This window comes from Lethenteron reissneri, chromosome 8 (assembly GCF_015708825.2).
Source record: "Lethenteron reissneri isolate LAM-NWPU_2019-01 chromosome 8, ASM1570882v1, whole genome shotgun sequence".
In the NCBI taxonomy this organism is placed as follows: Eukaryota; Metazoa; Chordata; class Hyperoartia; order Petromyzontiformes; family Petromyzontidae; genus Lethenteron; species Lethenteron reissneri.
The window spans coordinates 4,376,986-4,448,809 of NC_083786.1; the positions used below are offsets into that span (position 1 = coordinate 4,376,986).

General features: G+C 44.3%; 4 protein-coding genes across 6 annotated transcripts; 1 reads left to right on the forward strand and 3 right to left on the reverse strand.

The window, feature by feature from the left end:
- Window positions 1-6,278: 6,278 nt before the first annotated feature.
- NUDT18 (nudix hydrolase 18) lies at window positions 6,279-26,113 on the reverse strand. The gene is made up of 7 exons (XM_061578676.1): window positions 26,021-26,113; window positions 20,474-20,702; window positions 19,584-19,797; window positions 17,262-17,481; window positions 15,974-16,099; window positions 14,426-14,579; window positions 6,279-13,793 (listed from the first exon to the last, which is right to left on the reverse strand). The coding sequence occupies exons 2-7, from the start codon at window positions 20,693-20,695 to the stop codon at window positions 13,623-13,625; spliced, it is 1,107 nt and encodes a 368-aa protein (XP_061434660.1). The 5' UTR covers window positions 20,696-20,702; window positions 26,021-26,113; the 3' UTR covers window positions 6,279-13,622.
- Window positions 26,114-27,463: 1,350 nt separating this feature from the next.
- Window positions 27,464-29,762, reverse strand: LOC133360095 (uncharacterized). The gene has a single exon (XM_061578686.1). It carries the CDS (start codon window positions 29,722-29,724, stop codon window positions 28,330-28,332), a length of 1,395 nt encoding a protein of 464 aa, XP_061434670.1. The 5' UTR covers window positions 29,725-29,762; the 3' UTR covers window positions 27,464-28,329.
- A 1,353-nt stretch (window positions 29,763-31,115) lies between these two features.
- On the forward strand, window positions 31,116-44,547 carry MBIP (MAP3K12 binding inhibitory protein 1). 2 transcript variants are annotated; one of them, XM_061578695.1, is made up of 10 exons: window positions 31,116-31,246; window positions 32,382-32,500; window positions 34,885-34,998; window positions 36,063-36,230; window positions 36,525-36,621; window positions 37,414-37,479; window positions 40,083-40,235; window positions 41,005-41,102; window positions 41,559-41,600; window positions 42,475-44,547. In XM_061578695.1, the coding sequence occupies exons 2-10, from the start codon at window positions 32,438-32,440 to the stop codon at window positions 42,592-42,594; spliced, it is 921 nt and encodes a 306-aa protein (XP_061434679.1). In that variant the 5' UTR covers window positions 31,116-31,246; window positions 32,382-32,437; the 3' UTR covers window positions 42,595-44,547. The 2 variants fall into 2 exon arrangements, with proteins under 2 accessions (XP_061434679.1, XP_061434686.1); XM_061578702.1 differs by having other exon boundaries at window positions 31,122-31,246; window positions 32,379-32,500.
- Window positions 44,548-58,681: 14,134 nt separating this feature from the next.
- LOC133360124 (breast cancer metastasis-suppressor 1-like protein-A) lies at window positions 58,682-71,399 on the reverse strand. 2 transcript variants are annotated; one of them, XM_061578720.1, is made up of 8 exons: window positions 71,147-71,399; window positions 68,809-68,899; window positions 68,107-68,234; window positions 66,686-66,765; window positions 66,195-66,291; window positions 65,610-65,702; window positions 63,894-63,958; window positions 58,682-62,950 (listed from the first exon to the last, which is right to left on the reverse strand). In XM_061578720.1, the coding sequence occupies exons 1-8, from the start codon at window positions 71,286-71,288 to the stop codon at window positions 62,885-62,887; spliced, it is 762 nt and encodes a 253-aa protein (XP_061434704.1). In that variant the 5' UTR covers window positions 71,289-71,399; the 3' UTR covers window positions 58,682-62,884. The 2 variants fall into 2 exon arrangements, with proteins under 2 accessions (XP_061434704.1, XP_061434697.1); XM_061578713.1 differs by having other exon boundaries at window positions 68,107-68,237.
- Between the last annotated feature and the right edge of the window lie 425 nt (window positions 71,400-71,824).

The window sequence follows — 71,824 nt, forward strand, 5'->3', positions numbered from 1 at the left end:
TCAGGTGCGCTGATGAATAAAGCCACATACCCTGAGTGGGAGGAAGTAGATCAGCAGATCAGTGTAAGGGGACTTGGTGTTTGAATCGGCGTTGTCAGCAGTTCTTCTATTCCTGCAGTTGAACATAGTGAGCACATTCAAGAGCGTAACGCGAATTTAAGAGGTACTCAAGTTTGATCTTCGGTGAAATTTAGGTGAAAAGGACACACTTATCCCCCACGCCATGTTGAATGTAATCTTATAAATTATGCATGGAGCTGTCATGTCCTCATTGAGATACAAAGTGCGTTTCTGATGAGGGTTGATTTCCTTTCTAGTGCTCTGCTGAAATCTTTATTATTACTACTTTTCAGGTCTTACGTCACCCAGAATCAGAAATCTTTATTTAGACGGGAGGAATCCAATGAGCTATGAAGTTTTCTTTTTACAGATGTCCAGTGATGGGCGGGTCAGCAGAACGAATGCCCCAATTGACAGCCGGTAAAGGAGAAGTTCATAAGGGTTTTGATTCCTTACCCGTACCCGGCCGCACCAGGGTCGCAAACGGCTACCCGTACACTGGCCGGGTACGGGTAGCCGTACCCATACCCCACCAGGTATGGGTAGCCGGGTATCGGGTACGGGTATCGGGTACCCGATTGCGACCTCTGGGGCGTAGCCTTGAATACCGATGGAGGAATACTGCAAGAGCAGAAATTTGAGGTCAGGCGTTGACTTTGCAACAGCTGTGAGTCCTGACACAATGGAGAAAGCAGCGGTGACATCCGGAGGCATCGGCAGTATTGACCTTGATGACCTCTGGACCTTGAAGTCGCATAATAATGCAACTGTTAGGCCTATTTGTCGATTTTCTCCCAATCACGTGATGCATCTTAAGCTTTGACATGCTATTTCTTGTTCTTCTCTCCATTCTACACGTGTTGGTCTTCTCTGTTACATTTCGCTGGGGAAAAGAGTGATCTGAGCATCTGCATTATCTAATCATATAGGTTCTTTTTTCAGAGACGCCCCATCTCCCCACAGTTTAAGCCAGAAATAAATACCCGGATATTTCCTGTCTCTTTCATATAGGTTAGGCTCATATGATCTATGATTTTCTGTTACATTGCATAAACATGCACACATTCCGTGTGTGCCTTTCTACCACGTTCCATCAACTGCAACGGCATGCGGTGCATGCGATTGATTGCGTTCGTCGAGTCTGACGGAAAGGTTTTTCGGCACATTAACACGAGTAAATTTAAACGTGTCGGTTGTGAGTCTTTCAATTCGAATTAAAACTCCGTGCAGCATGCCACTGGTGCGTAAAAATGTGCTGTCCGCAGAAGGCTTGCAATTTGACCGCAATGCGAGTGTTCTTGATCAGAAGGGTTTATAAATCAACTCTCAGAATGCTCCAGTGGGTAATATGCATTAGTTTATTTTTCCAGTACAGCTGATTTGGCCGTGTGAGAATCCATCAAGCCCATGGCTGAGAAGATGTGCTTAGTGGCTGATATTTTGCATCTTGCTGTTCAGCCCCATACGATTTATTTTGCACTGAAATGGACCAACTTTATTGACACTGCTATAGCTGTTGGGGAAAGGCACTTGCACACGGTACTCACTTAGAATAATCGAGCTCAGACCACTTCCACCTTGACAGATGGAGTGGATGGTAATGTGATCCTATTTCCTATGTCGGCAGGAAAAACCCATCCTTCCAAGGTTACAGGTTTATATATGGAAGGAAAGCCATCTTGTGAAGAGACTTACAAAGGGTGTACTAAATCCAACCACTGTATTTCGTTCCCCAATCTATACAAATCAAAATAACTCAACCAATAATTATTGCCGGCATGTGCATCATTATCTAGCGTATTTTCGTTTGTCCTATCTGGGTAATCTGAATGTGTAGGTTGGTGAGAGATGGTAACTGTATACATTGGGCCGTTTGTTGAAATTTCTTCAGGCCTTGTTAGTTTAATATATTGGACTGCTATGATTGCATTATCATCCACATTGCATGGCAGTTTAAACTGCTGTGACAATGACCGGTAATAATCTACATTTTGCACAGCAGACTTAAAACTCATATTTCAATGGCCAGTACAAAGATGAACAGATAAAAGAAAAATTGACGGTGTAAAATGAACGTCTAGATTTATTTTCTAACTCAGGATTTCTATGTAGGTTTTGGTGTGACTAATGTAACTTGAACACTGTGCTTTTTGGTTTCCATTCCACGTGGAATGAGTGACGGGGAGGGAGGGAGGGGGGTCTGACAGGAGTGACAATATTTCTCGACATCCTGGCAAATCCCTTTTCCTCAAGGGAAACCATTCGTCAAGGACAGCTTGTCCAAGTGTTCCCTCTGCTTAAGCTATAAGCATTTAAATAGATTACGTTAAAAGAAAGTGTCACTCTGCATTTAAAATGTGCGAACGAGTTTAAAATGTGAGAAAGCATTAGTGGTCCGTGAACTGGAGGGAGAGTATTTTACAGTTTCTGCAAAAGGCTAATGAAAGTTGATTGTGATAATGTTCTTATCAAACAAGGTTTGTGCCAAATTCACTTTTATTGGCGATTTAAATGCGTTGGTAAAACTCTGTGTCTCCCATCTCAGGTACTACCAACAAGTCAAATGTTTGGTCTGGGCTCTTGGACTATAAAGACATAAATTTACCAAGAAAAATTATCTCTAATCTTTTTAGATTTGAAGCTTTCGTGACTGCAAGGATTCATATTCTTAGGTTTTTTCGGTAAAGTCACGTAGGTAAAACATTAAAAAAGTAAAATAAAATAAAAATCACGACGTTTCGGAGGCAACACAGGCTTCCGTCTTCAGGTGGTACCGTCACAGCCACGACAAGTACTTGATACAGCTGTCGTGGCTGTGACGGTACCACCTGAAGACGGAAGCTTGTGTTGCCTCCGAAACGTCGTGATTTTTATTTTATTTTATTTACTTTTTTAATGTTTTACCTACGTGACTTTACCGAAAAAACCTAAGAATATATCTCTAATCTTTTACCGCCGTTGACCACCTAAATGACGTGTATCATCCACGATGCGAGATGTATTCTTTGCGATTGTCAGAGTCTGTGTACCATTACAAACGAGACCACCGCAACACGTTATCCCACCGTTCCACATTGTGGCTGCAATGCTGTGAAGGCCACGTGAATCGGTGTCACCTTTTTGTAAAACGACGACGATGTGTTTTACGCCGGGTTTTTTTTCAGGGTCAAGGGCAGGTCAGTAGTGCCAGAATACGTGGATCGATTTCTAATTAGACCCAAGACCTTTCTAATAAAATACTGCTTGTAGAGCAATGGTCCAGTAGTGTGGGAGAGTTTGATGGGCCTGGGGTTAAGACTGGGTCTAACGTGAAATGAGATTACTATTGCGAGACCATGAAATTTAGAATTTCGCATTGACGTCCTCGAAAATCAATTCCGCCCAAAGCTACCTCGGTCAGTTGATTGCAGGCCATCGGTATTCAGACCTAACAACAGAGCAGCGAGTTTGCCTGGGGAGTGACCTGTGTGGGTTGAGAAATCACATTCGTAAATGCAAAGTTAATAATGATAACAAGACGTGGCAGCAGGAAGCGGCGTAGGTTCCGATTTTATTACCGTAACGAAGTTGCACACCGAGTGGAATTGACATCCCTTCACGGAACAACATTGGAATAGCTTGTACAACGTTGGCTCACTCCGATTTTTTTTGCACAGCGGAGGATATCCTCCCAGTTTATGTGTGCGAGTGCCTGAGAGTTGTGGTTGCAAAATATTGAAGGTATGTTGAACTTCTTTCGCACCTTGCATAGTCAACCATGCTAATCGGAGGTGTGTGGGGAAGGACACCAAACTAAACACAAAACAATAACACCAGAGTGCACTGATTGCGTTTTCGTTTTGTTCATTCACTTCACTTGAGTTCTTAAGTTGCCCCCCCGACCCCCCCACGGCTTGTTATGGCGTGCCGATTTCCGCGGTGATTACTGGAACACTCTCCAAGAATTAGAACAATGGAACTCTTGATTATGCTTTTATCATCGGGTACCAGGAAGAAGAAGAAACTAAAATTCCCATTCGAGTAATAAACACAATGTTCTGAAGTGCACGGCTCCACGTCGTTTATTTTCATGTTCTGTTAAAACCTGACACTTTTCGACAAAAAACTTGAGTTGGATTGTTTTTGCCCCGTTGGTCTTGTTATGAAACGTACACACAAATATTGCGTGTGTGGTGCATAAGAAGCTAGAACTTTGGACGATGTTCCTTTGTGAAACATTAAATACATACGTTTTAACGTTTCCTTCGACCTTTAATTGTAATCGGCAACAATCTGCTGCATGTCATCTTCTGATACTGTTATTGTTATACTCAGGCATTGCTCAGTCATTCCAACTTGAGCTTCAGACAAGCTGACTGGGACATTGGCTTTATTGTCTAACACGACGGATTGCAAGGCTCTTTGGAACGGACATGCAGTTTTTATTAGTGCTGTGAGCTCGAATCCAGAGATAAAATTCATCACTGCTCGCTTACACACATTGGCCAAAGCATGTGTTATACTGGTAGGAACCTCCTGGTTACACCAGCCCACAGGGGATTATTGTGTCCGTCGTGCAGGGAGGGAGGGGCTGGGTGGGGAGGGTGGGGAGGGTGTGGAGGGGCTGGGTGGGGAGGGTGTGGAGGGGCTGGGTGGGGAGGGTGTAGAGGGGCTGGGTGGGGAGGGTGTAGAGGAGCTGGGTGGGGAGGGTGTAGAGGAGCTGGGTGGGGAGGGTGTAGAGGGGCTGGGTGGGGAGGGTGTAGAGGGGCTGGGTGGGGAGGGTGTAGAGGGGCTGGGTGGGGAGGGCGTGGAGGGGCTGGGTGGGGAGGGTGTAGAGGGGCTGGGTGGGGAGGGTGTAGAGGGGCTGGGTGGGGAGGGTGTAGAGGGGCTGGGTGGGGAGGGTGTAGAGGGGCTGGGTGGGGAGGGTGTAGAGGGGCTGGGTGGGGAGGGTGTAGAGGGGCTGGGTGGGGAGGGTGTAGAGGGGCTGGGTGGGGAGGGTGTAGAGGGGCTGGGTGGGGAGGGTGTAGAGGGGCTGGGTGGGGAGGGTGTAGAGGGGCTGGGTGGGGAGGGGCTGGTCACCCCGTGGTGCCCTTATAAAACTCAACGTTTAACCTACTCACGCCGGCTTGTGCCCGTCCTCACAGTCGGGCATATTTGCGGAATACACCACGCCGCCGTTGACCCTGGCCATTGACCGAGCAACCCAATGTTCCTACCAGCTCCCTCAGCAGGAATGTGTTTGCTGGCAGAAAGCCAATGGGACAAATGTGAATGCAGTGACATTTCTTGCCACCCAGACTTGCAAAGTGTACATAGTTTGAGCCCTTGGGGAATGTTCTGTGTAGCCAGTGATCCATATATTGGCCTCGTTTTCATCGTTGCGTGGACATGGTCAATTATCTCGACTGTCATTTGACTGAAAAATCTCATTGGATCGTCTCAATTAACTCCGTTTAACAAATCTACAGTCTATTTGCAAGCAAAAAAACACATGTACGATTCTGTATAGCTGTTGCATACAAAATGCAGTTTTATTTAATGATGTGTCACCCCAATTTTCTAAATATTCATCGACTAAACAGGAAGTGTCTTCGGGTACCATCCCCACCACATCGTTACCGTTTTTTCTTACTGTAACCGAAACTCCACATGCAGAAGACAGGACTGGCAAAAAAGAAAATGTTCCCCCAAAAAAATTTAACTCGTAATTTCTTATACACCATCTTAGCAGATTGACGTCATGTAAAGCGATCTTTTAAGTTTCATGCGCTGTTTATAACATTTACGTGACAGCACTTTATCAACCCACTGCTGGATGAAGGCCTCCCCATGGTGTTTCGGTACCGGGGGTTCTTTGACCATACTTCACCACAACACTCAATGTGGGTTGGTGAAGGAGGGGTAGGAACAGGACTGGTTAAGATATTGCTTGCTCGCCACCAATATTAGCTATGGTTGGTAATCAACCTCAAGTCGGCGGGTTCGCTATAATTGCTGAGTTACCTCTCGCGCATATGTTGTTAACTCGTCATAAAATATAACTTGATGCGAAAGGTCTCTGCCATGATTGTGGCCTAAACATTGCTCTAAATTCTAAAGTGACAGTGTAAAAAAAATAACCCCACAATCTTCTTAGAAGCACGTTGGTTCATTCACTGACCCACGCAAACTGATGTTAATGATGTTATGGAAACAATCAGAATTAGCAATTAAAATGTATTGAACAAATACCAGCACAATCAACTTGCATGAACTTTATTGAGTGTCATTTGTGTAGTGCCGGTTCCCATATTGGTCCTGTCATGTTGCATCGACACAAAAACAATCCTCGCCTTATTAATCCCAACATGCCATGTTTCACCAACCACATTCCATTTACTCAACTAATGTTGGTTATTCTAGATCCCTTTTTACAGCCAAGCGACATCTCCTTGGCGAGAAAGTTAGACGCAACATATGATGTTGATTCCCTTTTCAGATCTATCTACGAGCCTGACCTGCACAGGGGTCCTGCCACTGTGACTGAAAGGCTTCTGCTACATCAATTGCAAATTCAGACGTGATTTTGTTTTATTGCATACAGCATTGTTGACGAAGCTGAGACGATTAAAAAATCACAACCTCGGACAGCAATTAAAAACCCAGGGGATGTTCGTGGCACCAATATTAGACAGCGCAGACAGCCAGTCATCTTCACTACAGTAATAACACAATTCTTATGACAAAAAAAGTTTAAACATTTTTCAAGCATGCTTCAAAGCAAAATGTTTTTGAATTGCAACTTCACATGTAAATGTGCAAGATATTGTGTTACAATAGCCACGTGGTAGCGAGCCAAGCAGGTTTGTGATTGGCCAAAATAAATGTGGTGGTGGTGTCAACACGTAACTCTTTGTATTAAAGGGCATAAATACGGATACAAATTACAAAGCGAAACGACAGGGATTTCGACACAACCTATCATACCTCTGGGATCGATACCAAAAAAAAGTACACCACAGAAGTCAGCAATCGTCGTTATGGTGAGACTGGCCTACGTGATGGAAATGTGGACCACCAACAGATGAGAGAGCGCCTTGTACGTCCAATGTTGCTCACACCTGAGTATACGGAGGGAGACGATGCCCACCTCATGTCCATGCTGGCCAGATGAGTTGGAAGAGGTGATGTTACCCACTTCGGCATGCGTTTCAGAATTGAATTTTTTCAGAAGTCAGATTTTCTGATATTTTAGTTTTTTGGGCCAAAACTTGGTTGTCGCATTTTTTTTATTTACTTTTGAATAACATTTAATAAAGTTATGTGTATGCATGGAATGTGATCATTTTTTTTATCATGAAATAACTTAATGATATTATTTTTACGTGAACAAGTAATATACATTTGCCGATTAAAAGCAAAAGGAGGCATGCGATGGCACTTTTGGCATAAAAGTATGGACGTAACTTCAAAAGTGAAGTTACTTAATATGACATCACATTACTGCGTAACTATGCCCCGTATTTTGAAAGTCGGATTAATAAAAGGTCAAACTGTTTCCCAAACAATCAAGCAACTTGCTCATAACTGCGGGCAGTTCCTTAGTGGGGGAAATTCCACACTCCCATGGCAGGGTCCAGTCTCCCCACAGGACAACTTTCCAAACCAGAAGTGATTCCCAATAACATTGGCTGCAGTGTACCCTACTGCAGATGCATAGAAAAATCAACAGCCGCTCAAGTGTTTCAACAACACTGACGAAGAGTCAAACCTCAGGGTTCAGACCCTCTGGGTGTGCAAATCTAACGAGCTTACCCTTCTGCATCACGGTAGCTTAAATATGTGCATCGAAAATAAACTACAGAATTACAGCAACACAATAAACCGTGCTTAATATGTCCTTATGGCAAAATTAGACAACACCTGCAACAAACATAAGTATATGCAGGAGTGTGCAAAGAGTGAAAGTGCCAAAAGTTAGGCATTCTATTGCAACATAGTTGATGAATACAAAATAGTTTTTGTTTTAACACGTTGTAATTCAAGTACATGTAACTTTCACAACCTGTACCATATGTTTTTCTTGACAATGCCACTGGCTAAAATTATATTACAAGCTCAATTTCCTACCTGGGTAGGCTCAGCCCATCACCCCCCCAGGGGTTGGTACATTGAGCATCAACTGGGGAGGCTGCACCACTTAGCGAGAAGTCGACAGCAGTTGTCCTCTGTACGATTCCTGCCAGAGGAAAACGGAATTTCCGCCACTGGCTCAGGTCAGTGGCGAGTGTTGTCCGATGCTTACATGAGCACTCACTTTTCTCGGGCGGTGAGGCTGCCGTTGTAAAGTGCAGTAAAGATAAAGGTACAGCACTGCAATTACTTGCTGAACCCACTGTTAATGGAAAGAACTCCACTAGGAGCTCTAGAGAGTCCTTCTAGAGGGTATTTTTGCCTACTCTCCCACGTCTTGAAAGAGGTGGAAGCACCCACACTCTAGCCCACCACACACTACCTGCTCATCGACTGCGGTTAACTCATTTACTGCTATTATTTTACCAGGTAAGGCCCATTGAGATATATAGCACTTTTTCAGAAGCGAGCTGGTCACAAATTATAGCTCAACGAAGTGGATTATCATTTGGAAATTTATATCAGCCAAATACTCTAAACTTATATTTCTAAAAGTGGAGGGAAAAACCGGAGGACCCGGATAAAAATCCACGCGTCCACGGGGAGAGAGACACGCAAACTCCAAATATACAGGCGTCAGGGTCGGGATCGAACCCACGACCTCCTACATACCAGGCGAGGGAGATAACATCTCAGACCCAGTAGGGAAATAGTAAGGGGGGGGGGGGGTTAAGAAACGTGTCCCATTGTTTCCACTGCTGTGCCATGAGATCGAATCGAACCAGCTGCCTCTGGACTGCAAACGCAGTGTGCTTAGTATTTCACCACGGGATTATCCATAGAGCACATTTCCAGTCACACACCTTTGATTTACAATGCCATCCCAGAAGGTATTTTAAATTACTTATATGCTACCAGGTAAATAGCCATTGATAAAACAGGTTTCGTGGATGGGGCAAACAGTTTGCTTTCAAAAAAAATATTTGTAAAGTTAGCTATATTTTACATTCGTACACGACAATTGACTTGTGCAAACCATTTTAAAGACTTAAAAATGTCCCCAATATTTAAAAACTGCCGTTTTACAGCCATAACATTACAGCCACAGCACAAGGTGAACAAACGTCCCGATCCTCCCGAGCCAAAAACCAAACTCTTCGTACGTCCAAGTCACAAGACACAAAAAACAAGGTGCTCTTGCCAAGCACGCTCAGAAGCTTCTCTGCAATGCAAGTCACGGACGGTAACCTGAGGGCGCACGTGCTCAGCATGGGTACCATGTGGATGGTCACGTGGGAGGTGGGGTAACAGGGCCAGTTCTCCCGCAATGGTTGGCGGTGGTACTTGAGGTTATCGAAATATGCGGCAGCGCCCCTCCGGAGTACCCACGTCTGGCGCCGCTGGCAGATTTTTCCTGTTTCAAATGAAGTTACGGGTTTCCCTCACTTCACGCGGTAGATGCGTTCCAAAAAAAAAGGGCGCACAAAGCAAAAAACCGCGTCGCAACACACCGCAGAATACAGCTGGCGACCGAGTAGCGTAAACAGTACATACGTGTTCCCACATCCTACCGCGTAGCCCAGGGGTGCCGCTACCGAAATAACAAGAAGAGTTTTTTTTTTCGAATTGGGTATAAAAAAAAAACTCAATATTTCAAGAGGCCCGCTATACACGTGAACACGAGACGGTCCTTAAAGAACCGCACGCGGCTCCGGAGCCACTTGCCGGCGAATTCAAACCGCATCCAGCAAATCTTTGGGTGGAAATAGGTTAGCCGTATGTGCAAAAAAAAAAAATCTCACCAACCGAACTGGCACAATAGCGTGTGCGGTGAAAGTTGACACCTCAGCCGCGTCTCTGTCCAGCCACATGTGAAGCTGCCCAGGAGCCACATGCGGCTGACGAGCCACAGTCTACCCCCCCCCTGCCCATCTTCCAGCAAGTATTAATAACAGTACCGCATCACTCCACTCAGAGACGTTGCCTGTCTCATTCAGCACTGTGCAATCCCCGAAACAAGCAACATCCTGCACCTCAGTCGTAAAACTCATTGAGCATCGTTTCTAAACATACAGCATTGTTTACGATGTGCGTCCCCATTTCCTATAAAATGCCAAACAAACACAACCTAAGCAAAGCATAATTGCTGTAAACTTTTCAAGATTGGTTTTAGTTTTCCCCACAAAAGATGATAAAATTGTAACAAAGCACTATTGAGAACGATCTAACCCTCCTTCACTTTTGGAGCTATGTAATAACATTACATTTGCATTCTACACACCACATAAAAGCCCTCATGTACACTACTAAAAACAACAAAGTGGAGAAAGACCAATATATGCATTACAATTCAGCTCAACTGCACCGCGATCCATTTATAGATACCCCATTCAAATAACGAATAAAATCTACACGCCCTCATTGCATCGTTTAACGCTCCCCTCTGCAAGACGCGGTGGCAAGACTTTCACAGCATTCACTTAGCTGTTGAGAAGTACAAGGATCATTATAAATCAATGGGGGGGGGGGGGGGGGTAGCTACAAATAGACAAGCGTTGCCACCTGTCCTGGTTTTCCCAGAATTCTCCTCCCGCTTGGAGGCAGCAGCTGTGCTGGGAAATCTGTCCGCCTGAGACATTAACACCGTTTGTGTCTGGTGTTTCAACATAATAGTAATAATAATACACCACACACTCAAGACAATACATTTTACATGTAATCATCCAGTCTTCTGATATTGAGATGTTCTTCTTCCCGTGGTATGTCCCAGCTTTATTGTACTATAGTGGATGGGGGGGCAACCCTGCCCTGTACAATGAAACCAGGGATAGTTGGTGTTTGACTGTAAACTGGTCTAACAAACGGATCTAAAATTTAACAAATAGTTTAACCAACCTGCTTTCCCTTCATTTTTCGTTTCATTTGGAATGTTTTCAAAGTTAGAAAACTCCTGCCTAAGCGCGAGCGCAACACACTCGTCGGTGCGTACCCTGCATCAGCTTCACCTTTCCTGCTCAAGGGCAGTCGTGTAAGGCACTCACCCAGGGGAGTACTTGAACAATAGCCCCTTATGTGCCAGCGACTCACTCAAGCGAAACGGCATTCACATCCCGCACGACAAACTCAAGGTTGAAGCAGTCAAATATTTCACGGAGACAGAGCTTTTACAATTGCACTGATGACAGATGCTAAGAGATTCTCATGATAGCTAGGCTGAAAGCACGATTCCATTGCTACAGTCGTACACAATTCCTCGCAGAATCGTGGCATCGTAGAGAAGCCGGGCTTCACGGAGCCAGGGTGCGGCACGCATCGGCTCCGATGCCTCTGTCATGATTAAATGGTAATTCTGGCTTATGCCACCCAGCTCGTATCAACCCAGGTTCCAGCCAGCCCATATTGATGATAATCGCCATTGAAACGTGCAGCTGAACAGCCTGTAGTTTGATGATATTTCACCATAATACTGTAAATTGAAAAATTATTGTTGGCCTTCATTAGTTTCTTCTTTATTCTCTCTATATTACGAGTGCAGTCATAATTATTAGCTTTTGTTGCATTTCCATTGAATTTTAACCTTTACTTTGAGAAGTTTCAATATAATAGGCGCTTTATAAAATATCGATTACACTGGTCAAAACACTTTTTCTGGCATAAGGTATTCCAACGGTTTTAAGGTAATTTTGGGGTGCTGATTCCAAATCTGGAATCAGTTTTTGTCTATCACATCAGGTTTTTGAGAAATCAAATATTGCATTTTCAATAAAAGCTGCAGAAGAAAAATATTAAATAAATGTGGATATCTACATAAAATGATATTATAAACACACTATCCTAAAAATACAGCACCATATTTTAACACTAAAGCAGTCACTGACTCGCAACAACTTGCAATCACAAGTGACAGAGTTAATTTCCGGTAAAATCAATGAAAATGGGGTACGCCGATAGCATAAAAATGAGATGTGATAGAGCAAATCTGAGATCAGACTTGGAATCAGCACCCTGAAATTAGTCTAAAACAGCTGCAAAAGTCCAGGCCAGAAAAAAATGTATTTTTTTTGTTGACTAGTGTTGTTATTATGTAATGTTCAACTGCTTCAATGGTGATCGCGGATTATACCAGCAGGCTTGGTACTGGGGGAAACCGCCGGGATTACTGCCGAGACCAGAACTACCACCGGCACCTCCCGCTATCGAGTCCCAATCGAGTCCCAATCGAATGGGACTCGAGCAAGTGCTGCCATCTTCCTTCAACTCAACGCGAGATTGTAGAGTCGGCATCGCCCATAGAAGAATCGCAGACACAACCCAGGGTGGAATTGTACGAATGGAATGCGATTCCTGAAAGAATCGCCCAGCTCTGACAGCTCGTTGAAGCAAATACAAATGGGGTAGGTTTACATCCTGATGAAACCTACATCTCCCCCATTGTTGGTAATGGAGCTATCAGCAAATGGTTGTCAAAAACTTGATGAAAATTTACATGTGTCAATACGCAAATTAGATTTATAATGTGCAGGAGTACAGTATGTGGTATTTACATCTGCGGATCATCCAAGTCGTCTGTTAACATTTAGATGACTAAATATTTGTTTTAACTATGATATGACATGATTAGAATGATATGTCATATTCAACTCACCTAAGGCATCACTACACGAACTACATTTGCTTCCCAGTTACATGATGTGTTTCCACTCCAATTAGCATATTGAATCGTCGATTAAAGTAATTAAATGTTTTAAATAAAAGCAATCCTAAAAAGTAATCAACCGGTACATTACATATTCTTGCTTCTTTCGGTAAAGTCACGTAGAAAGGGGAAATAATAAAATAATAAAAAATAAAACAATAACATTCTCACGACGTTTCCATTGCAACACGAGCAATCATCACCGGAAGAACCAAGAATATGAATTCCTGCAAGTCACGAAAGCTTCAAATCGGTACATTACAATTAACAGTAATCATTATTACAAGCTGAAATAAATAATATGCAAACTACCTTTGGTAACCCCATTCGTGTAATGTTCCTGAACTCTAAGCACAAGTGTAAACTAAGTCATGCTTTTCAAATGTCGAGCTTGCCCAACACTCAAGTGAATTCTCAAGCCATTTGGGCCAAGCCAACACCGGAGCCTATACAGTACGAGGTGTTTTTTTCCCCACTGGATATTTACCATATCTTGCTGGAACCAAACCGTGAAACCGTGGCCCACGTGACATCTGAATCTGGCTCGAGGCCAAGGAGAGCCAGGGAAAGGGGCTAACGATGCGTTCCATAGCGTGTGATGTCAGTCGGTGCTCTGTGAGGACACAGCGTCACCGTGTCATCTATACGCGACTTGACCAGTTTATTGCGTCCAGTGGAAAACACAACTTTGCGTCTCTAGAGCTGCACTGGGCTGGCTCGGCACGACCCTGGCATGGCCCCAGCATGGCTCTCGGCTCAGCTGTACAGTGGAGCATCAGTTAATGGGGATGAGGGCTTTTGCGTCAATTCTTGACACAAGTTCTTTTTTGATATCTTCTCCTTCTACCTTGTGCCAGCAGAAGCTGGGCTCCTTTACCACTGGAAGCTCGCAGCCACCGTCCGTTCCTGGCGTGTCCGCAGGGCAAGTGCTACCATCTTCACTCGCCTGCGTGAAGATTGCATGCATCATTTTCGATTCAAACTCACGGACATCCTCATCGTGCATTCGCGAAACAAATGAACGTCAGTGTTGTGGCATTTTCGTGCCATGAGATATGGCTAGGTTAAACTCAAGGTAGAAGACTGGAGAATGTGAAAACCATTACGCTACCATGAATGAAACATAATCTGCACCTTGACCGCAAAAGCTGCAAAATGTAAAAACTGTACCTAATTCACAATACAATAATAGGTAAAGGAGCAGCCCAGCAATTGCTTGCCCACATCACTGCTGACAGAAGGGCCTCCCTGAGAGGAAGCTCTAGAGAGCCCTTCTGCAGGGTATCTTGGTCTACTATTCCACGCTGGCCAGACATCTTGGAAGAGGTGGAAGGACCCATACTTCACCCCACTACATGTAACCTGCCAATCGACTGTGCTGAATTCATTTATACTGCTGGGTGAACAGAGGCAAGGGGGGAGGGGGGGGCGTAATTTGAGTAACTTGAACGGACAACTTCTGGACACCAAGTGTGCAAACTGTTGCAAAAACGACAGCATTCAAATGCATTCTATGTTAATACATTACCACCTGTAGCTCTCCGAGGAGTATAATGAACTCAAGTAAAACAAACTCACCAATGGCTTTGTGGGACTGATTGTGATCAGGATGTTGAAGCAGATCCCATCAGCACCACCGTCCACCCCACTTCCTGCCAAGTGCTGTATCCCCAGCAGCCCCAACATTCGGGCGTGAATCTTGGGGGGGCTGGGCCATACCTTCTGGAGCAGCCTGGTTAAGACAACACGGACACAGGCGGCATTTAACACGTTGAGCTCTCCGACGAATTCAGTGCCTGAGAAGCTCCCAGCGTGTGCAGCGAAACGTTGGACTTCGCGGCGAACAACACGGGTTCGATTCCCTTCCCTCAGCGTCATCTCAGTGATTCCTCATCAGCGCCACCATCATCATCATCATCAGCTATGGTCACTCCACTGCTGGATGTAAGCCTCCCCAAGCCTCCATCATCGTCAGGTATCGTCACTCGACTACTGGATGAAGGCCTCCTCCACCATCACCTGCCCCAGCAGCCTGGTTAAGGCTACATGGGGGATCTTTGTGTCCTTGTCTCCTTCAGAGACGCTGCTACTCATGGTGCCACGGTGGCAAGATATTAACTACCTCACCTGTTATACATGATGTCGTGGGTTCGATCGGTTGGCTATGTATGATACGAAAGAAGTTCAACATACATACATACACACGGTAGGACCTGAAAATACATCAGAGCTCTGAACGGCAGAATGGCGAAAACCTCCAGGATAGTTATACCACGTGCTGTTCGCCAAGTGCTACTCACTCACATACTATCTGACCGAATCACATTTCCGGATGGGGCACTCGGCTCACCAAAAGAAGGACAGGGATTCAAATGTCAGCTGGAGGTTGATTAAGCCTACCAACTCTGTGGGGAGTTCGATAAAAACAGGCAATACTTCGTGGCAAACTGGTAGGGTAATGGCCCCTGCCATGTGAATGTGGAATGTTCCGCCAATGGCTCAAGACCAATTGCTCATTTGAACACAGATAAAGTTTGATTAAATAATAAGAAAGTAAGAAGTTTAATACACTAATGATTCCTTGTAAAGAAATAAACTGTCGCATGTAAAACAGCATGCCGACTGGTATCGCTGTAAAAGCCATCCAGGTAAATTACGATAATAATAAAGAGTAATGATTTGTGAGGTTATGCCACTTAGTAAAGTATCTGAATTTCAACCAAAGGCTCAGAACTTCCTACAGAGATATACACTAACATATGCTTATTTGTGATATACAATACAATGCAATTTTCATTTATACATATAGAGCATCTAAATATGGTGGTGAGATTGTATCATCCTCGCCTAGTACGCAGGAGGTCGTGGGTTTGATTCCGACCCTACTCCCTCTGCCCGTGATCGCGTGGATTTTTCTTCAGGTCCGCCAGTTATGCCTTCAATATTTAGAAACATGCAATTACATTATTTGGTGGCTACTATAAATTCCCACATGATAAACCGCTATCATGCGTGGCCAGGTCACCTCTAAAAAAAGAGTTCATGGCTAAGTGGGCTTTACCTGCAAAATAAAATAGTTTAGTAGGCAACTGCATCACATGGGGACACATTTTGATATTGTCTTGCCTGGTAATTGCTGTCTGGATGCTGGAGGAGGCTTCTGCTTGTGATAACCCACAGACCGTCACGGGCAGGTGTGGATCTACTTCCTGGTCACCACATCCCAGTACATACACCATACCCTCTTCAATGCTGCAAAAACATACCGCACACACAAGAACAGACATTATACACTGAGCGACGGTGAACTTACCGTGATGCTTGTGCTAGAGTATGTGCACGCAAAAACCACGTGAAATGGCAAGATATTGCTGGCAGAAGCGATCAGGACAGACCCAGGTGTTATAGGTTAAAAGCATTGGGTAACTGGTTAAAACAAAACAAAGTATCCTCCGTTAAGCCATACAGGCTGCAGAAGTTGTGTTTGTCAACATCTATGACTGGCATTGAAGAACAAGGGTTGGTGTAGCTAGCACCCCATTCCTGACCAGCTTTGTCTCTCGAGTGCTGATGTTCGCGTAACCAAGGAAGTTCGCAAGACAGGTTCGGGCAACACTTGCCACTGATATTTCCTTGGCCTGGAAATCAAACATATGTCACCAAGTAGCATTCGTGTGTTTTTTCAGAATGTAACATTAACTTAAGTTAATTACTCAATTCAATGTTTAAGTATCCACAGAATTTTTAAGCTTTATGTGTATAAAGGTTGTCCCGGAGCAGGAAGTGATAGTACCAACAGTGATTTTGTTTTCATACTCTAACTCTGGCATAAACTAGATGTGAACAAGTCTGTTTTTTGAGTGAGAAAACATTTAGAATGCATAGGAATGCTTGGAATTGCTTCTGGCCTAATAGTAAAATATTAAATTAAATCACACTGTGCCTGTAGGGCCATACGAGGTATTTGTCCAAAGACAAATAACAAACCAAGGTTGCTACAATTGCACACAGCACGAACAAACACACCAATGTCCCCCACTCCCTACTCACACACGAAGACAAGGGTCCCACGAATGTACAAAAAGAGCGATGGGGCAAGTGCTGTTAACGAGCATCTATCAATGCCAGCGTGATGCATTGAGGGGATTGCCTTTGTAAAGTTTGTACACTGCATCGGATACACATTTAAAGCTGTGTCAACCAAGGAGAGGTCCAGAACAAGTTCAGTTATCACTCGCCATGGCAGGGAATCAAAAATAAGGTTTGCTGGTTTTTTTGTCGCAGTGCACCGCCCACTGCACAACCATTCCCCGCACACAAACACACAAACCCTTGCAAGGATCAGGCAAAACAGACAGCATTCAAACGACAGGCAGTAGCTCCCATTCCTGAAGCGACGACTTGAAACCCTTACCGAGGTGGCCACCACACCATGGTGGCGCGCAGGCACACAACTGGGCAAGGCAGCTCACTGGGTAGGGCGTGGGGGTGTCGTGGCAGCCTGGCATAGGCCACGGCGGCACCCACCAGCCCCAGCATGTCGCGCCCACGCAGGGGCAGCGGGCACACGCGGTCCCACCAACACGCCTGCAGAGACTCTTCGTCTGCTTCTGCCTCCGTTTTCAATTTGCCGCCTGCAATGCAACAGACGTATCTCGCGTGTCAGTCCCTCGATCGGGGGATATGAAGCCAATGTTGTACGTGTATGTATGTTTCCCTTCTTTCGCAACGTACCTAGCCAACCGTGCTTATCGGAGATACAGAGGAAAGGACAATAAACTAAACACAGAAAGCGGTTATAAATGAATTACTTTTCAATCTAGATTCAAAAGTACATAGCTCCGGTGGCTTATTATATCTCAAGGAAGAGCATTCCAGACAGCCGCACAAGCGCATCTGAAAGCGTGCGATGCGGTAACCGTGTTTGTTCGATGGCTAGCAAAAATCTGTTGCGAGGACGACCGGAGTTTGCGTGATGGTTTATGCTTCTTGATGAGATCAGCAGGGCCATGAAAGTTATTCTACCAAACTTCACCATGTTGAGTTGGTTGAGCCAAATAATTGCGTCAGGAGTAGCAGCGTGTATCGCCGTGATGATGCCTCCTTCGTATTTTAGTAAATGTTCCATGGTCTGTTCTGGGTCACCGCACTCCTACACTGACTAGAGAGGGTTTAATTTCCCATATGTGCATCAAGTATCAAGTAGGGTCTGTTCTCCTAGAACGCGTGTTTTCATAACGCGATTTGGCTATAATGCGATTAATGTATTCGGGAACAATGTTTTTATATTTCGATTTAAAGCTTTCGTGACTGCAGGGATTCATCTTCTTGGTTCTTTCGGTGAAGTCACGTAGAAGGGAAATAATAAAATAATAAAAATAAAACATAATAAAATTTAATTCTCACGACGTTTCGGCCACAACGCAAGCAGCCGTCCGCAGGTGAAGAACAGGTCTGTCGGAAAGACAGCGTCAGACGCTGTCTTTCCGACAGACGCTGTCTTTCCGACAGACCTGTTCTTCACCTGAGGACGGCTGCTTGCGTTGTGGCCGAAACGTCGTGAGAATTAAATTTTATTATGTTTAATTTGTATTCTTCTATTATTTCCCTTCTACGTGACTTTACCGAAAGAAACCAATAAAATGTTTTTATAATGCGTAAGCGAACTGGATATAACGCAATTCAGCTAACATAACTACGTTGAGCGAGTAGGAATAAGCGGTGGTACGGCTGCCTTGGCGTAGCATTGCACAAGGCGGGATGCTGCTGGATGCTTCGAGATGCTACCCACATGCCTCAATCTTAGTGCAGCCTGCATACGCATCTCACGTGTTAGCACGGACTAACGCTTTACCCTATATTATATATTACTAGCGGGAAGCACCCGGTGTTGCCCGGGGGGAAAATATATTGAGAAACTTCTCAAAACTTAAAAACATAACATATACAAATGAAAAAAAAACTTTGATCATTACCTCATTAATAAGAATTAAAATAAAACCCAACGCACAGTGGGAAAAAAACTTACGCTCGCACGCCAAGATTCGAATCTTTAGATCGCGCAAAGGAATCGAAGGTTGTAGATTTCTTTAGAATCGGGCTATTCCCGTTAAATCGATATCACAAACGCTCACCAGATATCGATTCTCGCCACACACTTCATGGACATTTCCCCCCCCCTTCCACAAAATACAAAAGTATTTTTTTACATTGTGTACAGTATGGGAGGTAGCCACGTGGCAAATTAAAAGTTTGTTACCTATTTCCCCCCCTCCCCAGCCGCGCATTTGTGCGGGGTACACGGCCTACGCGGAGAGTTGGGGGGGGGGGGTGCGTGACGTCAGCAGGCACACTGTGTCACGCTGCCGCATGCGGGTAACATGACAGAGATGTGACGTCACCACTCACTTGCATGCAAAATATATCCATTATTGCGCCCCCCCCCCCCCCCCCCCAAGAAAAATACAAAAGTCTATTTTTATAATGTCTGCATGGTGTACAGTCTGGAAAGTACCCACATGGCAAATTTCAAGTTTGTTGCATGTCGGGAAGTACGCGAAACATTTTGAACAGACACAGACATTCACAAATTTCCCTTTTATATATATAGAACAACTAATTTTTTTTCCCTAACGTGGTGTTCTTCAGGAACGCAACAACCGCGTTACAGGAGAACAGGCCTGTCTTATAAGATGCCCTCAGTTAGACTGTGAACGGGGTGTCCGTGCGTACTCACCTGTGACCGTGGCCAGGAACACAAAGCGGACCCATCGCGGGCCGCTCTCCTCCACCCTGAGCAGAGTGTAGGGTTCGCACTCGAGTCCGGTCTCCTCACGCACCTCACGCTGCAAGCCTTGCACCAGGCTCTCCCTCCGCTCGAGGCGGCCTGCCGGGAGGTACCACCGACCTCGACAGCTCGGCTTCGCCTCCTGGGTCAGCAGCACCTCGTTCTGAAATGAGGCGGGCACGTGATCATGGATCGAACGTACCTGGCTTGCAGCGCAGAAAATTGCATTGCTGTTTTGTACACCCCCCCCCCCACTACCTTCACCAACCCACACTAACCAGCATGGTGAAGTATGGTGAAATAACTTTCATGGCCCTGCTGATCTCGTCAAGGAGCATAAACCATGACGCAAACTCCGGTCATCCTCGCAACAGATTTTTGCTAGCCATCGGGTAAAGACGGTTACCGCATCGCGCGCTTTCAGATGCGCTTGTGCGGCTGTCTGGAATGCTCTTCCTTCAGATATAATGAGCCACTGGAGCTATGTACTTTTGAATCTAGATTGAAAATTCTTTCTTTAAAACAGCTTTTCGTGTTTAGTTTGTTGTCCTTCCCCACACCTCTGATGAGCACGGTCGGCTACATACGGTGCGAAAGAAGTTCAACATCATACATACATGGCCCGCATGAGGATATCGTATTCTACCGGATTGCATAACTTATGCAACGTTGAAAAAAACCAGCTAAATTCTAGAACTGTCCAGGTGTAACCCAGACATGTGGCAACATGAGTCAAGCTCACCCCACTCTCTGTCACTCGGCTCACATTCGAACATGAGAACACTTGTCACCATTGTTCAATGTCACCGTGCTCTTGGCAACCGTACGCCGTTGCGCACCTTGTCGTTGAGGATAACGGCAGCAATGATGTAGCAGACGTTGGTGCGCAGGGCGACGGCGTCGGTAGGAGCGCCCTGGGGGGGCGACACGTCGCTCTGCGTGTAGGGGACCGCCTGGCCCCTCAGCAGCACGGACAGCTCCTGCTCCAACAGCGGAGACACCCTCGCCATGCTGGCCCAGCCGACGTGGTGCTTGGTGGTGGTGGCGGCACTATACAGCATCCATCATCTGCGCGTTTAAAACACTATTAGTTATGGGCAATACTCTTCTTCTTCTTGGTTCTTTCGGTAAAAGTCACGTAGAAGGGAAATAATAAAATAATAATAAAGAAACATAATACAATAATTCTCACGACGTTTCGGGCACAACGCAAGCAGCCGTCCTCGGGTGAAGAACAGGTCTTCAGACGCTGTCTTCCCGACAGACCTGTTCTTCACCTGAGGACAGCTGCTTGCGTTGTGGCCGAAACGTCGTGAGAATTATTTTATTATGTTTAATTTTTATTATTTTATTATTTACCTTTTACGTGACTTTACCGAAAGAACCAAGAAGATTAATCCCTGCAGTCACGAAATCTTTAAATCGGCAATACTCTTTTCGCTCTCTCTCTCTCAGCGTGGTTGTGTCAAATGCATATAATCTATTTCTGATATGAATATGTAAATGTGTGTGTCATTGAATATTCAAATATATCAGCGATAACACCTATAATATTTAATTTCACCAACAATTATAGATGAACACTTTAATTTGCAATCGTTCACTATGGTGCTTAGTCTGGATAGCAAATATTGAGCTTGCATAATAAGGTCAAGTATATGTATATAAATGAGAGTTACACCATGCACAAATAACAGAGGGCAAACTGATTTAAACACGGGCACATGCTTTATAACTCTGCTTTAGAAGCAAATTGGGTCAATATTCATATTTTGCTGCACCTTTAAGGCACTGAAAATATTACATCAAATACATTGAAAACTTACATTCAGAACCTTTTATGCCGTTCAGAAAGATGAGCACGATAAGAATGTGAAGCATACGGTGGCAGATGAATAAATTGGTCCAAATATAGCGGCAACTGGATCTCCGTTCTAAAAACGCATTGTCATGTACTAGCTATACAAGCGTTGCAAACGCTCTGACACTCAAAGGCATTAACAAAATAACTTGGAACGATGCACTGCCGCAATGACATACAGTATTAACCGTGTACATTAATGGTGCATGAAGGAGACGTCCATAAATGACGTCACGCGATTTTGGACGATTTTTGACCCCCCCCCCCAACGTCACACGGCGTCACAAAAAGTCAGACCCCCCCCCCCTCAAATATGACGTCACAAAGCTCTGCCCCCCCCCCCCCCCCAAAAAAAAAAACATGCTTCAAATCGCTTTAAACTATTGTCATTGTAGTGCGTAATAATGTGGCGCTGCACTCTGATGTTGTAGGAGAAAACATTTATTAAAAAGTATATTTAATTAAGTAGAACGTACTAATAGGGGTTTCCCCTTTTTTTCTGGCAACAAAAACTGACACCTTTTGCAAGGAATCATGTCTACATTAACCGCAATACTTGCAGTCAAATGCAAACAAAAAACAATACTCTGGTAATGTATGCATTGTCTTTGAAACTGATTGGTCCACACCAGAGACAGCTATCTTTAGAGCCTAGTCTCATATGGTGTTCGACCAGATGACGCCAAAAGGCGGACAATGCATAAATTATCAGAGTATTTCGATTTAAAGCTTTCGTGACTGCAGGGGTTCATCTTCTTGGTTCTTTCGGTAAGGTAGACAGACTCTGTCTACTTGACAGATCTGTTCTCCACCTGAGGACGGCTGCTTGCGTTGTGGCCGAAACGTCGTGAGAATTATTTTATTATGTTTTATTTTTATAATTGTCCTTCTACGTGGCTTTACCGAAAGAACCAAGAAGATATCAGAGTATTGTTTTTTGTTTGCATTTCACTGCAAGTATTGTGGTTAATGTAAGCATGATTCCTTGCAAAAGGTGTCAGTTTTTTGTTGCCAGAAAAAAGGGGAAAACCCCTATTAGTATATTTTGGTACTGGCAAAGGAGGTCCCATGATGTAAGTAAAACGTGTTGTCTATATTTACTTAAAGTTGCGCATTTTGATGTGACGTCACATCTCTCAAACCCCCTCGTCACACATCGTCACAAATGTCTGACCCCCCCCCCCCCCCAGGTGCGTGACGTCATTTATGGACGGCCCCGAATGGCAATATTGACTGTTTGGCAGGAGTAACACATGTCCTTAATTGTGCACACATATGGCGTTGTTAGGACCCTTCAGCTATACACGTTTAAAAGCAGTATAAAGCTATAGAAATATGAAGCCACTTCTTCTTCTTGGTTCTTTCGGTAAAGTCACGTAGAAGGGAAGTAATAAAATAATAAAAATAAAACACAATAAAATAATTCTCACGACGTTTCGGCCACAACGCAAGCAGCCGTCCTCAGGTGAAAACCAGGTCCGTCGAGGCGACAGAGTCTGAATGAAACAGCACACGAGCTTGGAGCATATATATAAGCTGGGCGCCTTGACAAAGGAGTTTGCATATCAAGATGAATTTAGCATATTTATGGGAAATGCAGGAATGTGATTAGTACTACATATGCATGTGCATTATGCAGGATTAACAGCATCAAAGGGAGAGGATATGGGAAATGCAGGAATGTGATTAGTACTACATATGCATGTGCATTATGCAGGATTAACAGCATCAAAGGGAGCTGCAGTTTGCTGCTGCTGTGTGATTTTTCACCTTAGTTCCAGAATGGGTTCGGGCCATGATGAAGGGTACAAAGGTGGAATGAATCTGTGGAAATGTTTCAGCTCTGTAGACGAGGTGGTTATAATGGCGAAAATAATTAATTGAAGGGGGCAAGATTGGAGATAAAATCTGCAAGGGAAATACAATCGTTGAATGCTCAGCGGGATCAAAAGTGTGAAATGAAAAGGCGAATGACAAGCAGGATGAACTATTTATTTTCAAAATGTAACATTACAAACGGACAGCAACGTACCAATGTTTATACCGTACACAGTACCATGTTGGCATTGACATTTTCAAAGACAGCCAGCCACGTCAAAAGCCATAAATAAGGCGAGGCCTATTTTTCAACCATCATTGCCCTGTTATCAGGCTCCTATCTGGTTGATTACGTTCTTCCTGAGAATGCTAAATTTGAGAGAGAGATTAAACACAGAACCAGAAACATAGACAGACATATAAGCTGTCTGCTGTTATGTTATCCGACTCTCTGTTGTATTACATTACATTTCTAAGTATACTAGATTTGTGTTTCTATTTAATTTATACCTGATGATGATTGCTTGTGTTGCAATCGAAACGTCGTATGCTAGTATTTATTTTAATTTATTATTTTATCTTAATACGTGACTTTACCGAAAGAACCAAAGAATAATTCCTGCAGTCACGAAAGCTCCAAATTAAGTTTATTGCCATGAATTAACAGTGCCCAAATACAAATAGCCGCATTGTAAAATTACATATTTGCCGGTGCAATGTTCGCATTTGTTTAAAGACGATGATCAATCACCCAGTGTAATATACCCCCTCTGATGTATTGCATGTTATAGCCTGCTTCTAAACCACAACCGCTGGTAACAGTGCAATGAACCCGCCTTTGTTTAAATCCGCTGCTGGATATCAATCTCTCTCTGTGCCCCGTATCGGATAGCTTGAACACACTTAACCACTAGAACCTGATTTCACCACTAGAACCTGACTTCACCACTGGAACCTGACTTCACCACTGGAACCTGACTTCACCACTGGAACCTGACTTCACCACTAGAACCTGACTTCACCACTGGAACCTGACTTCACCACTAGAACCTGACTTCACCACTGGAACCTGACTTCACCACTGGAACCTGACTTCACCACTAGAACCTGACTTCACCACTGGAACCTGACTTCACCACTGGAACCTGACTTCACCACTAGAACCTGACTTCACCACTGGAACCTGACTTCACCACTGGAACCTGACTTCACCACTAGAACCTGACTTCACCACTGGAACCTGACTTCACCACTAGAACCTGACTTCACCACTGGAACCTGACTTCACCACTGGAACCTGACTTCACCACTAGAACCTGACTTCACCACTGGAACCTGACTTCACCACTGGAACCTGACTTCACCACTGGAACCTGACTTCACCACTGGAACCTGACTTCACCACTAGAACCTGACTTCACCACTAGAACCTGACTTCACCACTGGAACCTGACTTCACCACTAGAACCTGACTTCACCACTGGAACCTGACTTCCCCACTGGAACCTGACTTCACCACTAGAACCTGACTTCACCACTGGAACCTGACTTCACCACTGGAACCTGACTTCACCACAGCAACCTGACTTCACCACTGGAACCTGACTTCACCACAGGAACCTGACTTCACCACAGGAACCTGACTTCACCACTGGAACCTGACTTCACCACTAGAACCTGACTTCACCACTAGAACCTGACTTCACCACTGGAACCTGACTTCACCACAGGAACCTGACTTCACCACAGGAACCTGACTTCACCACAGGAACCTGACTTCACCACTAGAACCTGACTTCACCACTGGAACCTGACTTCACCACAGGAACCTGACTTCACCACAGGAACCTGACTTCACCACAGGAACCTGACTTCACAACTGGAACCTGACTTCACCACAGGAACCTGACATCACCACAGGAACCTGACTTCACCACAGGAACCTGACTTCACCACAGGAACCTGACTTCACAACTGGAACCTGACTTCACCACTGGAACCTGACTTCACCACAGGAACCTGACTTCACAACTGGAACCTGACTTTCAATTAAAGTTTGGTGAAGCATTTAGGGGGTCAAAGTGTCCTGGCTTGCCGTCGACCGTCCACTAAACTGGAATACTGTACTGCGATATTAGTGAGCGTTATTGATTATACCATCGATTACCATGGCAGCGATCACAACCATTACAACCACTTGATCTGCTCCACATTGATCAGCATTTACCACAACTGTTGTTTTTATTCTTGCTGTGGTTTTCACACCCGACGATGATGATGATGATTTCCTGTGTTGCAATCGAAACGTCGTAAGCATTTTATTGTTTTATTCTTTTATTATTTCCCTTCTACGTGACCTTAACCGAAAGAACCAAGAATATGAATACACCACTCGCAACACACACGCACACACTGACCGGGTCTTGACAATTAAACGTGAAGGCAGACTTGTTGCGATGTAGTAGAACACTTCGTCGTGGTCTGTGTCTCCCTCAAAGTGTCGAATTGTTTAGCGACGCACCACGTCAAATAGAAACGTCCGAGACGCGGGGCTAAACCACGCACTCTAAACACCTTTAATCACGCTAAACTACCACTATTGTGATCACTACTAGAGCTTACACCTTGACGGCATTGCGTATGTTAATGTAGAAGAGACCATAGTTGTTGTACGTGTGTGTATATATATATAAAATGTTAGACTTACACAAGACGCAGCAGCAGCGGCGGCGAATGTGGCAGATCGCCTCGCCGAGTTTGTTTACAAAAGGAGGAAGCCTCGGTCATTTGTGCCTCCGGATCAAAGGTTTTACCCTTCAGATCAGAGGTTTTACCCTCCAGATCAGAGGTTTTACCCTCTAGATGAGAGGTTTTACCCTCCAGATCAGAGGTTTTACCCTCCAGATCAGGTTTTACCCTCCAGATCAGAGGTTTTACCCTCGAGATCAGAGGTTTTTACCCTCCAGATGAGAGGTGTTACCCTCCAGATCAGAGGTTTTACCCTCCAGATCAGGTTTTACCCTCCAGATCAGAGGTTTTACCCTCTAGATGAGAGGTTTTACCCTCTAGATCAGAGGTTTTACCCTCCAGATGAGGTTTTACCCTCCAGATGAGGTTTTACCCTCCAGATCAGAGGTTTTACCCTCCAGATCAGAGGTTGTACCCTCCAGATCAGAGGTTTTACCCTCCAGATCAGGTTTTACCCTCCAGACCTCGATGTTTTACCCTCCAGATCAGAGGTTTTACCCTCCAGATCAGAGGTTTTATCCTCCAGATCAGATTTTACCCTCCAGATCAGAGGTTTAACCCTCCAGATCAGAGGTTTTACCCTCCAGACCTCGAGGTTTTACCCTCCAGACCTCGAGGTTTTACCCTCCAGATCAGAGGTTTTACCTCCAGATCAGAGGTTTTACCCTCCAGATCAGAGGTTTTACCTCCAGATCAGAGGTTTTACCCTCCAGATCAGAGGTTTTACCCTCCAGATCTCCAGATCAGAGGTTCTACCCTCCAGATCAGAGGTTTTACCTCCAGATCAGAGGTTTTACCCTCCAGATCAGAGGTTCTACCCTCCAGATCAGAGGTTTTACCCTCCAGATCAGAGGTTTTACCCTCCAGATCAGAGGTTTTACCCTCCAGACCTCGATGTTTTACCCTCCAGACCTCGAGGTTTTACTCTCCAGATCAGAGGTTTTACCCTCCAGATGAGGTTTTACCCTCCAGATCAGAGGTTTTACCCTCCAGATCAGGTTTTACCCTCCAGATCAGAGGTTTTATCCTCCAGATCAGAGGTTTTATCCTCCAGATCAGAGGTTTTATCCTCCAGATCAGAGGTTTTATCCTCCAGATCAGAGGTTTTACCCTCCAGATCAGAGGTTTTTACCCTCCAGATCAGAGGTTTTACCCTCCAGATCAGAGGATTTACCCTCCAAATGAGGTTTTACCCTCCAGAACAGAGGTTTTACCCTCCAAATGAGAGGTTTTACCCTCCAGATCAGAGGTTTTACCCTCCAGACCTCGAGGTTGTTGCCCTCTTTCATCAATCCCTACTGACGACTTCATCAGAGGCCTGTCGATGCCATCGGAAAATTCCCCATAAATGTGGTAACCAACAATCAAGAACAACCATTTAGAGGAATAGGTGACACAGCTGTATTTTCCAATTAATTTAATACGGTACTGTATTGTAACAAAATTCACAGTGTCCTGTTTTACGTGGAGTTAAATCATAAACACACACATCTGTTTCAGCAAAAACATGTTTTATCTTGCTGTGGTTTTCCCACCTGATGATTGCTTGTATTCTTGGTTCTTTCGGTAAAGTCACGCAGACGGGAAATAATAAAATAATGAAAATAAAACAATAAAATTCTCATGACGTTTAGACTTCAACACAAGCAATCATCATCAGTCATAATCAACGTTTTTGGGTTTAGATCGCGTAATGTATAAATGTGTCGTAACCCTCCACCACCCGACACGGCCAATCAGTAAAAAAGTGTCACGTTGACAAAAGACAAATTAGTTCACTGCTTTAGCCCACCGGTGTGTTGAAGCGCAAAACCACAACATTTACAATTTGAGTAAGACGTTTCGCTGGTAATTGCATCCAGCATCATCGGGCAATTCGCCTACGTGTTAAATCATCATCAGGTTGGGAAAACCCACAGCAAGAAAAAAAAATGTTTTTCTGAATTTTTTTTGCAGAATTTTTTTTTCTGTGGTTTTCCCACCTGTCGACGATTGCTCGTGTTGCAGTCGAAACGTCGTAAGTCGAGTTGTGCGTAAGTCGGAGTGTTCGTAAGCAGAGGAGCCCTCCCGTGCGAGGCAGAGGTCGCAAACGTGTTTTTATTTCTTACCCGCCCAGCCATTGCCTGCAGAGGGTACCCGTACCCGGTGACCTTCATGAAATCCTATACCCGGCCGACTACCCGGCACATGATCGAACTTAAGCAGTGTCTGGCAGTCAATAATGGTCCAGAGTCCTTTTATTATCGACTATTTTGGGACGAATAGGCTCTAGTACAGGTCCGGGTTGGACTGAATGACCATGAAATTGTCCAATGCCGACGGCGAAAGCATTGTGCGTCGCTTGCAGAAGGTGTTGCTGACTGCGGACAAGTTGCACTCGGCTATGGAGCTGGAAGCAGGAATGCAGAGCACCGACCGTGCCACGCGAGCCATGATCGGCAGCTGAGCAGCAATCGTCGCGTGCACAGACGTACCGCGCATTCGCCACCATGTCAAAATGCCGTCGCTCGTGTCGAGCAACTTCTTCTCCGCCTTGGACAATTTGATTTGGCGGTAAGCGGCCAGCTCCCGATCGACCTCATCCTCCAGACTCAACGCAGCGTCGTGGGCTTGAGCGCCCCGGTCCTCATCTTCGTCAGACTCCGACGAAGATGAGTAACGACTGGAGCTCGCCGCTTGGAACGGGTCGACGGTGCGTGAGGACCTAGGGCGCTTCGCCGGACGCTCGTCTTCGTATTCCGCGCGGTCAGCTTGTGATTTCCCAATAACAATCATCATGGCTCTCAGCTGTTTGATCGCTGCTTGTTCTTGGGCAAGGGTGACGCCGAACTTGGCCAGGCGCTTCTGCAAGCCGGGGTCCAGGAGGGCGCCGACAATGACCATGGGCTCCAAAGTCCACTTGGCGTCCTGCGTCTGATCCAGCAGCAGCATCTTGATGGCCGCAATGTCGTCCGAGTCGCTCTGCCGGACGGCAAGATGCTGCAACAAGACGTGCCTCTCGTAGACGACTGTGTGGATCGTGGGCGACTTGAACACCTCGAGTCTGAGCGTTGCAATGCGGAACGGTTCCATGAACTCCACCAGGTCCGCCAGGTTTTGCTTGTTGATGCGGCCGATCTTCTGAAGCTGTTTCCGCTCGAACAGCGTCGTCGCTACCTCGTCGTACGACTCCAGGACGCTGTTCAGACAGGTCAGCAGTGAATTCCAACTGGTGGCGTTCTCCTGCTTCAAGCTCTTGGTCAGCTTACACTGCAGCTTTGCCTGCTTGAAGTAGGCGACCAACGCCTTGCAGTCGTCGATGAGGTCGAATAGGTCCTTGGCGCAGTCGTAGTTCCGGTAGAACGGCAGAGATTGAACCCCGTTGACGGTCTCCGTGGTCTTCGACAGAACGGTGCTCAGCACGGAGGCCAGCTTGTGGTCAAGGCACGGCCCCCAGCCGTAATACGACGAGCGCACGCCGTTCTCGGCGGACATGTTGTAGGAGCCGTCGTCTGAAACGACGAAGCATTTCGCCGGGTCCAGGATCTGGTACGATTCGAGACATTCAATCAGCGCCGTCTTGATCGCCACCGCCGTGTGCCGTTCCGCATAGAACGCTTTGCATCGCAGCGTCCGTGCGTGCAGCACGAACGAGTCGTCGACGTAGTGGACGGTGACTGACATGAAGCATCGCTTCTTCAACGTGTCCGTCCACAGGTCGGTCGTGGCTGCCACGTGCAAGCCGTCGTCCACGTGGGCCTGAACGATCTGGCGAATCGCAGCACGAGCGCGCTCAGCTCCTTTGCTCCACGTGATTCTTGACTGTGTTCGCAGCAGGCAGCAGGTCGTCCAAATCGGGAGGGCGCATCAGGCTGACGCCAATGTCGATCAGGTCGGCAACGAGTCCGCGGAAGCCGGTGTCTTCGACAACGCTGAACGGTTGAGTGTCCGTGGCGCAGAAGAACGCGAGCGACCTCTTGACTTTGGCCTTGTCTGCTAGGCGGGCAGGTGTCTTGTGCACGAAGGGACGGAGAAAACTCGCCTGACCGACTGCACTTGATGACGTTTCCGATCCGCACGTGTGCTTCTTGAGTGTTGTTGTGCCATTGCTCGTCTGGTACGCGTAGACCGCCAGACAGTCGAGACAGGCGGCGAAACTGTTGCGTTCGAAAACGATCCCATTGCAAGGCAACGGCGACGAATGCTGATGCCAATGTTTGCTGTCGCCGTTCGCCGCGTCCGTCAGCCGAATGAAAGCGAACTTCTTCCAAACATCCGACGAAAACTTGCCCGAGGTTGTCTCAAAGCGGAACCTGCACAGACTGGCGTCTAAGCCCTCCGCCTTCTCCTTCCTGATGGCCTTCTGCAGACTGTTCTTCACCGACTCCAACGACGTCCAGTCAATGGGATCGACAGTAGGGTCGATCGGCAAAGAAGAGGAAGAGGAGAAGGAGGAGGAGAAGGAGGAAGATGAAGCCATGTTGCAGGGCGCGGGTGGGAGAAAAGACTTCAGGGAAATGAGTGACAAAAGGTGACTCACCAGTGACTCACGGGCCCTGCTCACTCATTGGTTGGGGTGAGTCACGTGCGGCTACCCGCACCCGGGTACGGGTAGCCGGGTACCCGGGTATCCGGCCGGGTACTCGTCTCCCACCATCTCTCTCTCGTCTTCATCATCTCACACCATCTCTCTCGTCTTCATCATCTCCCATCATCTCCCGTCTTCATCATCTCCCACCATCTCTCTCTCGTCTTCATCATCTCCTCCCATCATCTCACACCATCATCTCTCGTCTTCATCATCTCCCACCATCTCTCTCTCGTCTTCATCATCTCCTCCCATCATCTCACACCATCATCTCTCGTCTTCATCATCTCCCACCATCTCTCTCTCGTCTTCATCATCTCACACCATCATCTCTCGTCTTCATCATCTCCCACCATCTCTCTCTCGTCACCGGGTATCGGGTACCCGGCTGCAATCTCTGGTGCGAGGGGGGAAAAAAAACCTCTGATCTGGCACCGCGGTCACGCCGCGATGGGTGGGACAGCGGTGGCGGCGTTACGCGTCGCCCTCTGATGGCGTCACCACCACGCCGCTCGCAGCCGCCGCTGCTGCTGCTGTTGTTGTTGTTGTCAAAGACCCGTCGTGTCCTCTGGTTCCCTCCTCCTCCTCCGCCTCCGTCTCACTCGTAGTCCACGATCGGTGATTCGCTCGATCGATTTTGACTCCCGGCCGAGTTGCATTCGTCTGGGGGCCATCGCTCAACGGGCCCTCTCATCCCCATCTCTCTCTCGTCAGTCTCTCACGTTCTCTTCCACGACACTAGCCCCCCCCCCCCCCGTCTTCCCACCATCTCCCATCATCTCTCGTCATCTCTCACCATCTCTCTCGTCTTCATCTCCTCCCCGTCTCCCACCATCTCTCTCTCGTCTTCATCTCCCATCATCTCTCGTCTTCATCATCTCCCACCATCTCTCTCCCGTCTTCATATCCCATCATCTCACACCATCTCTCTCTCGTCTTCATCATCTCCCACCATCTCTCTCGTCTTCATCATCTCCCACCATATCCCACCATCTCTCTCGTCTTCATCATCTCCCACCATCTCTCTCCCGTCTTCATCTCCCATCATCTCCCACCATCTCTCTCTCGTCTTCATCATCTCCCACCATCTCTCTCGTCTTCATCTCCTCCCCGTCTCCCACCATCTCTCTCTCGTCTTCATCATCTCGCACCATCTCTCTCTCGTCTTCATCTCCCACCATCTCTCACCATCTCTCTCGTCTTCATCATCTCCCATCATCTCACACCATCTCTCTCGTCTTCATCATCTCCCACCATATCCCACCATCTCTCTCTCGTCTACATCATCTCCCACCATCTCTATCTCGTCTTCATCTCCCATCATCTCTCACCATCTCTCTCGTCTTCATCTCCCATCATCTCACACCATCTCTCTCGTCTTCATCATCTCCCACCATATCCCACCATCTCTCTCTCGTCTACATCATCTCCCACCATCTCTATCTCGTCTTCATCATCTCCCACCATCTCTCTCGTCTTCATCATCTCACACCATCTCTCTCGTCTTCATCATCTCCAATCATCTCACACCATCTCTCTCGTCTTCATCATCTCCCATCATCTCTATCTCGTCTTCATCATCTCCCACCATCTCTCTCGTCTTCATCATCTCCCACCATCTCTCTCTCGTCTTCATCATCATCTCACCATCTCCCTGTCCGACATCTCCCCCTGTTGTTGTACCACTCCAATCGTGGACCATCCCAACCCGCGTCAATCCCCCCCACCCCCCGTCCCCCGTGTGTATCAGCAGGTTGTCGTGTTGGTGTTGATCGTTGAGCTCGGGTCGTCGAGACCACGTGGAGGAAGATGTCCCACGCGATCCAGACTCTGTCGAAGCTGCTGGACATCGTGGCTCGGTTAATGCAACAGGTGACGGCCACAAACTCCACTTGTGTGCAACCCACGAAGGCTGTCACGGATTCTAGCGATTACCTTTGGATATCTGTGAAAAAGAGCTTCATAGATTATCAGATTCCTCCAGTGTAAATACGTGTTCTGATGTTTTCGCAGTGGGGGTGTTGGGGGTGGGTATCAGCTGTGTATAATCCAAATTGAGTGAATCTGCGGGTGTTTTTCGCTCTATTCAAATTTAGACCAATGACGCATTTGAATGAAGTGGATGTGGAAGTCATATTCTTAGGTTTTTTCGGTAAAGTCACGTAGGTAAAAACATTAAAATTAATGTTTAGTTGTCACAAACCATAACAAAGGCTCACCCTCTTTAGCCTCACCCTACCATGTGAATAAAAAGTGTGTTGTACTTGGCCCTTCCCCCCTCTCCAACCATTATATAAACGGAGTGGTAGCTCCTGCAATCTCTCATTTACTTGATACAGCTGTCGTGGCTGTGACGGTTCCACCTGAAGACGGAAGCTTGTGTTGCCTCCGAAACGTCGTGATTTTTATTTTATTTTACTTTTATTAATTTTAATGTTTTTACCTACATGACTTTACCGAAAAAACCTAAGAATATGGATGCAAACGGCGCGTCGTATATCGCGGTTAATAAACCCCGCAGTATTAATTGGGGCGGCCGCTGGATTCGAACCCGTGATGCGAAACGCGTTTAAAGCAGCAGCAGCAGGGCCCATGTCGCACACAGAGCCCCAGGGTGTTCAGAATCAGATCAGAAAGGGTTTTATTCACCATGAAAGTTTGCACAAACAAGGAATTTACTATGGCAGGAAGGTGCATACATTCAACATATAGGAATCTTAAAACTTAAATAAGTGGTATACAGTCTAACTATACTAAAATTACAAAGTCTAACTAATACTCAGGGGCTAAAGTATGTAAAATTTTGAATAAGTATACAATATCAAATGTAAACTAGCCGTAATATACAATACAAAAATACAAATAGGGTAACATGTTGTAAATATGGCAAGGTGTAATTTTGTAGATAAAATGTTAAAGTAAGTGTAAAAGTCATTTTAAGCCCTTGGCCTTGCTGAAGAGGCCCACAGCGGATGGGAAGAAACTGTTTTTATGACGTGAGGTTTTGGTCCTGATGGACTGCAGCCTTCTGCCGCGATGGATTAATTGTTATGTGTGGGTGTTTGCATCAGGGTGAGTTTAACTGGAGTGTGTGAAGTCAGGCTGGGTTTGTTTTGTTACGGTGATTGGATCACAATTGGCAGGTTGGGATTAATTGCATTGGGTGCGTGAACTAGGTGTCGGTTTTATTTTATTGGGGCTTTAGAGTCGGTGGGTTTAATGTCACTGGGGTATCAGAGAGTATCTGCGAGATTTTTACTTAATCGTCTGTTTTGAGGTTCAGAAAAGTGGATTTAGTGCCCATATTCTGGCTTAGATGTGCATTATTTTTAAGATGTATATTTAGAGTTTTCTAAATATATATTTTGTATATATTTATGTGATGTCTGAAATGTGTTTGTTTAAAATTAATGAGTGGGTTGACTATTTTCATAATCTGTGTTTTATGTGAGTGGTGTTGGAAGTCAACCTTTTAATTCTATATGCATTGTTTTATATGAAAAATATATATATTTTTTGATCACCCAGAGATGGCATATTGAAATTTAATAATCGTTTCTGGTGGGGTAAAATGAAAGTACACCCACAATTTAGGTCGCTATTCCCTTTGGGAAAAGTAGGCCTTAGATTGCTCTACACAGCAGTGAATAGGTAATGGATAATTCTGTAATACGGTACAGCATATGACATACCTCACTGCCGTGTGACTGACCTCTTACTATCTTCCATGTGTTACCTAGTGGCAAGTTGTATCAACAGAGGGCAGTCCAGGGTGCTCAAACTTCTATGCTCTCCACGTTAACCAACCCGCACAGGCCGGCGTGGTGAAGTATGGTCAAATAGGGACGCCCCACGGTGGCAAGATGTGAACTACCTCGCCTGGTATACAGGAGGTCGTGGATTCCATCCCAACCCTGATGCCTGCTGTATATTTGGAGTTTGCATGTTCTCCCCGTGTTTGCATGGATTTTTCTCAACGTCCTTCAGTTTTCCTCTCCACATCTATAATCAATGTGCATTCAGAGTATTTTGCTGCTGTAAATTTCCACGTGATAAGCCATTTCGTCGGGCTATCATTTGTGGCCAGGTCGTTTCTGAAAAAGAGCTACATAGCTCAGTGGGACGCCATTATCCAGCAACAGATTGACACAAGACCTGTGTACATGTACACACCAGCAAGCCACCAGCTGAAAGTGCCCTTTGCCTACGATAGTGGCTGTGACTGATTGCAGCTAACCTGCCTGTTTTCTCCACAGCTTGGATTAAGTGAGGATGCGGTGAAGCTCTGCATCAACTATGAGAAGCTTGGCGAGGGCTGTGGTCTGGACACGCTGTCCCAAGCTCTGCAAGTGCACATGGCAGCCCTGAATGTTTGTACAGAGAACGCTATGCAGAATACATAACATGCACCGTTTGTAAACACTTGTACAAAGCCAGACACCAAACACAGCTCCAACCGAGCATAACGCGCGTGTGTGGTCAAGGGGGGAGTGTGGTTAGCAACTGGCCAATGTGTATGTCAACAAGGGTGTTGTTGAAGCAAGCGGCTTCTGCATCATCTATGTAGCTTTTGCAATAGCAAAGCAGTATCGTTCTTTATGCTGTTAAGGTTGAAGTGTAAATGCATGGAAGCTCCCAGTTCGTGGAGTGAAACGTTGGGACATAATGCTGAACAACCCCAAAACAGCGCTATGCAATACAGCTGCATAAGGCTACCTCGTCGTTGTTTACCAGTACATAGTGGTAGAGTGGTACCTGGGTATACGTCGTTAATTCGTTCCAGAAGGTAGGACCTAAACCGAAAATGACGTCTACCAAACGAATTTTTCCCATAAGAAATAAAGGGTTAGGAAATAATCAGTTCCAGAGTATAATAAATGATATTTTATATGGCATGTTATACATTAATGGGGTTGTATAAAATAATTTAGACACTACTTATTACTAAAATGCATACATAAATTAAAATAAATGCATAAATAAATTAAAATAAATAGAAATAAAAGTAAAATTTAACATCACTTTACCTTGCTGAGAGGAGTTGAATGAATTCGCCAAAAATTCACGTTAAAATGACAAAGAACACGTGAAAATTCACGGAGAATTCTAGCAAGGGTTGTGCACTGAACGAGATCTACTGTACAGGCAGACTGAGGAGCGGCGCTTTGTTTCAGTCGTGAACGGGGGTCTACGCGGGGTCTACGCGGTGACTCATCCCGACCCATACAAGTTCTAGCAAGCGCGTCGTATCCCAAGCCAGACGTCGTATCCCAAGACATTTTTTTCTCGTCAAAACACGGCGTGTACCAAATTCGACGTATACCGAGGTGTGACTGTACTTGGAAATTGTTACCGTCTCGTTAACGGATTGGGCAGTGCATGAACGCAGCAACCGGAGCGAGTGCCTCTGCCTGCTGTTCCTTCTCCCACTCAGGAACTTCAGCAGAATCTGGGAGAGGCAAACCCAGAGCCCATTGACGTTGACAGCCCAGAACCAAAACCCCGCGTGGGAAAACCTCCAGAAGCCTCGCCACCTACCGCTCGGCCCAAGACAGATGACCTTGAGCCTAAACTTGTGCAGATCCAAGCTAGAAAAGCAGAGGTACGTTCGCCCACAATTTACCTATCCCGAACTCTTTACATGAAGGACAATCTACTAATCCGGGGTGGTGTTTGAAGCTCATAATGAGTCTTAAACGGCTCCGTGGTGTGTATTCTTTGACTTCACTTATCAGCTTATACAGATGTTGGCGGAGGGTCATTTGAGCATTTTTCCATTGCTCTGCTGGGTTTAAATGGCCGTCGGCTTTTACATGTGAATCGCACCCGTGTGTGTTTTATGAGCGCTATCCGTGCGCATTCCTGCTCGTGCGTTTTGTTGGTGTGCTCCTTGTAGATTGATAGAAGGATAATGGCCTTTATGGAAAGGAAACAGCTGGAGGTGAATGAAAACAACATCAGGGAGTTCTGTAACGTCATCAGCTCAAACCAAGGTCAGTTCCATCTCCTTTAGCTGTATTGTCACACTCTTAGGTTTTTCCGGTAAAGTCACGTAGGTAAAAAATAATAACAATAAAATAATAATAAATGAAAATAACTCAATTAAATCACGACGTTTCGGAGGCAACACAAGTCTCCATCTTCAGGTGGGACCGTCACAGCCAAATTTACTGTATGATACATTTATTTTATTATTATTCTTTTTTACCTACGTGACTGTACCGAAAAAACCTAAGAGTATGAATCCTTGCAGTCACGAAAGCTTCAAATCTAGAATGTATTGTCACACATAAATGTAAAATAATCCATGCCAAGTCTCACATAGTTTTTTTTATTTTAGTTTAGGAAACCTGCTACCATGTGTACAAGGAGATCATTCTCAGGATGAACACATGAGAAACCCTACTTGCTCTACTTACTTCGTTATGTGCTGATTAGGAGGACAAGTAATACTACATTAACAGGCGTATGTTTCACAAATGCAATTTTATAAAGATAACAGGTCCATTACCCCATGGGGTAAATATTGCTCAAGATGATCTATTGGCTGGCAGAATGAAATGTATTTTGTTTGGGCATGTGTTACTTATTACTTTCTTTGTTAACTTCCACGGAAACCTCTTTGTCCTGCATGTTTGTGTTTCACTTGTGGTCCATCTTGGCGTGGTCCACTAACCCGTCCTCTGCTGTCTTTTCTGGCATTGGATTTCCACTGCATTTCCACAGACATGGATGAGCCTGCTCATTCTGGTTATTTAACCAATCAACATTTTGTTCCCGTTTAGAAAACAGCTGTGCCAGGACAGATGCTGTATTCACACCACGGCCTGGAAGCATAAGCCACATTAAAGGTACCTTTACGGAAAGTTACATTCAAGGCACACTTATTCTGTCAGCAGCAGCAGCCACGGTCTATTCACTGCTGGATGAACGCCTCTCCAAGCCAGGGTTGCGATTTGCGCACCAATTTCCGCAAACATGCTGTTTTCGACCGCATTTCGCGGTAGTGTCTGTGACCCTCTTCCGCACAAATTTCCGCAATTTGCGGTGATTCCTGGGAAGACTTCCGCAAATCGTGACTTCGATTCCCGCCTATACCGGTGCCGTACTCGCGCGGTTGGCGCACATATCTCGCGTCTACCCACTTGCCTCTGCCGTAGCTACTCTATACCTCCTGCAAATAAATACACTTTACTGCTAACGATAATAGCTCATAACATCACACACAGATTCAAAAATAAGCAGCACCCCCACCACCAAGAGCAAGCCTATCGTCCTCGAGCGCTGGTTCCTCGGCCGCCTGTGCTCTCATTGGTGGCTGGGCTGAGACCACCAACTCACTACTCTTGAGAACCCAGTTTCAGCACGGGCAGTTGCCAGGGTTTTTAATCCAGGATCTCAGCAGTGCCAGCTAAAAGCTCTGACCTGTGACTATATACAGTAATGCCCCAGTTTGCATCGGGGATGCGTTCCTGAAAGGTGCGACAACGAATATCAAAGAGACGTCAATCAACGCAATTTATAGGGTAGGTGGTGGAGGCGAAGGCTGAGAGGCGACATAACGAGAAAGGATGGACGATGTTGTGTCAGCGACGTGTGGGGTTGAGGCGACGAAAATTGGTTGTGATGTTAATAAAGCGACGACTTATTTGAAAAACGACGTTAAAGGGGGTAACGTAAATCGGGGTATGACTGTACTTATTATTCAGTGTACTGCATTATTGTGAGAAAATATCTTGTTTGAGATTGGATAGTACGTCCAGTTTTATGTCCGTTAATTCGGTCCATTAGAGATATTATTAGCCTGCTTTTCATCAGGCTAATAATAATACACAAAATCGAATAATTACTTGTTTAAACACCGACATGCCAATTACTGCAAGGAGACACAAACCATGTTGTTTTACATTGTATGTTACTGATTAGTGATTGCGCATTGCAAGGTGCTCAATTCTTACATTTTCATTATTGCATTGTATTGGGCCTGACATTGGGCCTTCACAAATCTACACTGACCAGTGTGGTGAAGTATGGTTAAAATAACCCTCATGACTGAAAGGCTTGAGGAGGCCTTCATCTAGAAGTGGATTCTACACAGTAAAGCATTTTTTTTATATATAATACAGGGTGCTTAAAAAAATGTTAACACTTCTGAGAATTTGCAACAACACCACAAGAAATGTGCCTCCGGGCTCTGGAGACCACCTGCAGAAGATTCCAGGTATGCGTTGATAATGATGGCGAACAAGGGGAGATTCTTAGACTTTTTGAAGCTATTAACATACATTTGTTTATTTTACCAATAAAAACCATAGTCCCATAAAAGTGTTACATAATTTTTGAAGCACCCTGTATATCGTTTTCACAACTGGCCGAGTGGGTAGTATGGAGTTGATATTGGCAGATTGAACCCCATCTCATTTGTAATTCTGGGGGGCAATATTCAAAGGATTCCTATCAGCTGTGACGTGGGTCGTTTCTCACAACTAAATCTTGCACACACTTTCTATACGGACCAAAACTCAGCAACTTTGATGCCGAAGACAACATGAAGCGCTGGAAGAATGCGAAGAAGAGAAAGTACATTTGCTCGTAATCACGCTCTGCCTTTGCATAAAGTACATTTGCTCGTAATCACGGCTCTGCATTTGAATAAAGTATGTTGCTTGTGCGGAAATGCGGAAATCATATATTCATTGCAATCAGTAGCTCAAAGCCCTGCGTGATGTTGGGCCTTGCATATATCCTTTCCAATAGAACGCATTAACGTGTTGTTAAAAGCGCGCGGTCACAGGAGTAGTCTTTCCACCGTTTGCGGTTGACATTAGCAGAAATGCGGGAAAAATTGAACCCTCCTTCCGCATTTTCCATGCCGAAATCGCAACCCTGCTCCAAGCCATCGCATTCCACACAGTCTTGCGATACCACAATCTATTTCACTGCTGCACAGAACTTGAAGTCTTCACTCTATCTCTACGGTAATCATCCTGCCACACTTGTTATGTCTTAAATTTCGATTTAAAGCTTTCGTGACTGCAGGGATTCTTCTTCTTGGTTCTTTCGGTAAAGTCATGTAGAAGGGAAAATAATAAAAATAAAACATAATAAAATACAATTCTCACAATTATAATAAAATACATTTCTCCCAATTGTGAGAATTGTATTTTATTATGTTTTATTTGTATTATTCCCCTTCTACGTGACTTTACCGAAAGAACCAATAAGTTGTTCTGTCTTCCTCTCCTTAACTTCAATTAAGGTGGCCGACATTGCAATAAACATTGTCATACAAACCGCAGGCAAAATCCATAGCCTTTAAGGCGATAACAGAGAAACTTATTTCCCGCTTGTGACATGCATAACACCACGTAGAATGTCAACATAACCACGGCTGCTGCGGGTCGTGCTCAAGCGACAACCCAAACGTGTGTTTGTGTTTTTTCCTCCGCTCCAGTGTCGCGCGTCGTGAACACGTACGGCCCCCAGACGCAGCAGGAGGTGGCGCAGTCCGGCCGAGTGAGGGGCGGCAACGCCTCCGAGGATTGTGGGAACTCGGCCGTGGAGGAGCGCCTTCAGAATCTCGAGGAGCACCTACGTCTCCGGCATGGTGCGTGCATTGGGTGTTTTGTGCCGTTCGCAACACGTAAGGCTGTCGGGAAGATGCCGAGGTTCACAGACGAGATTCGCCTGCCAGTTAGGGGACAGTGTTGCCGTGTAGTTTTTCCCCGTGTAAGTAATTTGTGGGTAATTTTTCACATTTGACAGTTAACATTGTGTGTAATGCTGATACTGATACTTATGGAGTCAAGTACACAGAGGGTTGCACTTGGGTAAAATGGTAATTGGCCGTGTGTGTTCGTGAAATAATTTAGTTCACTGATTGGATGACCTGATAATATTTGGAGGAAGGACATTGTTTACTCTTAAACCCAACTGTTTAATAACCAAGAGTAGACTACGTTTTTTTAGAATCACAACAGAATAATATACAAAGACTTGTTTTAAATTATACTGGTTTGCTGACTCGCCCTGTGACGAGAACAACAACAACAACAATACCGACTAAATAAATTCTGTTGAAGAGGTATCACTTATCTTCTTGGTTCTTTCGGTAAAGTCACGTAGAAGGGAAATAATACAAATAAAACATAATAAAATAATTCTCACGACGTTTCGGCCACAACGCAAGCAGCCATCCTCAGGTGAAGAACAGGTCTGTTGGGGAGACAGTGACTTTACCGAAAGAACCAAGAAGATGAATCCCTGCAGTCACGAAAGCTTTAAATCGAAAAGGTATCACTTAATGTTGATTCGTGGTGTGGTGGTGCAGCATTCTGTATGTTGCCGATGGTTGTTCTTCCTGTGTGTGTATCCAGGTGGTCCGGTGCCAGGTAGCGTGTACGCACGTCTGCAGGAGCTGGAGAATCGTGTGCTCCAGCTGGAGGGCTCTTCCCCCGAGTACTTTGAATCAATAGTGAGTACCAGTTATTGTGTTCTCTCATAAACAACAAGCTCAAGACCTCTTTTATTTCCTCGGCCTATCACCGAATGTGACTCCCGTTCGCCACAACAGAAATATTTCCACTCATTCTGCACAGCGTCTTTAGATGCGGCCTCATTTACATGCCGTCTAAATCCGAATTGCGTTGTAAAATCGGTGATTTTAAATACATGGTTTATGCATTACGCAACACGTTTATGTTTAGTATTAAGTGAATGCAATTTTTGAATATTTTGCTCAAGACATGTTTGACTATCTGTGATATTGTCCATATTTTTTAATCTAAACTAAGCTTTTATTTGTCATACATTTAAAGCATTCATTGGATACATTCATATTTGTTGTTGAAAATGTTTATTGCATACTAAGTGTCAATATTATATCACAAATGATTGTATTTAACTTAATTGAGCGATTGTTTTATCGCAGAATTCATTGAAAAAACGGAAGAAAGTTCACGATTTATCGCAAGTAAGTACTGCCAGTGATGCTGGAAGTGATTATAAATAAAAAAAGATTGAAATAAAAGATATAATTTCAATTTAGTGTGAGCCTTTACGATAATATTGAGTACAAAGGAAGTCCATGGGATTTAAATTACTTTTCTTAAATATATAAGAGTTGGGTTTTAATTTGATGTTGCTTTACTTTCAACTGGCCCATTGCTGTAACAAGCACTAATTATCAAAGCTCATCACCTTTTTTTTTACTCAAGAAGTGTCTGCCAAAAAATCATTTTGTACATTTATAGATGCTTTCGTTACACTTTTTGTTTTAACAACAAGGCAGTGATCATTGCAGAAGTGGTGAAATGTTGCTTGTGTTATAGTGCCCCATCGCCATCGGTCATTCAATGTTTCTTTGAGACACATTTATCACCAGGAAAGTGAAAGAGGAAATGTTTAATGGCATGCATACAATGTGATCAATGTAAACCGTAGACATTCGACTATAACGCATAAAAATTAACATTTTAAACATGATCCGTGCGTTATTTTAAAATGTGTCCAAAACATTTACATGAACGCATTTTTAAATGAACCTTTGGAAATACTTTATTTTGATAGTCTGAGAGCTCGTTCTTTATTAGAACAGCAGCATGGATTTAAATATCTAAGTTACATTGGTTTAAGTGAATGCTATTTTTGAATTTCAAATAATATAAAATATATTTACTACCTCATCAATAATATATTTATTATCCCAAAGTCTCTTATGAGTCCTAATTTACATTTTTACGGAGAGTTCTGCCACGCATGTCATGCCAGTTGAGAATGTTTGCTGTGTGTAAGCTATGTGTAAGATTGTTTTTGTATGTTTTTGCCCTTTTTTACCTACCCAACAGAAATATACTCTCTCCGATCTGGATGCCAAAATCAATGTGCTTAGAGCAATGCTGCTAAAGAAGAGCACCGATACATCAGCTCAGACTATGGACGTGGATTCTTCCAACCACGTCCCTTAGTGTCGCACTCCGTACGCTCACCGTTGTGCAATGTTCTTCGACTGCCGATCAATTACATTCTTTATTCGTATCCGTCGGAGCTTAATTATTGTCCGCTCTTTTTATTATTGCTCTGAGTAAAAAAAAAAAATAGCGGTGTTTAGATTTCGATTTAAAGCTTTCGTGACTGCAGGGATTCATCTTCTTGGTTCTTTCGGTAAAGTCACGTAGAAGGGAAATAAAAAAAATAATAATTATGTTTTATTTTTATTATTTTATTACTTCCCTTCTATGTGACTTTACTGAAAGAACCAAGAAGAAATAGCGGTGTTTTAACATCACGGGGCTGTAAGAGTAAAGTGATGTTGGTGTGCAGCTATTAAGGGGACCGGCTTACGCACGAGGGAGTGCTGTCCTGCAGTTTTGCACGCCCAAGGCTGCTTTTGTCTCCCCATTGCTAATATGTAACATGCCAGGTAATCATTTAAGGCTGAGTTGACCAAGGGGAGGCTCAGGGTATCTTCGGGGTTTTTCTTGGCAGTCATGATAAAAGACATAATTCTTTCTGAGAAAAATATGTTTGCAGAAGACAATTTCAGGATATTTCTACACACGGGGATCTGTCAGGCTGGACACTCGTTGATCTATTTGGCAAGTTGGATGTGTTGTACTGGAGACCCTTGTGCCATGCCTCTGTCTCACGCTGTACACAATTAACAATCGCATAATTTCAATATATTATTTAGCAGCAGTGGCCATGTAGCCTGACCCCAACAGAGGCCACACACCAATAGCTTCATGTGACCGACAGCCAGAACCATGAGTGGCGAAATGTTAACTACCTTGCCTCGTATGGATTTTTCTCCGGGTCCTCCGCTTTTTCTCCTCTACCTTCGTAAACATGCGTTTAGAGTATTTGGCTGAAATACATTTCCACGTAATAAGCCACTTCATTGGAGCTATACATTTTTGTGGTTTGAGTGGCCGTCACGTGGCCGGTTTGTTCGCGCTGGTTGGCTGTGAAGCTTTTAATTTTCTAGGTCGGCATGAGTGCCCGAGCAGTATTCACGTCTGAATGTGTTGCCAGTGGGTGAGTGCCCCAGGCTGTTCACGCGTCTGCAGCTGTTTGTCGTTTCGAATAAAGTTATATCGACAATTTACAAATAAGGTCTTTGTGCAGCCACACTTGGAAGTGTGTCCAGGAGGAGCACGCAGCTCGTGAGCTGCGGTTTGACCACCCCGAGTCTCCAGCTCGTTTCTAGAGCTCCTCGGTGACAATCCGATGTTTATCGATTATCTGCACAGACGCAATGCTGTTGGCTGCTCAATAGGTATCCAAAAACATCGAAATATTAAATTACTGCTCCGTTGATTTGTGATTATTGTATGTAGTTCAGGTTGATAAATCTACTTTTCACACCTTTTCCTGTAATCTGCCATGATGTTGAGCATGATGACAGGGTTGACTATGTACGGTGTGAAATACGTTTAACATACATGTTTGCCCATCTATTTAGACCGTTATATGAACCGCCTGTTTATGTAAGATTATATACTGTGTAAGTATGTTTAAACGATATGAAGGATAAGCTGGATTCACTTAATGTGTGCGTGCATTAACGTTGAATGTTACCTCGAGTAGTTTTCGATTCTGGCTAACTACATGCTTTAAGTGGCATGTGTAAGAATTAATGTCTTTCATGTTGTATGTATGAGTTCACATCACCATTCTTACTAGGTGCAGCAATATCTACTGCAGTAGCAACAAAAATGCTTAATCTGAATCACAACACTGAAATGAAAATGAGGGTTAATCATTCCTACCGCTAATGTGCATATGTCAACTTTTTATCCATGAACAGTATTTTTATCTACAAACATTCCAAGTCTGGTACTTTTGAGTCGTTAACATATTCTGTACAAGTGCTTGTCAATTTTTTTTAAATAAATGTGTAAAATGTTAGGTCGGTGAAAGTGTCTCTGGTGTGGACCAATCAGTTTCAAAGACTGCATATATTATCAGAGTACGTTTTTTGTTTGCACTCTGACCACAAGTATTGTGGTTAATGCAGACATGATTCCTTGGTGTTTTAACATCTTAACACCTGTTTTGTTGCCAGAAAAAAGGGTAAAACCTATTCTCATGTGAAATCAATGTTTTGTCTATTTTGTAGTTCCTCAAGAAGTACCATAAATATTAGTATTTTAATTAAAAGTATAAAAGCATTGCTTGAACTGCAGTCAAGCGAACTTTAGCCAGGTGGCATTTTGGTGAGTGCCTGTTTCGGTCAGAAGACTATTGGGTCCATATTCCGGTAGGGGGACGACTCAGCCTATCATCCTTCTGGGGTCACTAAAACGAGTACCACTTTCTGGCAATCCAAATTGTCGCTTGTCGAGCAGGCCTCGGGAATGGGGAAATTCCACCGCTGGGCTGCTCAAGGAGAGGGAACACCACCCATTTGCCCTGTTGATCATTGATGCGCTTTCAATGTCATTTGGGTTGTTTGTTTATGAGGAAACGGTATCCTTGAAAATCATCGCATAAATAAACTAAACTTGCATTTTCCAGATAAAGCCCACTGAGCTATTATCTCAACCTGGCCAGAAATGATAGGTCATCGAAATGGAGTATATACAATGCGAAAAGTGAAAGTTGTGAAATAAACTCAACGTGTGTCTCTTAATGTGGAGGGCAAAATCAGAGGATCTGGAGAAAAATCCACGGGACCACCACGGGGAGAGAGAACCTGCGAACTCAGCATATACAGACAGGGATCGTCAGGGTCAGGATCGAACCCACGACCTCCTGCGTACCAGGCGAGAGAGATCACATTTCGCCCACCCCCCCACCCGGATGCGCGTAAAGTGTTGCGGTTCATAACTGAGATGGCATGAAGATCGTAGTGCCGAATCTGCTGGCTTTGCACTATCTCTGCAGCAGTGGGTGATCACAAACCGCACCAGGGCATCCCACGGGCAATGTGGAACACGTGCGCTGCGCAGGTGGACTTCACGCGACGGATCGAAGCGTGAACAGTCGCCCCTTAGAGTCACTCGTCGGCAGGATGACGACGTTTCACTCTGCGTCAGGTGATGTTCTTGACTGGATATCAAACCTCGTTCTAGCATTGTACACGGGGATATTTCCACACGACAGAAGAAGACTACAAAAAAAAACACGCAAGTGACTGATTATATTGTTAGCTGAAATATCCCGATGCACATTGCGTGAAAAAATATAAATTTCGATTTAAAGCTTTCGTGACTGCAGGGATTCATCTTCTTGGTTCTTTCGGTAAAGTCACGTAGAAGGGAAGTAATACAATAATAACAATAAAACATAATAAAATCATTCTCACTGAGAATTATGAGAAATATTTATTATGTTTTATTTTTATTATTTTATTACTACCCTTCTACCTGACTTTACCGAAAAAACCAAGAAGATGAAAAAATATATATTCTGAATTGGGATCACACAGAGCACAATCGCCCTTTTTGCAAAAACTAGGCAGAACCCTCACAAAAAAATATTCTTATATGACAGCGTGCCATTCCTGGGTTAACGAACAGAGTAACAAGAACAAGAACCTACAAAATATAAATGAATACATCCGTACGATCCGATCGTAGCATACAGCACGTTGAGATGCTACCAGTGGGGGGTAGGGTGGGAATATCAGATTTTAATAGCGTGGATTTCTTTTACCCCTTAGTTTGCTCGGTTCGACAAGTGGCTGCGGTCTTCCCACCAAAGCACTCGAGCCCACCCCCCCTCCCCTTCCCCGAGACGTACATGAGGTCACAGAGAGAATCCAGGAGCCACTTCAGTGCCTGGCCCCAGCCCTAAAGTTGTGGGAGAAAAATGCATCAAAGCGGCTTTGGCTGCTTGATCCTAACAGCCTCCGCCTCGCCGCAGCGGCGGCGGGCAGCAGCAGCAGCAGCAGTCAAATCTCTTGTTTGTTTAAAGCTGGATTACAGGCGAGCATTTCAAACCCATCGAGCTGCCCATGCAGAAGTAGGCGCTGCATTTGGCATTGTTTGGACAATTAGGTTACGGCGGTCATGAATCACGACTGCGGGGGCCAGTGGGAAATCTGCGGAAGTGTTTAGCTTAACATCAGCAACAACGACGACGGGACGTCGATATTTGGGGAGTGGATACGAGTCTCGGGGGATGGTAATGGTTGACACGCTCGACTTGCAAGGTACAGGTCACCCGGTTTGGTTCGATCTCCAGGCACGGCAGTTGAAAGTATGGGCGTTTTGAAAAAATTAGTTTTGCATAAAATTCCCACGTGATAAGCCACTTTGTTGAGCTGTCATTTGTGGGCAGGTCACCTCTGAAAATGTAGTCAAAAGCTAAGCAGGCTTTACCTGGTGAGATAAAACTAATTGTTGAGTTTTATTTTTGTTTTAAGTGATGTGTTTGCCTTTCCCACACTTTGCGCTCCGATCGTGTTTGTGTATCGTCTGTTTCATCATCATTATTATCATTGTGTGTTTTTTGTTTGCATTTGACTGGAAGTATTGTGGTTATTGTAAAAAGGTTTCAGTTTTGTTGCCAGAAAAAAGAGGGTAAACCCCTATTATTGTTGTTCTGAACCGCCCCGACTCGACATCTGTGAAAAGAGCTTTGTAGCTCATCGGATTGTATATATATAAATATTCTACATGTGTGTTGAACTTCTTTCGCACCGTACGTAGCCAACCGTGCCTCTTATTATAAAATAAATAAATACAATTTTTTTTTATTTCCCTTCTACGTGACTTTACCGAAAGAACCAAGAATATGAATCCCTGCAGTCACGAAAGCTTTAAATCAAAATTTAACCGTGCCTCTGTTCACCCAAGCGGAATGTTTATATATATTAGCCAGTAAGTAGATCGACAGGTCGTTTGGGGTGGAGTCAAGTCTGGGTACTTGATCCCCCAACTGTTCAAAGGCATTTGGCTCACAGTGGAATAAGAGAGATGGGGGGGGGGAAAGAAATACAACCTCGAGAGAGTGAGAGAGCGTCTCGAAACCTCCCACTCGTGCGAGGACCTTCTGCCAGCCACATTGGCACGAGCCCAGAGCCGTTGCACGTCCTGCTCCTTTACCTTTTCACGAGTGTAACTCACAGTGGATGTTCTATTGCGACGTAGGAATGTGTGACTTGCACTCCTGGCTCTGAGTCACTAATGGAGGTGGGCACAATCCAATGCCCGTTTGATCATGGAGATGCTTAGCAAGTTAGCAGATCAATTCCATTGTTATCTTTAGTTCAAGCAAGCCTGACTCTGCTGATGAGACACTGTCGGTCGAAAATAGTCCAGAGTTTGTTCGTGTTGAACCGATCAATGTTGATAGAATTATGGACTCCCCATAAGGCCGTTTGGTTGATGTGATGCTTAAAACATATTTGTATTTTTTACGTGACGAGACAGGTTTGTGAATGAAGCATACTGTCTGCTTATTTATTTTGTTAATGTCTTGACTTGTCCCTTTACCCACTGTCGAAGAGCTAACTTTATTTGCAAGCTGTAGGGGGCACACGTGTACTTTTACACCGAAATCCATGGCGAGATGGCGTACGATAGGAATGCAACGCGGGTCAAATAACAAGTCAATATACATTATTAAGCTGTGAAAAGCGAATCGGGAGCAGACCTGGCTCGGGTGAATCATTGCCAGTTTCGTTGATTTTGTTGAACTAGGTTAGAAGGACACGAGTCTCATTCCCAAGAGCGACCAGGGTGACCAAAATTACAACAACAACAAAATAAAATACACACACAAATAAAATGTCCATACAAAACAATTTTTGGCTCGGTCATATTACTTCTAAGACGAACAACTACACCAGGTAAGCACCCAACGTTGACACAACGTTAGCATGGGGTTGGAACCGCTGGCTCAACGGAGGAGCAACGTTTCCTGTTTGCTGGGTAATTGGCGGCCAAGAATAAGAACCGAGAGAGGAGGACTGCCCATGGAGATGGAGTGACTAAAACGAGCTCGCGGGCAGCAGTCGCTTGGATCGTTACATCGCACCGCTGAGAGATGTGACGCCTTAGGCAGGCCTTCACTCAGCAGCGGATAGAACATAGCTTAACGCGTAGTCTTTCGCGACCAATATCCATAATAGAGGTGTTTGGGTTAGATCGCGTTAATATAAATGTGTCATATTCTTGGTTCTTTCGGTAAAGTCACGTAGAAGGGAAATAATAAAATAATAAATATTAAACAATAAGAATTATCACGACGTTTCGACTGCAACACAAGCAATCATCATCAGGTGTGAAATCCACAATTTTTTTGCTGTGGATTTCACACCTGATGATGATTACTTGTGTTGCAGTCGAAACGTCGTGAGCATTTTTATTGTTTTATATTTATATTATTTTATTATTTCCCTTCTACGTGACTTTACCGAAAGAACCAAGAATATGAATCCCTGCAGTCACGAAAGCTTTAAATCAAAATATAAATGTGTCGTTAAACCCGCCACAGATAATTCGTAAGGTTTGTCACGTAAACGAAACATGCCAATTCGTAACTAGTTCAGCACACAGCCAGAGTTTTGGAGAAATGCGATTGTGTACAGGTGATGTGAATATGTGGTCGTTGTGTACGATGCAGTCCGCCTGATGATGCTAGTTGTAATTACTGGCAAAAAGTCGCACTCCAATTGTACATGTTGTGGGTTTACTCTCCAACACACCAGTGTGCTGTACTAGTAACGAATTGGAATGTTTTGTTGACGTGACAAACCTTACTAATTAACTGTGGCGGGTTTAACGACACATTTAGATTCACGCGATCTTACCCAAAAACCTCTATTATGGATAGACCATAGCTATTGGTGATGATGAAGCACACAATACAAGCAATGAGCCGTGCGTGTAACGTCAAACTTGCTCCACTTTCATGGTTGATCATCAAAGCAAACCGCGAATACAAACCGCGTGGGTTTCCTCCAGGCCCTCTGGTTTCCTCCCACATGATTAGCTGGTAAACACCTTAATACTATAGATAGAGGACCGCATAGCTTGGGCAATTCTTGGCGCCGGTTCACCACGTGGCTGCCGTCTCTCCCACTTGTCCGTGATTCTCCCCGTGTCTCCGAGTCGTTTTCGCTTTCTCTCGAGAGCGAGCGAATGCTGTGCGCATTTTTCATTTTCTTTGGGTCTTTCGGTAAAGTCACGTAGATATGTTCAAAGAAAATAACAAAAACTACCGTGCTCATTTACAAGTTAAAATGAGCATGCTATAGAGTACAAAAGAAAAGTTTTGCTGGCTGGCTGGCTGGCTTTCACGTCCAGAGGCAGGGACGGACGGTCACGTTTATAGGACTTGTAAGCTGCTAGTTATTATCAAAATTAAATCAGTAATGTGACAAATCGTTACGCATCTATACATGTGCATATATCGTACACAATGACCACTTCTATGCACACCACCTGTACACACCCGCAGGGTAAGTGGACACAACCACAGTTAAGCCTACGCGTCAAAATAACCCCAGGTAAGTTGGTCGGCGTGTCTCGTGTGGTGGGGTCAAATGTGAGCACTCCCACGTGGCCCAATATATCTGACCAGCGTGGAGGAGTAGGACAGATATCCCAGAGATTGGGCGCTACAGAGGCCACTTTTATGCCGTTTTATGCCGCGCCGGTTGCACCGCCAATGCGTCCACATAACGGTGGGTGGGTGGGTAGTTGGGCTGGCTGGGTCGGATGGCGTAATCCGAAAGTTACGTCTGTCCCGTCTGTCTCTCTCGCCCCCCTACACAGCCACCACCACCCACCAACCACCATTAACCACCGACCCCCCCCCCACCTCCCTCTACGTGAGCGATCAAGGCAAATTTGTCACGTGCAGAGAAAACACACTGTGCAAACAGCTGCCGCTGCTGCTGCCGCTGGAGCACGAGGAGGAGGACGAGAGGCAGCGCGCTTCGGTGCCCTCGAGTTGCCGCAGCTTGACCACGCTTCGCTTGGACTCAATGCCAGCTCTCGTCTGAGCACTGGAGCAAGCGCATTCAGATGCAGACCCGTGGCTGTTTTCTCTCTTGGTCGTATCCACCACCCCCCACACCTCCCCCACACCTCCCACTTTCTTGTTTGGCTACACCGAGTCGGACTTTACACGGATTAGAGAGACAGGGCGGTCAAGCCCGTACAGAAAACAAGAAGAAACAAGTAAACCCGTAAAAACAAAGTTTTTCACTATACATTCTTTATATGCGTGGCGGCTAGAGTCTTCTCGTCCTCTGGCTTGAGATGGCTGCTACCTATGGGTCAGATGATTGTCTGCCAGTATTAAGCAATTGGTAATTAAATATTTAATTTGTTTTCCCTAAACAGTGTAAAATTTTGGAATTTTTTTTTCAGGAAAATTATTTGTCACACACAACGAGTCTGTGTGGAAAATGTCAGCTCGATTGGATCACGGGAAGTGGGTTAAAAAACGAGCGAAAGATTTGCACGGTCCTAAGCAAGCAAGCGAACTTAATATAAAGGATTTAAAAAAGGGGCAAACGAGGAACAACGAACACTTCGCTATCTGGGCGGCAGTAAATATTCTCTGGCAGCAAGCAGCGGGAGAATACGTTCTCAGATGGCTGTCTGGCACAGTGGGAAATCGTTTAAGTTGTTGTTGTAAAAGCTGAACAAATCACATCGGGCTGCAGGTTTGCCTTTGTAGAGATTAACGTGAGCAACTGAGACATCCGTTTAAGCTGGTAAATCCCACTTTTTCATTATCAACACATCCATTGCATTGTTGTGACTGTAACATTAGATCCTCTGGGTATTCTTGCTGATTTAGTCAAGGAGCATAAACCATCATTACGCAAACGCCGGTCATCGTAGCAGCTGCGGCTTTTGACCAGCCATCGAACAGAGACGGTCACCGCACCGAGCGCTTTCAGATGCGCTTCCGCGGCCGTCTGGAACGCTCTTCTTCCTGATATGCACTTTTTATATCTAGGTTGAAAACTAATTTATTTGAAACTGCTTTTTGTGCTTAGGTTGTTGTCCTTTCCCTCCGCACCTCCGATTATAACTCTCTTAATTCCGATATGGCCGTCTGGAACGCTCTTCTTCCTGATATGCACTTTTTATATCTAGGTTGAAAACTAATATATTTGGAACTGCGTTCTGTGCTTAGGTTGTTGTCCTTTTCCTCCGCACCTCCGATTATAACTCTCTAAATTCCGATATGGCCGTCTGGAACGCTCTTAATTCCGATATGAGGACGCCACTGGAGCTGAGCACTTTTAAATATAGATTTAAAACGCATTTCTTTAGAACTGCTTTTGTGTTAGTTTGCTGTCCTTCCCTGGCGCCTCAGATGAGCACGGTTGGCTATGTACGGTGCGAAAGAAGTTCAATTTGTTTTTAATGTGATATCGACATGAACTATGAACTGTAAAAACTAAAAACTATTTTTATTTTACCAGGTAAGGCCTACTGAGCTATATAGCGCTTTTGCAGAAGCAACCTATAGCCACAAATGATAGCTCAGCGAATTGACTTATCATGTGGACATTTATAGCAGCCAAATACTTTAAACGCGTGATGTTGATTCGAAATTTGGAGGGGAAAACCGGAGGGGAGGGGGGGGGCTCGGAGAAAAATTCACGTCACCACGGAGAGAGACGTGCAAAACTCCAAATATACAGCAGGCGTCAGGGTCGGGATCGAACCCACGGCCTCCTGTTTAGCAGTTGAGGTAGATGCCAAGAAAAGGCAACGAAAAAATGTAATGTAGAATTGTTTTAAAATACGCTTTAATGAAATGTACCATACTCGTAACGGCAGAACTCCACGACTCCAGGAAGTGGCCGCAAAGCTTTCCATAACAAAAGGGGCCGTGGTGATTTACAGCCAACGTGAGTTGAGCGTGGACAATTAGAGCCAAGCCGAAACATAACATATAAAAATGCATGTTTATTTTTTTCTTTATAAAATATATATTGTCATCAGTATGACATAAGTATACCAAGTTTGCAGTCGATGCCACATTGGGAAGTGGGTTAAAATTGAGTTACAAGATTTGAGGATACAACAACAGAGTGAGTTCATAGAAAGCGTGTATAAAGGTAGTTTAAAATAATGTGTTTATTTTTCATGATAGAATATGGTATTGTCATCAGTATATGACATAAGTATACCAAGTTTGCAGTGGGTAAAAATTTAGTTACAAGATTTGAGGATACGACAACGACAACAACAACAGACAGAGTGATTTAAATAAAAGCGTGTAATAATAAAAATATACTCATTGAAATCCCTACAGCTCAAGCTCGCACAAAGTGCAGGCGAAGCGTTCGGGGTTGGTGTTGTGAATCTCGATCCTCGCCGGCAAGCGCAGAAAGAAAGGCAAAACCGAGAGGAGCGAGCCGCAGCTAAAAACACGAAACTAAAACTAAACCCCGCGTGGAATACTTCCAAAGACAAACGCGTGTTGAGAAGAATTTGCGTAGCTCCAATGCTCACGCACAATTGGGACTTCCAAAGAAGAAGAATAAGATGCAGGCATTCCGGTCAATGGCGTAACATTATTGTTACGTAACATTAACTCTCATCAAGACGGAATGACACGACAATTAAACAAGGCGTACTGCCAGAAATGCAGTTTTGTTGTTGTTAATCTTTATTTGGCTTCAAATGCACAAGGTAATATAAAACACACACACGCGCACACAAAGGCAATATCAATAACTAGTCACTGGCTGCAAGTACAGTGGATCATATGAGGTGAACACAGTAAAAATGCATACCAAGGCTCCTCGACTTAAAACACCAAACGTTAATAAGTTCTCTTCAAGGTACACTTTTGTGTTTTCGTAAACATGTCCACCGATAGAAACTTGCGCAATCAACAACGCCACTCCATTCAAAACACGTGTGCCCATAGGCACCCGTCTTGCACGTGTGTGTACCTTGTGCCCGGGATGTGTAATGTCAACATGCAATGGTTCTAATGAGCTGGTAGGGGGTGGGGGGGGAAACAATTCCATGGCTTTAATGTTTAGAAAAAAGCTAAAATCCTTTGAAGCAATTGTAAGTTAAAACAAACAAATGGCCATTTTTGTAACCAAAATAAAATACAGCGCAGGAGTTTAACAGTTGTTATATATGTTTTCTTCTAGCTAAATCATATCACACGCACACACATTGGTGTATACATTACCTCCATGCAAACTTTTAACCAGAGTAGGGCATACATAATACTGGTAGGAACCTCCTGGTTACACCAGCCCACAGAGGATTATTGTGTCCGTCGTGCAGGGAGGGGCTGGGTGGAGAGGGAGGGGCTGGGTGGGGTGGGTAGGGTGGGGAGGGGCTGGGTGGGGAGGGTGAGGCTGGGTGGGGGGTGGGAGGGGTGGGGCTGGGTAGGTAGGGGCTGGTCACCCCGTGGTGCCCTTATAAAACTCAACGTTTAACCTACTCACGCCGGCTTGTGCCCGCCCTCACAGTCGGGAATATTTGCGGAATACACCACGCCGCCGTTGACCCTGGCCATTGACCAAGCAACCCAACGTTCCTACCAGCTCCCTCCGCAGGAATGTGTTGTAGGAGTTACAAGGATGGACCTGGGACTTGTACCATTCAGTGGGTGAGGTGAGCAATGAAATTTGAAAGAAAGACAAAAATACTTTGTAAGGCGTAAAACACAAGGCTCGTGCACGAACACCGACAAGCAAAGTGTGTTGAAATGACTGAAAACGATCCACATTTTCTCTATGTTCTCACTTAATCCACACCGCACGACTTCAAGTGTTTCCAGTGAGAGCAGCGTGATGTGTTTCGTGATATTAAACAAAAAATCAGTCGCGTGAAAGGCCTTCTCCCACCCCACACTCTGGAGTCGGGCAATTCTGGACCTCCAGCACAGTGGGGCATGCAATCAACTACGAGTGAAAAAAACCCTTCCTTCACTTCAAATCGATCCTTAGACACGTCCTTAATTCAACTGTGAGGATTACGCTTCCGTGATTTACACCTACACATGACAGCCCAAGTGAGAAATGTGGAACACGATATTGAAATGAAACGCGAGTGAAAGACGAGCACTCAACAAACACATTGAGTGCACTGAAACCCGACGCGATTACGGAATAACAAAAAGTATTCGTATTTAGAGATCGCCGAATGGCAAAGATTCGAGGACGATTGGGCAAGAATGTGGAAGCCTGACTGTACAGCAGCTCCACATTCAGCACTTGTCAAAACCCCGCACGAGCCAGATTGCCACGACTAACAGCAAGAAGCTACATGCACAAGCAATGTCAAGTTTAAAATCAAATTTGCAACAACAAAAAAACACATTTTATTTGGCACGTGATAACAAATCCATGTGTATTTTTGTATATATTACTCATTACAATTGTAAAACAAATTGTACACTTTGCCACTCAGTAAATGTCACGCTCGGCGATGGCTCCTTCCGTAGTGTTGCACACGAATCTGTTCTGCGGTTTGCACCATCAATTATTCAGGATTGCAAATGTATCATTCGCCTTTCTTGGCAATCATTTACTTCGACACAACCATAAAAAACGGTGATCATTGGCACTGTATCCACGTGGATAGCCTTTAAAACGTCAAGGTGAATGTTCAGCCTAGCCAGGAAATTGTCATTTCCTGTTGCAATGCAGTCAACTTAATGGCCCTGCGTTCCTTCCCGCGTCACTCATCTATATCTGTTCAGTCTTTCCCGATTACCAAAAGTATTTCCCCAATAACCCCCCTCTCACCCCCAACGATCATTGTACATCTTGAGATGCAGTGGCATTTAGAGATTTCCTAAATCGAGAATATTCCAATGACGATGTATAAACCTGGAGTATCTCTCACATGAGCCACTCGACGACGCTGGGAATTTAATACAATCTACCAGACAAAGATCCCCCGTATAGCCTAACAGACTTGGGGCAAGTCATGTTGGCGATCACCTATGAAGGTCGGCACGGCACACGAGGGGTGGGTGGCCAGCACTACGCCCGACCGCCTTTGTCTCCCCAATGGCGATGTTTTTACAAAGCGCACCAGGTATTCATTTGAGGCCGAGTCGACCTAGGGCAGGCCCAGAACTGGTTCAGGTAATCGTACTGGTGTTGGCCGTGAGCAGGAATCGAACTCGGGTCATCAGGTTTGTAGCGCAGCGCGTTAACCGGCAATCCCCACCATCCAATCGACCACCTGCACACTGACCAGCATGTTAAACTATGGTCAAATAACACCCATGACCCACACAGCATTCAGCTGTGGATTGACAAACGATCGTAAATTATTTATTATTTTATCATTATTGTTATTAGCATGTGTCTTAAAAAAAGTACACTCAACAATGTGCAATCAATAATCACCAAATGCAAAATACTCCTGCAGGAGCCTGGCTAATCAAAAGGGTTTAACGACAAAACATTTTTATTTCAACGATTACATTGTCATCATCCACTGCTGGATGAAGGCTTCTCCCGAAGAGATCTCGCATGGTCCTGCAAGACACCATCTCGCAGAGTTCGCAGAGTTCGCAGATCTTCACCCTGATGAAACACCATGCCAAGGACGACTCTGGATTTGATCAAAAATTTAGAAACAAACATTATCTGCGCTTTCGTTTGTATTGTACCATGGCCCACACGAACGCAATAAAACACTTGTTTCCATCAACAGACACTTTCAAATCAAGACACCAGCCAGCATGTGGGCCACATGCCATAACTCGTGCACGTATTTTACAAGGTAAGCCAGAACCACACCCTGGCAACTCGTCAGCAGGCGATGCCTTCTTCACACCAATTCTATCAAACCTTTATTCGGTTCAGACATCAATCAAAAGACCCTATCCCAAGTTCTATGCAAATCGCATTTTTCACAACGCTGTACACACTTTGTAACGCTCTCCACTTAGCAGAAAAGTCACGATAGATGTTAAAGATCTAAAGCACCACATCTCTTCACGTATAGTTTTGGCTTATATTACTTTTTTGTATGTATTGATGTTAACTGTTTTTTTTTATACGGTTATATAAACAGACCGCAGATTAATTTCGATTTAAAGCTTTCGTGACTGCAGGGATTCATATTCTTGGTTATTTCGGTAAAGTCACGTAGAAGGGAAATAATAAAAATTTAATTCTCACGTTTCGATTGCAACACAAGCAATCTTCATCAGGTGTGAAAACCACAGCAACTTGAGAATTTTGTTTTATTTTTATTATTTCCCTTCTATGTGACTTTACCGAAAGACCGCAGATGCTTGACATCACGACACTTCTACAGGCTGTGTTCAATAATTAAATGTTCGTAGTACCTAGGTGTGCCAATACTTTAACGCTGCCGTGATTATAATAGCGCAAAAAGCACAGCGGCACTCTCGTTCAGGATTTATTTATGTTTAGTGACTTGCTTACCTTTCCCATACTTTGCACTCTTACCGGTGTTTGCATTGTTGTTGTACATTTTTCTGAGCCAGCCCTACTGGACATTGTGCAAAAGAGCTTTACAGCTCATCGGATTCCTCCAGTCTGATGGAATATTCTGATAGTGTGTGCAGTGCGTTGTTACTCTTGAGTTTGCTCTTGCCATAACCCAGGTGTCAACCGTGGAGTCACCCACGTGTGTCCCTTGCAAAGCAACACTCCTCCGACTATTTCCTGACTCCCACGTCTCGCTGTGTGCACATAACCACATCTTTCCTCCGGCCCTCCACTGTGCCCCTCAATCAGCCCAACTGTCCGGCCACCAGACCTCTGCCCCTACAAACCTTCACCTACCCTCATCCATGCCTCAGCCATAGCATCGATCTTTCTCATCACTCTACGCACGTGCCCCGTACCACGCTGCCTCTCATTCACATTGCACCTATCCACCACACTCCACCGTAGTCCCTGCTTCACTGCCCCTGCAACATCCGCTGCTGTCCCAGCCCCTGTCCCTCCGTCACCTCCCTCACTAACAGCCGGCTCCACCACCTCACCTGTTGCTCCCCTGTGTGTGCGGTTGTCGGTTTGTGTTGCGAAGCGCCCTGGAAAAGGGACGTCAAATGAATTCTAAACAGAATAGATTTTAGTATTCCTGGCCAAAAAAAAACTTGTCTCGTAACACCAGGGCCAGTCACCTTTTTGTGCACAGTAAGTGCCGAGTGGGGAACTCAATTACCAACCACTTCTTGTGAGATCAGGCGAGCAATTGATACACGATTTTAATAAAAACTCAGTTCTTAACCAGGTGGTGGGGGGGGGGGCAGTGGTTAATGCACCGGCTCCAGTATTTTGGCGTGACCACTCTGACACCGATCGTGCTCTCCTGTCACGAGTGCCGATTCTCACGCCTTCTACACCGTGGCTCTCAAACTTTTGTTGGTTACTGTACCATACCCTTGTTGAATGTTGTTTCAACAGAGGAGCACCCACCACCCCACCCCCCCCCCCCCCCGTGACTCAACATGGTCTTGAGTAATAATTGTATGAATAATAAGCATCAATATTGTATTCTAGATTTGAAGCTTTCGTGACTGCAAGGATTCATACTCTTAGGTTTTTTTTCGGTAAAGTCACGTAGGCAAAAATAAAGAATAAAAAAAATATATAATAAAAACTATAGAAATAATAATAGAAATAAAATAATAAATCAATAACTTATTTTATTTCTATTATTTCTTTATTTTTATATATATTTTACCTACGTGACTTTACCGAAAAAACCCTAAGAGTATCAATATTGTAACCAGTCGTCTATAGTGAGTAACTGCAAGCGAATAAAAGCGAATTCAACGGAAGCTCTGCATGCACGACGTAACTGGTTCACGCTTGCTGCTTACTCTTGGACACCGCATTGGTTACGATCAATGAGCTTAGAAATGTCTTTTATATCCATCAGAGGTATTTGGGTTAGATCGCGTAAATATATAAATCTGTCGTTAGACCCGCCACCACCCGACACAGCCAACTAGTAAGGGTTGTCACGTAAACAGAACGTGCCAATTCGTGCTGTACTAGTGACCAATTGGCCACATTCTGTTGACGTGACAACCTTTACTAGTTGGCTGTGTCGGGTGGTGGCGGGTTTAACGACACATTTATAGATTTACGCGATTTAACCCAAAAACCTCTATTATGGATGATATTGGTCGCGAAAGCCTCCTCCTACTGCGTGTTCAACCGTCTTTCATATCGTTCCAGGGAACCATCTGGATTTACATTTTATCATAGTTATTTTACATTGGCAGTCATACAAAATTGCTCACCAACGACTCTCACGACACAATTTCACGAATTTATAAGCCAACTCGCGTAACCCCGCGGGACATTGCCACGTGCCCCCCGGGGTGAACAACCACCGCTCTTACGCGCACGACATTTGGAGAACATCACCAAATCGCCCGGCATGCGCCGGATCTCGTCAGCTCCGAGAAAGCCAAGCTGTGCTCGTCGAGTGACGTGCATGGCCGACAAAGCATGTTCGCAGCAGCATCGCAGAACATTCCCATTGTTGTACCGTCCTTCATATGATCCCGCGTATAGGAGCCCTGCCGTTAACCAACCTGCACCGACACAGCGTTGGAAGTTTTCTCGAATAACCCCCGCGGCCCAAGCGGCTTGGGGAGGTCCCCATACAAAACGGCTGCACGTGTACACACTTGTTGCGCCCACCACCTCTCCCCTGCATGACATTACAACAGCCTCGTAACATTGTACCACCATCTCCGTCCAGACAAATAACGAGGCTTTTGCGCTTAACAATTCACCAATTAACAAAGCGTTCTTCAACTACCCACTGTAGCACTCCGTGCCATTGTGTGCAAGAACGCACTATCTTCAATTCACGCACGCGACTCGATTGGTGGAAATCTGCAGCATTACAGAGTCGACGCACACCACACAGGTTTCGTTTGTAGCACGCGTGCTGTTGTTGTTATTAGGACCGTCTTGACGTTTTTGCTCCACGTGGCTGGGAGCTTCCGGAATTGCTCCCCAAGCCACATGGAGAGGAACATCCGAGCACTGCGTCGAAACGGCACGCACAGCGGGGTACAACGAAGTGAAAACAAGCGGCAGGGGGCTGCAAAGCACAACCGAGATACATACAAGAAAAATGTGCGCGGCAGTGAGCAAAACGAATTGTCACCCCGAACCAGAGGTCGCAACCGGGTACCCGATACCCGTACCCTACCCGATACCCGGCTACCCGGCAGGGTACGGGTACCCGTTTGCGACCCTGGTGCTGCCGGGTACGGGTAGGCCGTGAGTCACTGGTGAGTAACTGTTTGTCACTCATTTCCCAACGTCTTGTCTCTTCTCACAATTCAAGTTCCTAGAATCAACCCACCCGCGCCTGCAACATGGCTTCATCCCAGAGGTCGCAATCAGGTACCCGATACCCTGTACCCGGCTGGGTACGGGTAGGGTACGGGTACGGCCGGGTACGGGTACCCGTTTGCGACCCTGGTGCGGCCGGGCACAGGTAAGGAATCAAAACCCGTTTGCGATCTCTGCCCCGAACCCACGGCAATTCATCGAGTGATGGAAAAGGCCAATAAGTAACGTCTCCTGGTAAAGTAGCACCAGCGCAACCACTCCCTCTGCACCGCAATTGCAGGGCTCACGCCATCACCAGCCAACCTTGTCCTCTTCCCGTGGCCAATAACACATCAGCCACCTCCCAACTTGGGAGGTCAGCATTTCTTCGTCAGTACTTTATTGGTTAGTAAACTTACCGCGGTAATTATACGCTGTGTAACACAACATTTTTTTTGTTCTTGGGTAGTGTTATTTCCTAATTGCGTATGCCTCAAAAGTACAGAACATGGCTATTATTCCCCACAAACTTTGCTTTTGTGACCAGGACAGTGATATTTTGAAATGTACCTATTTTCAATGAGAAAACGGGCGAATTTGTGTCTTTCGTTCCCATAAAGTCCTGGTCACAAAAGCAAAGTTAGTAGGGAATACTATCCATTTGATATACTTTTTAGGCACACGCAATAAAAAAAAATAAGAATTAGTACCCAGGAACAAAATTGTGTTACATCGTGTTATATGTGACGTACACTCACAATCTAACTATACTTGACGTGACTCAAAGCAAAATCGTCTACCAACTAATGAAATGTATTACGGTACACTCTATACTTGTATCTCATTATTCAAATATGGTATAAACAGTTAAACAGATTACATGACGAACTTATTTGATCGGATGACTTCTCTTTCCAAGACGGAGTTCACCATCACCACCAAGTCCACATTAAATACACTTCACCGGGCCCGTCATATTGCACACGTTCGTGCCATTGCTGGCGACTGTAAACAGACACTAATATTACGTACGAGATAATACACATGGTGCACACACACGGGGTCACAAGCTATTCCCGCTTAAAAGAGGAAAGGGGGAAAAAAACATTTGCTAAACGGTTACACGAAATGGCCACGCAATTTATAAAAATAGCTTTGCTCATTTTCACTTTCAAGGTTAATCCATTTGTCAGTATTACAACCCATAATTAAAATAAAAAAAACGTTTGAAACTAGTTACTTGGGTCATTCAAAAGGACGATGAGGCTATGATTTCAATGCAGTTTGACAAGACTTTTGTTTCGGTTTTAAATGAACACGAGCCAATGCCATAGCCATGGACTTTTTTCGTGAATATATCGCCCTTTTTATATTATGATAGAATACATAACCGCGTTATCATTCCCATGGTGGGTGTTCTCCAAGATACTGAGTCATGCATTGAAAATGTGGAATTTCCCGCAGGCCCAAAGGACAGGAATGAGCACCATCGTTTGTACGAGCAGGGCAACACTGGTGACAACTTTTGTAACAAGATCAGCTCTATTTCATCTTGTCAAATGTAATTATTTTCTATTTATTATATTCATCTTGCTTCAAAACGGCTGCTCTCTACCCGTTTTACTATTTAATTAGTTTTAAATAAAAGTTTCTTGCAATTGTTTGCTTTTTACTCACAGTAACAATCCAATTGCGGTATTGGCATTGTTACGAGACGATATTTCTATGTTAAATTCATAGAATGGCCCTGAAAAATGTTCAAGAACTACTTCTTATCCGCACGAGAGGCACACCTTTTAAATGATTTGCAACGAGTGCTCATCGCATGCCAAGTAAAATGAAATGTCTGAGTCTAAGGAGAAAGAATTCATCCGATTTAAACGAACGCTCAAATGTAATGTCATGGAGGTTTTTTTGGCGTGCTGTCATTCGTGACCGGCTGAGATAATCAATCGGCGACACTTCGGATCATAATCGTCGGTCAGGTTTGAATGCAAAATCTCAACGGTGCACCAACAAAATGTAACTGCAACACAAATCCTCACAATGGCTGCATATATATATATATCTCAATATAATCCAATCAGGTCATTCCTAAACAAAGCTGACTTAGCTGTGAAAATAAATTCTCAACATTACCTCGATAGTTGAAAAAAAACCACTTCTTTTTTTAAAAACTGCATTGCATAAAAATGTTTATACTGCACAAGAATGAATATACCAATGTCAAAATGGCTATTTACACACGTAAAACACTGCACATCTATACATGAATCACAAAATCAATAATTTAAGCATAATTTCCTACCAAATTCAAAGTAGTTAATTATGCCATTAAGTTTCACGTGTTGGCCTCAATTGGTTTCAGGTGAAAGTTCTACTGCAACCTCTGCCTTACTTGACATTAGTTTACTAAACCTACTGGTGTGTTGGTCCTTACCAAAATTTCCAAGGGCATAATGCAATGGATTAATTTCCATTCCCTGAAATGTCTTTAAAGGGCTTCAAAATGTTGGGAAATGCACAACTCAGCACCATTTTCAACACTTACAAAGACTAGCAACTACATTGAATGAACGCGTACAAATATTGACCCGTGTGCGGCAGGCAAAAGAAATACAACCGTACTTACAGCTCACTATTAAAACAGATTCTCATATAGCGAAAGTCTCCCGTGGGAAAACAAGTGAGCAACTGCACCCTCCAACATGTGCAGTGCACAGCTCTTGTGAATGACAGCACAATGGCACAAAATGCACAGCATATCGCCATTAATAGAACCCGCATGCCTATACAATGGGTTATGATCAGTGAGAGGAGTGGGGGGGGGGGGAGCCCTCCTAATACAGCACATGCCAAACACTTAGTTTTCTGGTAGGCACACAAATCAACGCGATTGTTTCGCCCCCCACCCCCATGTCAAAAACACACACTCAACGTAATATAGCATCCCGGCATGCCCAGTAATCGGGGAAGGAACATCCTTTCTTTAAGTCCTTCAAAGTTGCTCAGTCTTGGTTCCACCTGTTCTCTTGACCAATGCCCCTCCAGTGCGGGTAGTGGTTGTTGTAGCACTGTCAACACAAATTCAAATCCAACGCGTCGTGTAAATGACGAGATCACCAACAACCGTAAAACAATAATACGGCCACACGTTCAGCTCTGCCGAGCAAGTGGCTTGGGCAAGGCCTAGAGCATTGGACATGCAATGTGGAGGTCATGCATGGCATGATGCGAGTCGTGCCTTCCTGCTGTTTGTGAGCAGCACACCTTGTGTGTGTTGTTACATCTGTCAATGCAAATGTGTAACAAGCAACTGAAGATCAGTGATTATTATTATTTGTGGGGAGAGAAACAAGATATACAAATATGTCAGGTCTTGCACAAAAAACTATACACTTCTGTTCATGTTCAACACATGCAGCTTATATTCTCTTGACAATACACTGGGTTGAGAGGGGCTTTGGTTGCGTATAGCTACAAGGTAAGAGACATGTGTTATTTACGTCTCCCAGCGAGGGGTAGGAGAGAGCAGCAGCGGCACTCGGGATCGGTGCCGACATATTGGTTGATTTATACTTGTTAAAAGTAGATTCTAAATTACAATTCTCCGAATGATTGTCTTAACAGCAAGATATTCTTTGTAACTAAATGTGGACATATCAGGGTCGATTGAAAGAGACCCGGTGCCTGCCATTACGCAATATTTTTTTTCAAAAAGTGTAGGCTATTTACACACAATCAGTGTGCTACAAAACAAGTAAAACAATGGTTTACTATTGTAGATAGAGGCACAGGCTATTTGACGTCCAATTTACAAACAACCTACTCTGCAACTTCCTTGCAGAAATTACTGTCATTGATTTGAATCACTGCCAGACATCAGAGCCGGTCACAGTGACAATCAGTTTTCATGTGATACTACCCCGCCAGCTGGTATCTTAGAAGATCGATGCACTCGGGAGTGAGCTATACTACTCCTGTGAACAATATTTATGAAAATGCAATACAGCTTGCCTTTTTGATTGCAGTCCAGTCTTCCAGTATATCCACCTCCTTCAGCATGTAGACAATGTACGGGCGTGCAAAGCGATTAAGGGGAAACAAAAACATTTGTTGTGGCGCTGGCCTTGAGAAAATAATCTTGTAACGCCTCTGTGCTCGGACCGACTACCATTATCAGCCATGTATATTATGACATGCTTTCGAATATGATTCCAACTCAACAAAACCTAACAACCCTCACGACGAGATTCTACTTAATTGTACATGAAACGCACGCTCATCGACAGCACATAAACAGAGGCCAAATAGATAGAGTTAATAATGGCTAGAGACTGCTCTTAACTCCATGGGGCCTGATTAGTATGACATTTCTGTTTATTTTCTATGACCAGTTTTTAAATGGGCATATATTTAGACTGATTGTAGCTATGAAAAACGGTAATGAATTATTGTAATACGTGACCTCTACTTTCAGTTGCATTTAGAAACTATGAATGTAAATTGTAAGACTGGTAGCACAACAGTGAATTGCACTGGTCCATTGTCTTTAAATAAAATTCATTGAAATGCATTTTTCACCATGAAACTGAAAGTAGTGGAATTTTACTTTGCATTTAAATGATTAAATCTGTTAAGTAAATCTAGTCAACGATGATGGCCGTGAATTTTTGCTGCAATTTAGTCTACATATTCTGCAATTTAATTTCAGTTCTCATTCACAAAATGACTAATCTATTAGTTGATATTGTTTCAATTAAACTTTGGCCTTTTTATCGAATGGTGCCAATATTAACTTCAACCCTTAAGTGGTCATTTGGAAAGAGCTTCAACAATTTGTATTTCTCACATGCACTTTTGAAAACAATGTCATGATTGCATTATGGGTTTATTTAGTACAGTGTTAAGTCTACCAGACAGTGCTGCGCTGTGGATCAAAGGCCCTACTTGCAACGAGAATGCTTCAAATTAAAAACCTTGACAGGGACTGATTAAACAATCTATCATCCCTTTTAGGTGAATGAAAGCTAACAGTACTTTTTTATGGAGACTGGCCTCCACTAAACTGGAATTCTCAACACTGGCTCAAGCCAATAAAACAAATGTAGTTCTGTCCCATTATTAGTTTGACCATGGGGACAAATGAGTGTTTTGAGTTTTAATAACGTTATGAAAAATAAATATCCTACTCCTGATTTACTTCAAACAAAAAGTTAATTCATGTTAGTTAACTGTTACCTATAAAGATAGGGTAATTGCAAGGTTGCAGTCCTGCACTCTCCTGCTCAGACTAGTACTCGCAAAAGTTCCTACACTAGAGCTCCTCTAAGAGGATAAGAGGCCTACTCTTCCATGGTAGCGCAACATCACTTTACTCCACAATCTTTCGACTAACCGGTGTACCCATTTATACTGTTGGATGAATAACACTGTGGCCTTACAAGACAAAGTATAATAGGTGACGTTTCAGGCACTGGTCCTTCTTCAGAGTACATCAGAGTTGGAGCCTGTACTTTACACCATGGGGACTGATAATATATTTTAAATGAACAGTTTTTTATATGGGAATATGAAGTTACATATTAGCAGCTACTGAGTAACAGGCAAACCTTTCCTAAATCGAAACATATTACTAAATAGAAACATTTTGCACAAAAGTACGTTCGTAAAATGTTGCTGGTAAGTCGTGCATATGATAAACATGATGCAAACGTTCAACACAAAGGATATTTGCGACAGTCACGGGCTTCTTTCGTTTCGCAGCACCAAAGACATCGGACTTTCGTTTGTTCCACTTGGAGGGCGCGTCATCACCCCATTGTTCTGCAAACAAAATTAACATGCGAGGTGAAGTCGTATGTTCTATCACAAAGAGTACATCATCTTCTTGTCGTGCTAATCCCACCCCTTGAATATGGACGTGGTAACCACACCATGTGTAAATGAATCAGCTGTGATGATGGCTGTATTTTCCATCAAACAATATTACATTACTTGATTACACATAGTCCGTGATATTTATGTTTAATCATCCATACGGTAGGGTCAAGGCAAGGTTGCAGACATACAATCCCTTACTCACAAGAATACTCACGAAAGTGCCTCCACTAGAGAGCTCCTCTGAGAGAGTAAGTAGAGATACGTCACTTTAACACACCACACGTAGCCTGCCAATCGATTAACTGGTGTACCCATTTATACTGTTGGATGGATGGAGGCAAACAGAGGGGTGGGGGTTGATCTCATAAACTTTTATGAATGGGGCCACATCAATGTAAAGTAATGTGTGTGAATTCATGTTAAAGATTTGCAAACCAGATGTGATGTCTGCATTGCATCGATCCTCCTCCAGACGGCGGATTCTTTCTTCAAGATCCCCACGCAGAGCTTCAAACACAAGTACCTTTTCATTCTGCCAGGAGAGGTTACCGAAAATTAAATATTCGTCTCAATGTGTTCTACATTGAGCCAAACAACCACGTGACTAAATAAAATAACTTTTGTTTTCGAAAAACTAAAGGATTTTGGACATTTCCGTGACAAACTAAATGGTGATACCAAAGTAATATTTCATACTTAAATTAAAAAAAACTCCACTTTTAATTCAGTGTATGCTATTTTGTAACGCTTCTGCTGGATGTGTTCTTTTACTTCTAAAACCAGCTCTCAATCCTTCCGTTGCCTTGACAAACAATGAGAAAATAGACCCAAGGACCCCCCCCACCCACCCCCCCGAGAGGTTTTAAACAAGCAGATCAGCTTAAAACACACAACACAGCACTGCTGTTACTCAGAGACGCACACACCTGCAGGTTTTGCATGGCTGCCTGCTTCTCACACTCATGCTTGTTTTTTACACCAATGAGGCACAATTCTCTGTAGACGCCTGAGTGAAAAAAGAAAAGAAAAACACTTCAGTGGGTGAAGCATCTTGTACAAATATCTGGTTGAAAAATGTGACTGTAAGAGGTTGGTTTGGCTCAGGCATTACAAGACAAATTAACCAACGAGTCTGGACAGCCCAAGCTGTAGCTGGGGGCAAGCGAGTGGGAGCCTTTTCCCATAAACACACATTATTGATTCTAGATTTGAAGCTTTCGTGACTGCTAGGATTCATACTCTTAGTTCTTTCGGTAAAGTCACGTAGGTAAAAAAATTAAGTAAAATTAATAAAAATAAAATAATAAAATCACGACGTTTCGGAGGCAACACAAGTCTCCGTCATCAGGTGGGACCGTCACAGCCAGATTTGCTGTATCAGGTGTTGGATGGATGGAGGCACCTGATGACAGAGACTTGTGTTGCCTCCGAAACGTCGTAATTTTATTAATTTATTTTTATTAATTTTAATTTCATTTTTTACCTACATGACTTTACCGAAAGAACTAAGAGTATACACATTATTGACACGGTGATTGCAATTTACTGCAGTACACAAGAAGAACACATTAACTGTCATAAAACAACCAAGTTTAAAATGTAAAGTTTAAGGCGATACATTTTTTTTTATAAACATTGCCTATCAGGTCTGTGGTCTGTTTATTACAACATTCAGCGATGGTAATCTAAAAATAAATGAGCATGTACGACGTTATACGCAACGTCAGTTGTCTACACACATGACAAAGCAATTTCAGGGCATGGCATTTACCTTAACGCAGCATTTATGTTTATACTGCATACCGTATACACTTATGAACTACCCATTACAATCATGATCAATCAGTGTTAAATATTCCCTAAGAAAGATCGTTGGCTATTCACCACGTGGTCACTCACTGCAACCTGAATCAATATGCAACCTATACAGCCGCTCACAAACTGAATTGCTATGCGTAAAGGTGCCTATTATTTTCTTCCGTAGAGGCAACAATGTATATTCAGTTAACATGGTTTGTTCATGTTACTTTTAAGTTGCAAGTTCAATATTTCTAGGTAGACAATGTCCAAGATGCTGGTGGTGATGAAGATGCGGACGGCGATGAAGATGCTGATTGTCATGAAGATGTTGATTGTGATGAAGATGCTGATGAAGATGATTTCATGATGATTGTGATGAAGATGAGGACGGTGATGAAGATGCTGATGATGAATATGATTTCATGATGATTGTGATGAAGATGCGGACGGTGATGAAGATGCTGATGGCGATAAAGATGCGGATGGTGATGAAGATGCTGATTGTGATGAAGATGCTGATGAAGATGATTATAATGATGATGAATACCTGCCACCTCTGTGCGGATCTCCATGTTTCGTCTCAGGGCATTGAGGGGCTCCATGTACTCTGGCCCCCTCTCTGCCGTCACCTCTTCCAGTTTGCTGTCCACCTGGTTGAGGCGCTCACGGTAAAGCCTACAACAAGTCCAAGATACGTTAATATTAGACAAAACCTAAATGGTGTGGCCCCCAAGCTCTAAACTTCAGTATTTTATAGCTCTCCGACATGTTAACGGGTTGAACCGCAGTGTTATTTGCGTGTCGCTTGAATGTGGCTGGCAGCTTCTTCAGGACTGAATTGAGCAGCTCACTTTCTCCCATGATTATTCCGCTCATATCTGCTGGTGGCCAGTCATGGAAATTCTACATTCCTGTGGCAGATGCCAGTCAATAATTGGAGCACGTGACAAAATTCTCCAATGGTTATTATACTTTGACAATGATGATTGAACCCCTCCAATAAAATGGTTCATACAAACGAGGATAGTTTCAAATGATAACCCTCTAACAGATGGCAGCAAATACAAAAGCCTGTATTTTTCAAAAATATGTAATGTTGTATAAAAAACAAATCGGCCTTGTTGCATCACTAAAAATTAAGCAATTCTAAATGTCAGTGAGCGTGACTTTAGAGTGCACACAAAAATAAAATTAGACCTGTAGTGCACGAGATTATACGAGTCATTCATGAGTATGGGACTACACATACTGGTCTCTGATGTCCATAAATTGTTGCTCCAAATCAGACATCTCGTCCAGACACTCCATCCTTCTCCTTTCACAATCAGTCTCATCAAGCTCTACACACGGCACACACAAGAATAAATATTAATGCATGGAATCGTTAAATATTCGATTTGTTTTCAAAGGAACGTGTTTTATTTAAACAATAAAGAACTAGCTTTTTTGCCCGTCCAAGGATGAGTGTATATTGCAGTAAATCTGAAATGGTCAATAGAAAATTTTTGACTTAAAACTTTCGTGACTGCAGGAATTAATATTCTTGGTTCTTTTGGTAACGTTTGCATCATGTTTAAAAATTGTTCAGCTCATGATTATTAATGAGGGGGGGGGGGTTGCCCCATGTGGAGTGACGTCACCTTCGAATGGTTATTGGGGAGGGGTGCAGCATGTGGAGTGCGCGACCTTCTTGTGCGTTAGTGTAAATTTCCACGCGGGCATGAATATTAATTAAGGGGGGGGGGAGGGCTCTTTTGCAGTGACGTCACGCACGGATGTAGCACTGTGCTGCGTATATTTAGTTTTTACAGTCACTTTCTGTAAAAAAACATCATATTTGAAGCGACTTTGCGTAATTTTTAAATCCTTTATATTAAGTTCCCTTGCTTGCTTGCGTGCATGCGTGCTTGCTTACGACCGTGCAAATCTTTCGGTCGTTTTTTAACCCACTTCCCGTGATCCAATCGAGCTGACATTTTGCACACAGACTCGTTGTGCGTGACAATTAATTTTCCTGAAAAAAAATATTCCTAAATTTTACACTGTTTAGGGAATTTTTTAAAAATATTTAATTACCAATTGCTTAATGGTGGCAGACAATCTGACCCATAGGTGGCAGCCATCTCAAGCCAGAGGACGAGAGGACTCTAGCCGCCCGTTTCATGATGACGCAAATGTTGACCAACCACATGGCATGAAATCCCTGCCGCCACGCTGTACAATGGAGACTATGTATAGAGCAGTTACATTGAAGCCGCCAGGTTCTTGAAAGTGGTAAAACGGGTCAACGCTAGTGCCCTCGGGAATATACGGGGCATGTCAAGAGGTGATCTTACATATAAAGGAATTATAGTGAAAAACTTAGTTTTTACGGGTTAAATTTTTTTTATTCAGCTCGACCTTCCTGTGTTGGTGTAAAAATCCACCCTCATGAATATTAATGAGGTGGGTGGGCCTCATGTGGAGTGACGTCACGCGGGAGGGTGGGCCTCATGTGGAGTGACGTCACGCGCGGGATGGACAGTAATTTCTGGGTGATTATAGTAGGTAATGTTCAGCATTAACGAAAAAAAGTCAACTGCAACACCTTCTTATGCATTGTGATCACGATTAAAAGCACCACACAGGGTTTCATCCTTGTCAGCTTTCGAAGTCTAACGGGATCGGGCCCATTCCTGGTTGTTTTGGTCAACACGTGTACAGTATACAGTACATTATGGCTTTACTGTAACCTCTCCCTATCGCATGTTGTTGTTATTATAATCAACGATTTTTGGGTTTAGATCGCGTTTATTTATAAATGTGTCGTAACCCTCCACCACCCGACACGGCCAATCAGTAAAAATGTGTCACGTTGACAAAGACAAATAGTTCACTGCTTTAGCCCACCGGTGTGTTGAAGCAACAACATTTACAATTTGAGTACGACGTTTCGCTGGTAATTGCAACCAGCATCATCGGGCAATTCGCCAGAATGGTGAGGCTCTCCTGTGTCTCCCGTTCTTATATAGAGCAGCAGCAGGGTGACGTCATCATTAACTCATCAGGTGCAAAGATTCAAGGGGGGGAGTGATTGTAATTATATACTAGATTAGTAATCAGGCTATTGTTACGATGCGAGTTTTAGATTAGTAATCATTTGGAATGTGCTTTATTGTGATTATGCTACATTAGTAATCAGTTAGTGGTTGTTTCCCTTATAAGTAATTGTAATGTATCTTATTTAATAATACGCTTCCAGGCCGCACTAAGCCTGTAGCTCTCTGAGCGATTAAAGTTATTTCTGTTTCTCTCAATTTCAACACTTACACAGGGCATTGTGGTGTAATTGCGGGATGTGCATGGACCGCGTGTCCAAAAGCACTTCCACCGCGGAGATGGAGCGATGGATTCAGCTCACAGTCGATTTTTTTTTTTACATCGCGGAACCGCGAGGCATTGGTAAAAGTGCGTGCGGATGGACGCTGGGTTATCGTCATGTATGTATACAGAACTTATTTCGCACAACACGCGATAAACGCGTACGAATTCCACCACACCCCGAAGCGAGCATAGGCCGAAGCCTCGACCTCGCCTGGCCACGTTACCCGAGGAGGCGTCATCGTCCTCGGTAGCGGAAAGGCTGCTGCCGGCGTCCGAGCTTTCGTCTCGCTCCAGCGCGAAGCGGCTCATGTATCCCACGGCGCGCTCTTCCCTCTTGCTGCCCACCGTCTTCGAGAGGCTCGGCATGGCTGTAAAATTTTTAAATCTATTTAAAAATTAACAATAAACAGCTTTAAATATTAAAGACGCCGCGTACCTCGTCTGACTCTATACCCAGCGCGAGAGCGGGGCGGGGGAAGGGGGGCGTGGAGAGCTCCACCAATCACGAGCCGAGCTGAGCGACCACGTGATCGCGCGCAGGAAGACCAGGGTGCCATCAGGTCGTCATCGTTGACTCACAGGGCGCGCAGTGACGTAATCACGCAATCCGGGGTTCACCGAGCGTGATGACGTCAATCCGCGAAGCGACTGTGTTGACGTCATGACGTTAGCAGAAGCCGAGGCTTCGGCCAATCACAATCGAGGAAAGCGGAGCGCGAGCCCTATATAAGGCGGGGTTAGGTAAGCGCGGGAGGATTCCGCCCCCCCTGGTTATTGTGACCAATAAGAAATCCCCCAATGCCAGAGTGCAGTGCAAAAAGTAAATACTTGTACCGTAATTCTAGATTTGAAGCTTTCGTGACTGCAATGATTCAAATTCTTAGGTTTTTTCAGTAAAGTCA

What these genes read in the sequence shown, in the direction of transcription:
- NUDT18 (XM_061578676.1), bottom strand. Translation starts at nt 20,695, where the DNA reads ATGCTGTATAGTGCCGCCACCACCACCAAGCACCACGTCGGCTGGGCC. An exon ending in ATCCAGACAGCAATTACCAG is followed by an intron (nt 14,580 to 15,973) that starts GCAAGACAATAT and finishes TGTCTTAACCAG; the next exon opens with GCTGCTCCAGAAGGTATGGC. An exon ending in TCAGTCCCACAAAGCCATTG is followed by an intron (nt 13,794 to 14,425) that starts GTGAGTTTGTTT and finishes ATCTTCACGCAG; the next exon opens with GCGAGTGAAGATGGTAGCAC.
- LOC133360095 (XM_061578686.1), bottom strand. Translation starts at nt 29,724, where the DNA reads ATGTCAGTCACCGTCCACTACGTCGACGACTCGTTCGTGCTGCACGCA.
- MBIP (XM_061578695.1), top strand. Translation starts at nt 32,438, where the DNA reads ATGTCCCACGCGATCCAGACTCTGTCGAAGCTGCTGGACATCGTGGCT. An exon ending in CGTCATCAGCTCAAACCAAG is followed by an intron (nt 36,622 to 37,413) that starts GTCAGTTCCATC and finishes GTTCCCGTTTAG; the next exon opens with AAAACAGCTGTGCCAGGACA. An exon ending in AAGCATAAGCCACATTAAAG is followed by an intron (nt 37,480 to 40,082) that starts GTACCTTTACGG and finishes CCTCCGCTCCAG; the next exon opens with TGTCGCGCGTCGTGAACACG.
- LOC133360124 (XM_061578713.1), bottom strand. Translation starts at nt 71,288, where the DNA reads ATGCCGAGCCTCTCGAAGACGGTGGGCAGCAAGAGGGAAGAGCGCGCC. An exon ending in TTTATGGACATCAGAGACCA is followed by an intron (nt 68,238 to 68,808) that starts GTATGTGTAGTC and finishes TTGGACTTGTTG; the next exon opens with TAGGCTTTACCGTGAGCGCC. An exon ending in CAATGCAGACATCACATCTG is followed by an intron (nt 65,703 to 66,194) that starts GTTTGCAAATCT and finishes TTTTGTTTGCAG; the next exon opens with AACAATGGGGTGATGACGCG.